Source organism: Echiichthys vipera (genome assembly GCF_963691815.1).
Source record: "Echiichthys vipera genome assembly, chromosome: 23".
Taxonomy (NCBI): Eukaryota; Metazoa; Chordata; class Actinopteri; order Perciformes; family Trachinidae; genus Echiichthys; species Echiichthys vipera.
Genome location: NC_139848.1, coordinates 8,589,476 through 8,661,564, shown reverse-complemented (window position 1 = coordinate 8,661,564; position 72,089 = coordinate 8,589,476). Strand labels below are relative to the sequence as shown.

The 72,089-nt window shown below is 39.9% G+C and overlaps 1 protein-coding gene across 2 annotated transcripts; it reads right to left on the bottom strand.

The window, feature by feature from the left end:
* Positions 1-12,048: 12,048 nt before the first annotated feature.
* LOC310964495 (E3 ubiquitin-protein ligase Midline-1-like) lies at positions 12,049-52,039 on the bottom strand. 2 transcript variants are annotated; one of them, XM_083937634.1, is made up of 10 exons: positions 51,998-52,039; positions 38,020-38,813; positions 27,077-27,172; positions 21,759-21,866; positions 20,219-20,367; positions 19,551-19,678; positions 18,197-18,340; positions 15,218-15,379; positions 14,831-15,038; positions 12,049-14,739 (listed from the first exon to the last, which is right to left on the bottom strand). In XM_083937634.1, the coding sequence occupies exons 2-10, from the start codon at positions 38,743-38,745 to the stop codon at positions 14,391-14,393; spliced, it is 2,070 nt and encodes a 689-aa protein (XP_083793760.1). In that variant the 5' UTR covers positions 38,746-38,813; positions 51,998-52,039; the 3' UTR covers positions 12,049-14,390. The 2 variants fall into 2 exon arrangements, with proteins under 2 accessions (XP_083793760.1, XP_083793759.1); XM_083937633.1 differs by lacking the exon at positions 51,998-52,039 and adding an exon at positions 51,791-51,954.
* Between the last annotated feature and the right edge of the window lie 20,050 nt (positions 52,040-72,089).

Sequence of the window (72,089 nt, the reverse complement as noted above, 5' to 3'; positions counted from 1 at the left end):
AGTTTTCTTTTTGAATCAACAGAATGACCTCTACACTTTCTATTTCCCTGTTAATAGTAGCAACTGCCAATGTTTGATATCCTTATTCGCCATAAATCCAGAAACAAGCTTATCGCCGACTGAGAAAATAGCAGCAACATTAATTTTTATGTTTTGGCCATATTTTCTCTCCAGATACTATAAGTGACAGCTGTGATAGCAAAGAAAGGCAACAGCTTGCACAGAAAGTATGAGCTGGATTGGAGGTTTTGCTATGATATGCTAATATCCATACTTTGAATCGAGTAGAATTTTCATCCTTCCTGAGTTGTGGGAATTACAGATTGCTACCGGCTTAATGGGATTGCGCCATGATTGTGTGCAAAGCCAACATCAAGGGGTGGAAGAAAAAGTAGCCTAAAGAAATACTAGAGTTATATCTAGAGCTGTTTCTTATCTCATGTGTTGAGATAAGACACAGTCGAATTTTAATGGTGCACGTACTATTGTGGGCTGTACCTGCTGTGATTTGTCTGAAATGGTGACTGGTTGGGGACTATGACCGGTTAAGTTAAGACAACAAAATGACTTGGTTAACATGAAACACAGGACTTTAAGCATGTGGAACGGGGTTCAATTCTCGTCCTTACTAAACGAAATTAAGGCCGTTTTTCATGCCTTACCCTAACTGTCACCTTTTGTTGGCTAAAATTGGTAATGCAACGTTGTTTTTTGTGCCTTGTTGCTCTTCTTGTTTGGTGTCTTTTGAGTTACGGTCCAATTCTTGTGGTCCGTTGGCGTGTTTTTTCCTATACATTTCTGTAATTTCCTAGGCCTGTTTTTTCCCCCCGCGAGACACAGATGGGTGTTTCACGAATTTAGATCTCAGGTGGAGATCTATTTCGATCTATCCTGAAAATCCCTTTTCCTATATGACCCGAGATCGCAGGTGGGCCCTTCTGTGCCTGGCACGGACTTTCACCGTACCCAGAAAATTCGCAGGCGCCACATTGTGGCTCTCCTGGTGATAAGCTCACCTCCCCTCTTTCTCACAATCATACAAGCACACAAAATTGGATAATTCACTCTAAGTTAAAACGTTTCACTCATACAGAATTAATAATGAGGTAACACTAATAATAAGAGTTCTTTATCAAATGTTTGTTCCCATTTATTACAATTTTCATTTATGTTTGTGATCTTGTCAAACGCAGACAGGGTAAGGCATAATATATTACAAGAGATTATATATTTGCACTTACCGAGGCATTGTTCTGTTAAGATCCTGTTTGTGACGCCGGTTTTTAGGGAAACATTTATTGCGGAGCCAGAAAGAAGACTAAATGCCAGTTCTGTATGTCTGATGCTTAATAAGTTTAATTACTTGACAAAGGAGAACAGGAGAGTCGTCAGCACAAAGTAGTGGGTGAAGCCACCTCAATTCTGAGGCTCAAACAGCAAAGATTAGATTCTTATAGCAAGAGGAGATGTGCTATCATCTCATTGGCTATAATGCATAAACATGACATTAAGGAAGTGATGTGAGTGTTATCATTTAAGTCTGCAGCTATCTTGCAGCCTACAGAGTCAGATTAAAAGTGCAAAGGGAATCATGGCCTTGGCAGGTTTTCAGGTCAGCCTTACTGACAAAGAGGTAATCTAAGAGAATCCAACTATACTAACGCGGACTGAACATTAACCTAAACTAGGGAAGATAATGCCAACAATGCCCCCCCCCAAAAAAAGTTTTTCTTCACCTCGCCTTACCCCAGGTGAAGGTCTATTGTTTTGAACCAATCCACCACCGTGGCCCTCCTTCTCCACTCCATTCTAGCTCTCTCATAGTACGTCACCTGATTTCCTTCTTTATTTCAGGAGTAACTTCTATATCAACAAATACATGGATTACATATGAATTATTTATATGGACAAAAAGTGATTGAGGATAGCCTGATATGTAAACTCTTGTTGGTAAGGCTCTCTGAGCAAGAAAATGTCAATCATCCAAAATTACTGGATGTCAACACAATTAGTACCAAAATTGTCCCCTAATAAGTCTGTCAACTACATTGAATTGAGCTGAGTCATAGATGATGGATTTGGAGGAAGTATGTGTTTGGTGTGTGTCTGTGCACACACCGTCAGTGCCTGGAATAAACAACCGGGAAGTCTTTAGAGTTCCTTCTGTGTAAGTCAGCAAGATGATGGAGACAACATATCCCCTTGCATCTGTACAGTCATACACACACACACACACACACACACACACACACACACAGGAAGGCATACAAGGTCATGCACACATCAGGCAAAGCGAAATCAAACCCTCGCTCAGACCGGATATGAACATGATTCAAGGAGTCACCTGGGAGTGTCATTTCTAAGTATCTCCAATGGGACTCGCCTCAGGTAATCCATAAGCAATTATTCTGGGGAGACAACAGACAGGCCTGTCATATCCGTTCTCCTCTGTGCAAATGCACTCAGGCAAGAACAAATGCTGCCAAAAGCATGCATACACATACACATTTGCACAAATGTGCATCTTCCTCTCACCTATTTCTCCCTCCCTCCTATCTTTCTACACACATACACCTAATCTCACAAAAACTCTCTTTGCTCTTCTTGCTCACACCAAATTCACGTTTTCTCGCTTTTCAGGTGCTGTCTCCCTCTCTTCCTCACCATCTCTTCTTCACACACACACACATACAGTAGGAGAAACTTAAAGGGGCACACATGTAAATGAAGTCAGTACTTCTTGTTTGTTTTGTATTTATTTATACTTTCTAATGAAGAATTTGCACTAATTCTGGATGAATGCCAGAAACCAGAGAAGTAAGTCTCAATCTGGTGATGTCATCAAGTCTGGAGCTGCATAGACAATGAATGGGAGAATGATTTTGTGGATCCACATATTTCCCACTCCATTACCTATGGAGCAGTTCCACACTTGTGATACGCAGTTGTTCAAGTTTAAAATTATTTTCGGACTGTCATAGACCATAGAAATAACATATATGGATTTTGAATATGGGCATAGTTCCCTTTAAATGTAATTCAAAATAGGGATTCTACTCTGAGGACCGGACGAAATCTACTCACGTCTAACGAATGAATTGTTGTCACTCCAAAGGTCTAAAACTCAATTTGTTTCTTACAAGTACAAAAGTACAAGAACAAACAAATGCAGCATACACACACAGACGTACAACTGTGTTTGTTCTTCCACCTTGCCGGGTCAGAGATGCTCTCTTGTACTTCCTTTATAAAAATGAAAGGCGATGTGTTGCTTATACAAGCAATGCTCGACTGAATTTTAAAAACAGAGATGAAACACACCTGAGTCCTTAGAGGACGTGCACTGCACACTGACCCACCGGGGGAAAAAATGTCCAACTCCATCAAGGGAGAAATGGGCAGAAATTAAACCACCTAGCTAACACCCTGCTTGTGTCTACTACCTTTTAATTCGTACCTTTATCGTTTCTTATTGCTTGGTTGCGCCCCTCTCTTTTCTGCCTTATATTTTTCTTTTTCCAATTACTTGAGTGCACAAAAGCCCTTGCCTACTTGGAGTGCAATAAATTATTGTCTCTTAATTAGGCAGCAAGGCGGTAAAAGCATGTCTGTCCAAGTTTGTTTCAACACGACTGAAGATTTTATGATTGAGAGGTGCAAACTAATTGGATTCTTGACTGGCTGTCTGGATAAAATTGCAGGACTATCAAAGACTGATTGAGTGAGTGATTGAGAAGGTCGGTAGAGAAATGCAGTGAGTGAGTAACTTTTAAGAATAGAAACAACAAAGGGAGAAGTGCTAAGAAATGCAGATTGTGAGAAAAGAAAGAGGGAAATGGAAATGAATGGAGGGATATGCGAAGCAAGAAAGATACAGGTGCATGACAATATAGCATTTAGACATTTAGCTGGGGAGTCAGGGCTCAACTTTTTACTTAAAGCTGAACTTTCAAAAAAACCCTAATCTGAGTAAAGGCATCATTCCTTTCTTTGGGTCTTAATCGTGCCCTAGGCTTTCTCTGATCAATAAACTAAATTGTTCATCACAAAAGCCTTTGGTGCCTCGTCTGGTGCAACAGATTAGAATGCAAGGCTGGAGCATTCATAACAAGTGTTTGATTAAGATCAAATGCAATAAAGAAGAAATGAGGGGTCTCATTCCAGAAAAATGTTATCACACGATTCAATATAGCTTTTGGCAAGAAGGGGGTTTGGTTGAGCGTTATTTAGGAGGTAGCAAGAAGTAAGGGGAGTCCTGATAAGAAGCTGTGCCAGACCTCATTCTCATTAACAACCCTATACTATCCTTTCAGGGGATGGTATGCTTGGGAAAGAGACCAAAAATGGGAGTGAGGAGTTAGTCACAGTGATTTTTTAAGAAGCTATTTTTGCTAATAAGTCATGAGCTTCAAAACTGAAAGGGAAAGACGCATTTGTTGTCAGAAGAATTGCATTGATCAGTAAAATGGCTTAGTGGTGCTGAAAGCCAGGATGAACAGGCAACAATGGAATATCTGTTACCTCCAAATCCCCCAATAGCTAGCCTGCAATTAGCACAGACTGTAAGGGGTAATTGCAGGCTAAAGAAGTGGACTTTTCTCTTTTTGACTTTCTGACCCAACATCTTCAGAATAAAGCCAGGCAGCGAGTGCTGAGCCTTCTTGGAGGATTATTAGTTCAGCAGTAGGGCTGTCCAGACAGCCTTTGGGCCCCTGTGGTTTCTCCACCTCCCAACAGGACAGGCCCAACTCATTGCCAAAAGCCTTGTAGCAGCCTCCCAGACGTACTTAAGCTAAGTGCAGAGGGCCACTCTAGATCCACAACAAGCCCTGAAGCGCCCGAACCAGCAACCTGGCCTTAAAGGATGTGAGCCAAGATCCTGGATTCCTGCTGGCAGCAAAGCTCCACAGCTGTGGTGGTCATCAAAAGCCTCTTTTCACACATGAACTGCAACCCTGTAAAGATCTAGATATTACCTGGCAGAGCTGTATACGAGAATGCATGTCTGAATCCGTCCGACCAGGGTCTGAGTCAGGAGAATTCCCAACCAGGGAATTGACATTTTAATGCTGCTTCTGTGCAGCTCAAGAAAACTAATGTTGTTAGTTGCATCATCTCCTGACTCCTGCACGCTCTACCCAGGTGCTACCTCTCACTTTAACCAAACTATAATTTACAGTAAGTGAGAACGTGTCTGTCATGGACAATGTCTCGGTGTGTGCTACTTCGTTAGTTTTAAAACTTCGTTAGGAGTTCACATGAGGTTGACTACCTTAAATAAATATTTTGCTGATTTTAATCCAGGTCTGTGTCATGGCAATGTGGGCATATGGTTCAGAATTTGTTTTGCCCGTCTGTGTGGCATATGTTCTCGCGGAATGGGGCATTTGAGATATGCTGAATTTTTTTGACAGTGTGATGATTCAGAGGATTTCAGCAGGTGTTTGATGATTCCGTTCCGTGGGGACTTCTGCCACAGAGACACGCCAAAGACATCCATTAAAACACAATGCCCAAATTGGCATGACAAAGTCCTGGATTAAAATGGGTAAAGTATCCCTTTAAGTGGAAAAGCCCTGCCGCGCAGCTGACAGAAGACCATCACGCCCTCCATTTACTGACAGACACTGCAGCTGCAATCTCCACCTCTCTGCTAATCACTGACCTGAAACCTGTTAGCCACAATAGCTAATAACTTTCCCATAATAATGGTAATTTTTACCCTCGCACTAGCAATTTGTCAGAGTGGGTGTGATTGCTCTGCTTAGTATGTAATGTTTAATAATACTATGATAGGGATAAATGTTCCCCCTAGGATGAAAGGCACAAAACACGACTTTGGAGGTGGTATGGATTAGTGTCAAGGACACTTCAATGGGGCAGTTTGCTTGGCGCCTGCTTTCATATAGCTTGAAAACCTAATCGGACTAATACAGACTTGATTTTCTGTATTTGTTCCATGGGAGCTTATGATACTGATTGGGTGCAATAAGGAAGTTTTGTTTGGCTAGAAAATGTATGCAACACATACTTGCAGTCTGATCCAGAAGTACACAATGCTTTCCTAAACTATGACATCAATTTTGCATGTGGGTGCAGGCTGAGATCTTACACGAACACACACACACACACACACACACACACACACACACAGACACACACTCAGCCTGGCAACTGAATCCCCTTGGAATAAAATATAATGACCAACAAGCTCCTGATTGCATATTGATCTTTTCAAAACATTCATGAAACATTATGACTGCACTCAAAGCCTTATGACTTATTCTAGTACATCTTATATTCCCATGCTAACATAGACACAACTATCGGCTCTAGTACTGCAATGGCTTGTGAATAATGGTCTCACAACTAATTGGGAGGATTTAATGGAAAGTGACTCAGAGGAGTCAGATCACTCGATGGAGGTCCACATCTGATACTTGCTCACAAGAACGTTCATGGATTTTCCCCATTTCGGTGCAATAAAATTTAAATCAGTAGATGAGAGATGACGTGATGAATGAACATGATCATTTTTTTGTTTCTAAAGCCAGACCAGATGACTCAGCAAATAACGAGATACATGAGTACTGTAGATTACAATGGATAACAATCAATTGATTTGTCTCCTTAGAAATACCTCTTTCTTTGACACTCACACACACTGGAGAGAAGTCTGTGGGGTTCTTGCATGCTTATTTTCCTGAATCCTAACAGTGCCATCTGCTGGACATTCAGATAATTGACTTTTCTATACAACTAGCCAGCAGAAATAGAAGATTTTGCATTGTCAGCCATGAATATATAAGAAGAGTTGGTAAGAAATAAAAAAGGTAAACATGTTTTTTAAGCTTAATATAAGTTCAGTGTGTATTTTACCACCACCTAATTATATATCACATCATTTATTTATCATTTGATGGCTTGGATGTGGTGTATAATGTATTTTAGTATTTTGAAGCTGCAGGTGAGCTTGTGCAGTGGCAGGAATCCCCGTATGTAAATGGATTCAACAAAGCAAACACTAAAATACTTTTAAACTATTTATCATTTTATCATGTCCTCACACACTAATGCACAACAGGAACAAGCCCAATTTATATGGAAGAAGAATAAAAACACAGCCTACCATGTGGTCCAGGGGGAACTGCAGTTGCACCCTCCTCCTCCCTGTCATCTTCATCTGCCTCCCCCTGTCACTCCCTGCCTATGGTCCCACTTTCTGAATCTGCAGCCTCCTCTTCCTCCATCACATTCAAGTCTTCTTTTTCCTCTTCTCTTTCACTTGTTTCTTCATCTCCTTCTGTGGCCTTCTCCTGCTCAGACCTTTCTGGTCTCTCCACTTAACTGCCTTCTCCTTCTTTATTTCCCATGTAGTAGATATAACAAATCAGACAATATTTATCACACACAACACTTTGTTTAGACTACTCAATGCTATTGTATTTGTTATTCTCCCAGTTTGACAGTAAAATATGTAACATGGTTTAATTTGTGCAGCTTAATTGCTGTGATGTAACAATAAGTGGATTTTATAGTAGGCCTACTGCTTATAGATATACGTGTGTAGCCTGTTTATATATAATACGTCTATATGTCCAGGCTGTCCTACTGCTTAGCTAATCAAATCAAAATGATCGATCTCCTATCTAGCCGTGTGTGGTGTGTTGTAAAGTAACGCTTGCTAAATGGTGAGTTTTTAATATACCTTGTGATGCTGTTATTGTCTTCACTAAAATCAAAACTAATCAAAGGGCAAAAGTTTTTAACAAACGATTTAAGAGCATTTCATTTTTGGCTTATTAATGCATGCAGTGTTGTTTCTGATGCTGAATCCCCGTTAGCATATATTACATTCATTATAAAAGTGACCAAGTTAAATTGGTGTGTTTAAACTTCACCAGGGGGAACTGACTTCACCTTCAGAGGCTCGGGGGCGGCTCAGTTGCTCCGCTCTTGGACGCTGCAGGGTGCGAACCGGACCGTGAACGCCGCACTGCACGTTTGACGCAGGGCCGTAGCTAAGTGAGTTAGGGGCCGAAGATTACATTTACAATTATTTTGAACTTTTGGTCATATTACTGTTTGTGTCGATGCTTTGAGATGCTTGTGGACATAGTGGCGGTTTGTTCTTACAAGTAGGCCACACAAAAGTTGTGGGGGGGGCAAGGAACAGTTCAGAACAGCAAGCCTCCCAGCAGGAGAGGCGTCAGCAGGTGTTGTATATACCTTAATCAATCACTTTGATGCACCACCCTGACATGTCGAAATGACACAGGGAGTATGCTGTGTTTGGCTAACATGCTAAATGCTAAAGATTATCCTCCAGCCATGATTTCTTCGTCCTCTGAGGAACATTTTTCCCTTCAGTGAGGTGCGTGAGGACTTTCTGCCGTTTGATACTGTTATTTTCTGTCAAAGGTGCGGTTGTAGAGTGGACAAGTTTTGCTGTGGGGGAGAGAGAGGCCGTCTGTCGAATATGATGGATTGAGAATTGATGAGCCGAGCACCTGGGCACACTTGGAAGATATCCGTGGAGGACTTTGCATCACACAACCTTCAGACTGGTGAGGACAATAACAAACTTATTGTTGTAGCTCAAAAGCATTTGTGTATGGCTAAGTGGTGTAAACAATGGTACGCTATCATGTGTGGGATTGTGGCTGCAGCTGCTGTGGAGTTCATTATACATCTGTGTTGCCTGCTTTGGTCATGCTGTTGATTCTATAACAAGTGTCATATTTGTGGTTAATGATGCATCCTGCACCCACTGAGGCGAGCCCATTTTCATGTCATATTCAAGTGGAAAGTGACTGTACTTTTAAATTGATAATCAGTTGTATGCACAGGCTGCAAATGTTTGGACATCATGTTGTTCCACTCATGTGCAATTTATTATGCGACCTAGAGGTGGTCATTATTTGAGAGAAAATCATTTATATTAACAATACTTGGTGTTTTTATTCTGCTGTTGTTTCTATAATACGTGTCATATGTAATTGATGTGGCTTAATGATGCTTGTAACAATTGTTGTGGTGTCCATAGCTCATTCCATTTATTTTCTTATTTTGTGTATTGTATGCACATGTAGGCTGCATGTGTTTGTTAATAGAGAATTAATCTGTTGTTGGTTTGGACATCAGGGTCCTGTGATGTGATGTTGTGTACATGTTGACATTTTAATGCCATGTAGATGTACTCACCTAGGTTTTACTTTTGTTTTTTCTTAATATATTTTGAAACAAGTGAATGTACTTTTACTTAAGTATGATATCCTGGTCCTCTTTCCATTGCTGATAATGGCTAATCAGAATTCCATATGCACAAAGCTGGTGTTTCTTACATTTCCCAAATCGTAACATATCCATCAATCCTTTTTGTCTTCATTGGTTCATTGTTTTTGCTCTAAAAATCTGTCCCATTTTCCAGATGCACTCTTGAGGGACTTACTATTATTGCTTCTCTGCTCATGCTGCCATTGCCTATTTGCTTGAAATGCCACACTGTCACTGTGTAGCTCCAGATACATGCTCGAGTTTGTTTACCACACACACACATACTGTACATCAGAACAGCAAGGGCCTAGAATACGTGCACAGCTCCCCCAGGAGCATAGAGGCTTGGTCTTTTGGAGTCTTCTCTCGCTCTCTATGCTATGGCCTGGCTGTAAAAATTCTCTTGGGGATGGCAGACTCTCCAGAGGGCCCATACATGTGCGGTTGCAAACAGTGGTAGTAGCACAAACAGCTAGTACAAAAGTGGGACAGTGTTTGCCTCAAGGAGAGTGAAGTGGTCTTTTGAAGGAAGGTCAGTGTGGTTCAAATTCCAAGACTCAAGAGGAAAGGATGAATGAAGAACAATTTCTGCTTATTTCTAAAGTAAATTCAAAGTGCCTTTGAGGCAAAAAAAAGCGCTTTAAGCGGCTGGATCTTCACAGTTCTCAAGTGCGGATAAAGTTGTGGTACTGTATGTCATTGTATGTGAACCAAGGTTGTGTAGAGAAAACAGCACACAAACTCAGCAAATCCTTCCCTTGACAAAGGTTAATATAATAGTTGGTTCTCAACCTTTTGCGGTACATTTCAGCTGAGCAGCAAAATCCCAAGACACATTAAGTTACTGTATTGATTGTTTGAAATGTCACACAAAGTCTTGCATGCAAACAGAAGGGGTCAGTAAGTACGTTTAACTGCTGTATTTGGCTCAAATTGCATTAAGTTGGTGGAAAAGGTTGGAATTTAGGACCAGGGGATTTTATTTTTAAGTAGATGCAGTTGTAGAGGCAATCCTCCCTTGCAGTACGCCAACAAGGAATAACAAAGAAATAGATGTGTCACTTAAGAACAAATCCGTGACATATGATACACTGTATATGAAAAGTGATCTCAGAGGAAAGTCTTCAGAAGATAATTGCTCTCTATGGACATCCACATCTCAAGAAAAGGCACAATTCAAACTCTGCTTCCTCCTTTTGGAGAAACAAAGACAGCCTTATAATGTGATTTTATTCATTTAAAGGGGACGCATTTTGTTCATTTTGCCCATTTCTTATAATATGGGACAAAATTAATTTGGATACCACGCATAATTTAACACATACACCAGTTATGGAGAGCAGTACTAATGAGTGGTATCAGTGCTCCTAACAATAACAGAGAGGCATTTGCCGATACTATCTTTATCATATCTTCAGTATTGCAGGGTAAATACAGACAAACACCTCCGTTATTTGCGGATGGTGCCCTGCGAATTGCCTTTGTGTCCTTTTTATTGTTTGCTGGGTAAACTCCCTTTACCCACTCAATAGCACTGAACCGTGTGAGCAACACACGCAGGGCTTCAGATAATTCTAGGTGTTAAGCAACACCACTTAGCTAGACATATCGAACAAAATCTAGCCTCTGCAGATCCAGTGTTAAGCAATGAGGGAAAGATCTTTAGGGTCTGACAGTCTGTCCCCCTCTGAAGCTCTTCTCCGTCTGCTGGCTGTCAGCACACACAGTGGTTGAACATCTCATTGAAGTTGATCTACAGGTACAGGACTAGGAGCCCTTTGCCTCCTGCTGGAGCTCCGACTTGCAGGTTGATGGAGGCAGTAAAGCTGGAACTGGGTCTCTCCGTGGCAGGCTGGTCGCTGCCGGAAGCCCTGCTGAAGTCTGAGCTGAAGGATTTTCTGGTGAACCTCCACACAGTAAATCGTTTCACTATATTTCACACAAAATAAGAACCAGTTGCAGGCTTTCAGAATAACGATATAGAAAAAGCAAATATTGCCGCTGTTGGTCTTGTTTGCTTATATAGGTCATATTGAGGCATCAATATTAAATTGAGACTCTTTGAAAACCAGTTAAAACTCTTTAAACTTAAAAATAAGATTAGGGATTATAGCAGCTTTAAATGTTAGATGATTGACAGTGTCTAATCTGAATTTGGCTATTCATGCTCATAGCAATGAGTAAAGTGTCCTCCTGAAAAACAACTTAATAATATAAAAATAATTGTGTTAACTTATGCAAACTGTATGTAAAGATATGAACAGATAGCATTTGCTACTTCCGTTCCTTTTTGATGAACGAGGGAGAGATAAGGGGAGATATGCAATTAATTCACAAAATATACATCTGTTCTTTAGCTCTTACCAGCAACTATGATTGATCAAAGTTGGTGTGGTGCGTGTTAGCATTTTTGTGTGTATGCAGTGCTATATCCGATAAGGTGGTGTAAAAAAGCACAATTAGAAATCACTTTGTGGCCGTGGCACAGTTGCCCAAAGTGTCTTTGAGTAGAAATTTCTTTACACAGAACAAAATGCACTTATTGATTTTGAGACTGCTCGTATCAGAACCAGAACTAGAAATGGCTCCTGGCATTTCACCCCATCCTGCTTTTATGAGTTTGGCTCTTGACATTCTCACACCGTTGTTTTTGCCTCACCGGACAAAGAATCACACACTTTAATGTGAAAAGGAATAATGTTTATTTTTGACCTTCTCATCGACTTATCTCAGACAACAGTGATGCAAGCACTCGTCAAATGTCCACGGAGACGCAACGTATAACACCATGGCCATAAAGTTTATATGGAAACATTAAATTAAGCACTAGGTATTTGCATCAGACACATCGAAAATATACAGTTCAATTAATTGCCAAGGAAACACATAATTAAAGAATAGATTATTTGTCCCCATACTTGTTAAGTGTACCAGGTGCTGAAACAAAGCAACACAGAGAAATACAAATATTTGTATTTACACTGAGGACCGCCTTTTTATCACTGTTAAACATTATGACATAGAACAATATTGAATTACAGGACATACTGTAGTACTGACCATATTATTTTGGGATGGGTCTTGACCTTTTTGAGTATCAATGGCTGAATCTAATTTAGTATTGTCCCTTTTTTTTAAAACAGCAAGCCAATGAGTGAGGTGTAATCTGCGCCCCGCTGACATCATCAATGTGCAACGTCAAAGTCTGGGGACAAGCCCCAGTGCATGGCTGCCTAAATAAATGGTGTAATGGCAATGTAACTGAACTTTTCCAACAATATGTTGCATGTAGATTTGATTAAATAAGAGCTCAGTGTAAAAACGGCATGTGAAATTGAACATTTTGACTCTTTGTGAAAAGCAAAAGAATGGTTCCGGAGTATTGTCACACCTGCACAAATGTCTCACTAAAGAAGCTTTGTTGTATAGAAACAGTCAAATGTGCATTTTCTACCCCCTAGCTCCAATAATAACCAGGGGCTATGAACGTAACACAACTCACATATAATGTAACACATGAACTACTAATGGCAGGGCTTATCTGGCTGCCAAAAAAGAAAGTCAATTAACAGTCAAACAGAACACAACACTTTCCCAATATGAATGCATGTTAACTGCACCAACATTAATTTTAAGCTACAAAAGCATGAATAAAGTATGAACAATGTGCAAAAACAAGGTCTACATTTAAGGGAGTCTTGCATTTAATATTATCATATTTCTATTTCCTCTCTTTCACTTTTAAAAAATAATTGTATTAACTTATGTAAAACTTATGTAAATACATTGAACAGACAGCATTGGCTACTTTGGTTCCTTTTTAATAAACGAGGAAGAGATAAGGGGAGGTATGCAATTCATTTACAAAATATACATCTGTTCTTCAGCTCTTTCCAGCAACTATGATTGATTAAAGTTGGTGTGGCGAGTGTTGCCATGTTTGTGTGTATGCAGTGTATGTGTGTACGTTCTGAGTTTTTCAAAGTGCTATATCCGAAAAGTTGGTGAAAAAAAGGAAAACTAGAAATCGATGTGTGGCTTGTTTCCTAGTTGTCGTGGTACAAATGCACCCACCATGGCCCAAAGTGCCTTTGAGTAGAGATTTCTGGCTCAACTCTGTCCGTTTGTCTGGTTTCTCCTGGCTTGCTGTCATCCTGAAAATGTTTTCTCTAGGCGTCAGATATGACATGAAGCAGTGCCATATTTGCTATAAGAAATAATAGTTAACAACTGAAAATCACTTTTGTGGAAGCTTTATGAGACACTCCAGACATCTTTCTTTTCTTCGCATGTTAGAGCTGCACTGGGTATTTTGATTTTATTTGTCTGTTGCAAGTGTTTCTTTTATATGGAATGTGAAAGTGGTGTTATTAGGCAAGAGCCAGACTGTGATGGCACATTCCAAAGAAAAAACATGAGGCAGTAGCCGTGTTTCCATTTGATTGTCAAGCAAACTTTTGAAATGTTGCAACAAAGAAATGAAAAGAAATGCAACTAGTTTGGAAGGAATAACCTACGCCACAGCATAGTTTGGTCAGAAGTTGGCGCTATAGGCTACGCCAATACTGAGTGGAATAGACCAATTAAAAAAAGAGGTCTTAAGGACTTTGGTTCAGTTGTGGAAGTTTGAATTGTTCTTTTATGTCAGCTATAGTATTAGTCATGTTGCATGCTGTCCAGAGTGGTCTTGAGACTGTGATAACTTATCCGTCAAAGGCGTTTAATTTCATCAACTCTTTTTCCAGCGAACTTAAAAATGAACGCTTTTTTTTTCAAAATCAAGTAAGCACTAACATTTTGCTATTTAAATACAATTTTACTAATGGGATACTTCAAAATGTGCTTTAAATTGTGTGAATGGAAACACAGCTACTAGCAAGTTTTTAGGACAGAGTGCTGCTGTTAAGGATTTCACCCATTGCTTTGCCACCATCTCTGTAAAGGTGCGCATGGCCAGAATTTAGGTACATCGAGCAGATCTGTATGAATTAAAAAAGGATGGGATACCCTTCCGTTCTCCATCCAAAGATGCTTATTTCACAAAGCCTACCTAGTGCAGCTTTAAGATAATTAAGACCAGTAAATGCTGATTTATTCTCGTCTCTCTGTAGTTTTCAGTTGTCGGGCTCAATTCCCTCTAGATGGTCAGGGATGGGTAGACCAGTGAGAATCGTCAGACACTTATTCCACACGTTGAACACGGGACACACAGGCTGGACGAAGGAGACGTGGAACGTGTGCAGGTGCTGGGAGCCCACAGCGTCGTAGAAGGTCACGTAACCGGCGTCGTAGTCTAACAGGACCCCTACGCGTCGCAGGTGGGGCGAGGGCTCGATGGCCAGCTCTTTGCTGTTGTGGCGAACCACCCAGGAATTGTTGCAGCGGCAGAGCACCCAGGAGGCCGAGTTCTTGCCGATCCACTCGTGCTTGGGGGCTGACTTGTAGGCTATACCCACGGCGTACCTGGGGAGGAGTGGAAGATTCTGTTTTCCTTGAACCGTTACTCAAACAGTCTCAAATTCTGACTAGAGATATGTGGGTCAGCAAAACTCACCATGTGCTCCCTCCAATTAAAGCCTCCCAGTAGTGACGGCCGCTGTCGATGTAGACATTCCCCACCACGCCGTAGCTGTTCTGGCTTGAGAAACGCTCCTGGCTGTGGCCTTTCTTGGACGTAGTTTCATCCCGCTCCACTGTCAGGTTATCGTGGGATACCTTGAGCTTCTTGTGGGCAGATTTTGGGTCCAGCTTGAAAGGCTGGCCTGGTAGAGAAGAAGGAGGGAATGGAAAAGAATTTGAAATGTGCAGAGATCTATAACGGGAGATCTATAACTGGTATTATTCACAGAACAACCAATAAGCTACTTCTGCATGAGCTTTTAAATATGTATTTTCATTTCAGTCTATCCAATACGTTCATATTCAGTCTTCTTGTGCTTACTGTTGGTCTTCAGAGTCCCTGGTTCACTGCTCCTACTTCCCGCTTGGTTAATGGCCTTGACAACAAAGATATACTTGGTGCCGCTCTGCAAACCATGCACTGTGTAGTGGTTCTGCTTGATGTTGGGAACAATCATCCAGCTCTCCAACGAGTTACACAGACCTAGGAGGAAGGGAGAAAGGAGAGTGAGATAAGCAGAATGAGGCATAGATGCGAGGGGGGGTTGGGATATAGCACACAGTCAGTTATTTTTATAAATGTATTATTTGTTCAAGTTTGTTTAAGGTTCCTGAAAAATAAATTGTATTCAGAGCAAATATTATGTGCTTTATCTTAAGGACAAATTATGCAAAGTAACATTAGTAAAATGTATATAATAACTGCAGACACTTTCAGAGAAACATCACCGAAACAGGGGAAAAGTATTTGCTTCAGAGTTTCCTGGAGAGGAGTGATGTACAATAAAGCTGTGAGGAAGGACAGTGTATTTCACGATTGGATATGTGTGAGCCTGTGGCAGACAGGGCAGGTGAGAGGGTGTAAAAAGGCACAAGAGGATGGCATTCACACCTCGTTGGCTTAATATATGCACTCTGTACTCTCTGCTCTGTGCATGCTTCTATGCAGTGGCACTACGGTACTGCAGCACCAGCTCCTAAAATATGTGTGTGTGTGTGTGTGTGTGTGTGTGTGTGTGTGTGTGTGTGTGTGTGTGTGTGTGTGTGTGTGTGTGTGTGTGTGTGTGTGTGTGTGTGTGTGTGTGTGTGTGTGTGTGTGTGTGTGTGTGTGTGTGTTTTCCTTCCATGTTATGGCTTTGTTCGCAGGAAGGTATCGTGCTGTTCTCTGTCCACCACCCAGAAGTGAAACTCATCTTTCTTTATAAGGGTTCTGCAACTTTTTAATATAAGCCAGAACATTGAAGGTCACATGTAATGCGAGCGCCAGTTTCTACCAATAAATAAAATAGTTGTCACATCATGAGTGCCTTTTTTCTATTGATTGAGCATTTTGATACTTTTACAGTATTTATATAGCACCTCGACCAGCTTTGTTATAAAAAAAGACATGGAAATGTGACTTTTTAAAATATGGAATGGATTATTTCTTGTGTGTTGTGGCAAAATTTGAATCCTGTGGAAGACATAGGGCCTCTATAAGTAACAATAAAACCACTTTATACAGAGGCAATGCCAATGCATTGAACGTTAGTCGTTGCAAATATGCTTATAGTATGAAAAATTAGGATTGATGTAATAAAAAACTTGAGATTTATAGGTTTATATAACCCCATAAAATCCAAAAAACTACTAAATATGCATTTATTTTAGTTCTAACCAACCACAACACTAATCAAAAGTGGGATTAAGACAAATGAGGCCGTTGTGATTAAAGCACCACGCTGTGTAAGTAAAGTTAACAGTCAAAACCATTAAAGTAAGTACTGCTATTATTCCTACTGGTATACGCTTTTAAAGTAAATACATTAAACACACACACACACACAAACTCTTTATCCAATTATCATAACACATTTCCCACAGGACATCCCAGCCAGAAAGCTGCACTAAACAATTAAGCATGTTGTTTTTGTGTTGTTTTTTATTATTATTATTAAAACAACATTAGAAGACTGTCACTTCTCGCATAGTGATTCATCTGAATTGCCCCGGGGGGAATTTTCGGGTGTGTGATTCAGATGCCAACAGCAACACCTCCTGACATTATCGGATGTGAAAACAGAGGGTGAGAAAAAGCACAGCGTCTCGGTGAAAAGAAGCAGACAGGGATGTGAAAGCAAGAGGGGAATAAATGTCACATTAGCTTAATGACTCAGTTCTAAAAATGCTTTCAACTGTAAAGTAATGAGGAGGTATTGGCAAAGGTGTAAACTCTGGAAGATTGGAAGAAAGATAAAAAAGAAGGAATGAGTCTCAGAGCATAAAGACTCAGTCAGTGCTTCTTCTCCAATGTAAGAACTCAACAGAAGTTTCGCCTTGTACTGAGGGCTCTACACGTGAATTCTCTGCTGCGCTGTCTATTGTCAAATTTCATTCACCTTTCATCCGTCACACACTACAGTGTCTTGATGTGTGAAAACATCTGAGGGTGACAGACAGTAGCATAAATTCTAGAGGCTACACTTCGGGAGGTTTCCCCTTCCCCTCCCAGCTGCCTTAGGGGAGCTAATGGCCAAAAGCAGAGCAGCATGAATGTACTTGAGTAGATCTCAGGTCTGTGAATAGTCTTTAAATGGTAAAAAGCTATTTGAATTATTTGAATTTGTATACTTATATTTATCTAGTCAACTGCTCAAATATGATGTTAATTGCATTTGTCATGGTTGAAGTGCTGTTTAAAAGCACTCTACGTTTGTCTAAATTGCCATTACCTTGCCACCTAAAGTTTAACTATTCTGTCTGTAGCAACTGACGTATTCATCCAGTTGGCATTATTTTTCAGTCCTCAGGAAAGCAACAGTAGTGCCTTGCTGATTTAATTTAATTTATTTTATTTGTATTTATTGTCAATCTCTTGCATGCATGCCATTTTCATGGTAATTTTTCTGCCACTATTTTTCTGACCGTCAGACAAAGTCACCACTATTAATTGCACCTAGTATATTGCACCACATCTATTTGAAACTGGGTCTGTTTGATCATGGCAAAAATCTGAATCAGGATTATTATTTGTTCAATATCAAGATTGTGATTATTTAACACGGTTTCTCGATGACAACCGGAAAATAATTCCACTGAAAATAAAATTTAAATAAATGTAAACAAGAGATAAATGCATAATAAATAAACACAAGACAGAAGGAGAGCATCTTTGTGAGACAGAATGAGGCTCTTTAATTGTATTAACTTGCTCTCATGATCATCTGAAGCCAATAGTGTAATTGAAAATGAAATTTGACAAATCACCAGACCTATTTAAAACACCAGACTACAAAATCCTTTTTCAGCCACACATACTTACTGGCAATGTTAGACTGTCCAGTGAAGATGGCGTACTGGAGCTCATAGGACACAACAGTGAACTCATCATCAGACGTCCAGTGTACAGAGATGGTGTCATAGGAAGCTGTGCACAGCTCTTCCCTAATGCACGGAGCACTCGGAGCTGCAGAGGAGGTAAAAAGTAATGTCATCCAACAAGATCAAATGCTGATAATTCCAGTTAAATAAAGCTGCAATTAACACTTTTTTTTTTATAAAACAGTAGCCCAGATTGACCTTGTACATGTTCATTTGGCTCCATTCATGAGTGCAAATGCTTCTTTACACACAGGACTGCAGATGTTCTTTCCACTACAGTGGTAGGTTGAACAATGCAGAAAAGAAATAATGAAATATTTAGCCAAAAAGCAGCTCACATTAACACAGCGGTGAATAAATATCACAAACCTTTTAGCAGTAACAACTGTATGTCTTTATATAACCAGATAGGATCTGTGTTTTTAACACTCAGGTATCCCTGATTCATTATCTCTGTATTATGTTATAGTTCTATATCATTGTTCTTGTTTTCAAATGATCAATTCGTCTGTAGAAAGAATACGGACTGAGGTAAGAAACAAAGATACAAAGGCACAGCTTAAATTGATTTTAAAGCCACTTCCTATCTCTTTCTGTGCTTGTCACTCTCCTTCTGCCATGAGTGGCTGCCCATAGTGGAGTGATTCAGACTGATTCACTTTGTGAAAAGGCCCTCCAGCGAAGCCCTCATGCATCACAGAGAATGAAACGAGCGAGCCATTTCCATAGACCTTCAAATCCACTACACACGATGTCTTGTTTTCATCCCTTGCATGCTCATAATTCACACGGTGACATTTTGATGGGTCCTTCCAAATGGGACAACAGAAATGAATGTCGAAAATTAATTTTGGAGTTGATAAACTGGGGAGTGCTCCCTTTAAATGCAGCGCTTGAAGACAGCAGAGACTTCAAAAGAGTTAAAGAAAATAACAAAAGCAGATTTTAAAGCTGGGATAAAATTGTAATTAAACGCAAAGGTATGTTTCATGGTCGGCGGGGAACTGAATTAAAGGGCTAGGCTGTAGAGCCAACAAAAAAACATAAGGGATTTAGCTTGTGATTTTAACCTTGAAGAAAGTGATAACAGTGTTTGTGGTGAATTAGTTGGAATGCCCACTGGTTTTGACTTCAAATAATTTCACAATTGCTAACACCCCTTGGAAATCCAAAAATGAAATAGAGGTTCCAGTCTAATACGCATTTGCGAATAAGTCTGGTGATGCCAGGCTATCCAGAGGGAGCTGAAGTTGGTAAATGTCCCTTTTGAATTTGATGAAAACGTGAAGGTTTACCTGTAAGGTAATCCAGATTCTCCAGCAACTTCTTCTCTCTGGTGAAGTCCAGGGCAACAGTGTCGAAGGTGTCTGTTAGGTGTATCTCCGGGATCAGCACTTGAGTTGATGCAGTTGCCATGGAAACCCTAGATCATTACCAATAAGAAATTTAACTTGCTTTATTTCTGCAAGCGTTTATACAGCGTATCATTATTTATGGGAAACTCCTTCTGTAGAAACAAGCTATTTTATCATAATTAACTGATATAAAGCTTTAACAAACTGCTCAATAGTTAATCAGTTAAAATACTAAGTCTCAATTGAATCCCCCCCGTAATTTGTGAGACTTCACATTCAATTCTTATTAAAACTACCTTTGCCTGAATGATTGATAATAATTTCTTTATATAACATTCACTCCTGAGGAGGCACATTGTAGACACCTTGTTTTGTTCTCTATTGTCAAATAAATTAGTCAGAAAGCTTGAACAGGGAGTGGAATAAGATTAGGCTAAACAAAAGAAGTATTCCCTCTCTACTTGTCTTTGCTGTGGGGCAATCTGAGTACACACAGTTCTCAAATTGTTTCTCAACATAATTGTGTGCACTGTTTGCCCTTTACCTTAAGCTCGACCTTGGTTTGCTAAACTGAATAATTCTAACAGCTAGTGCGTGGGCTGTCTGACCTCTCGTTGATGGTCTTGGCAGTCTGCAGGAAGCGAGCGTGGTCGGTTTCCTTCAGTGTCTGATCGGCCTGCGTGATGAGGGCGGAGGACCTCTCAATGCATTGCTTGCAGTTGGAGATCTGTTGGGCAAGCTTCCGAATCCTCTGTGCCTGGAAGGGGATATCAAAGAGAAGATGTTGTGGATCATTAGGGATGAGATAATCACAGCCGCTGGCAGGTAATGGCCCAAAAATATGAGGTTATATTGGTGCAAGGAGATGAATGTTAACAATTTGAAGTACACAAAAAGGTCGAATCCAGGGTTGACTGATGCAAAGTCATGTATTTCTTGATTGACATAAACATCAAGGATGATTCATTATAGGGCATGTCCATCCTGTTTAGCTTGACTTTCAGGGACTGGAAGATGATCTGTTTTGGCCTCTCTACTTGTTTCTGAGGTTTTGTTTAGAAGCCATGGATCTCTTGTAACTGTGAAGATAAATGAACTGTGACAGTTCAAGGTTAACTCTTTCAATCTATGCTGTAGAGCAAATAAAAGAAACCATGGGTGTGCAACTAAACTCAATATGCAAGTTCATGATGTGTAAAAAGAAAGAGAAACATGATCAAACTACATAAGTTAAGCTTAACCCATGTCCCTGTTAATACTACATTTCCTATCGCTTTATTGTGCAAATCTGGAATTTCATTTCCTCTCCTTAGCCCCCCCCCCCAGTTTCATTTCATCTCTCTACCGTTTGAGCAGAGATGCTAAGAGACAGATTGAGGTCAGTGTTTGGATTGAGGTTAAAGGACATTTCATCAGCGGTTTGGCTCGTAATGAAGCCAAAGCACTGTAATCCCGGCCCAAATCCACTGAAAGTTGCAAAATCCTCATTGTGTTAAAAAAAATAAAGAGGACTAACAGAAACTTGGTCTCAGAGAAGAGCTTTTTGAGTAGTTATTGATCATGATCGAGCAGTCCACCAAAAAGCATTCATTGAAATCTGTTGGCCTAAAGAGAAATATCTCTTTCCATCTTACTGAAAGCTCACATTAGACAGTGGGAAAAAACTAAATTCCTGGTGGGTTCCAAGTCTCATTAGATGCCGCTTTAAAAAAGTCATCCGGGTTTATTACGCTCACCATCCCATATGCTGTGGGATGTACTTTTGGCCAGTCTGTCTGTTTTTCCCGTCTGTTTCGGAATCTGTTGAAGGGTTTGCATTTTAGCCAGCTGAACAGTTTGCCAGCTGATCACGATATAAGGTCAAGTGGCTGTAAACAAGTATTGCATTTGACATAAAAATAGGGATTGATGGCAACTTGGACTGTACTATAATAGCAATATAATAGGGATGAATAAAGGTTATGACATTAGCATTCTGTTGCAATTCAAACACTTTTACTGTGAACCCCTGTCACATAGATACTGAGTGCACCACGTTTGAACATTACAGTGAATGATATGAAGCAAAAGATGGGCATAAAAAACAGCAAAATAAGATCAATGGTATGTGCTCTCACACTCCTCCCCCCTGTTGAGCGTTCACCTCACCTTCCCCTCCTTGATCTTGCTGCCAATGATCTGCCTCCTCTGCTGAATAATGTCAATCAGGACATCACACTCCTCCAGGAGCTTGCCCTCCTGGCGGGACGCGTTCACCTGAGATAAACAAAGAGATTGATGTATGCTGGCGATATAGAGGAATCTGAGTTTATTCACTCTGCATCATGTCGGCCAAGGGACAGGATGCCATTTTCATCCATCAGCCGACCCTCCCGTCTGAAGCAAACACTCTAGGAAGATGAGGCATATTGAGCCATTTTTTCTCCGGCTGGCTTGAGTGATGAGTGACATGTAAAATAAGCAAGAGCTCTGTGGCTGTTGGAGAGCAAACATGACACTCAACAATATGCTGAAGAACTAGACTGTAGCCTCTTTTACACATGTACTGCAACCCTGAACTTAGCTAGACATTACCTGGAGTACTAAACCCTCCCAGCTCTCCAGGAAAAAGTCCATGTAGCGTCCGATTGAGCCCATTTGGGAATAGAGCAGGTCATCGTCTGGAGAGTTCTCAGCGATTGAGTGGTCACGTTATTAATCACGTGGCTCATGAAACCGGAAGAAAACAAACACCCGGGGTTAAAAAAGGAGTCATTTACACTGAAGATGCCAACGAAAATGTTGAACTAAAGAGACGACGAGATTTGGTAACAGCAAAGCTGGAATCGTCTGCGAATGGCAGGGGACTCTGTTGTTTTATGACCAAATGAACAAACTGGCTACATGATCACAGTGTAATCCGCATCATGCCCTACCTCCCCACAATAGAATTCAATCTGTTGCTTTTAATAGACACGAAAATGAGTGTTGTGAGACTCTTCAGATCTCAGTGTTGATGAAAAATGAAAATGATTGATACGTGTTGGAAATTTCAATTTACTGTAACCATTGTATAGGGAATAGTGAATGAGTGAGCAAGGGAGCGCTTTTGGATACAGCTAAGGAGTAGCCCTCATTCCCTTGATAGCCATTTAGAATTTTCAGAAATCCTACTGATTGGTGCACATGGTTTTTATATTACACTTTAGAAGGTAGAAATTAGCTAACATACCAACCTGTCCTAACTTTATATAAAAGCATTTTTTTTTTGTGGCAGGATGTTCAAACATCTGCTTGGCTCAGATTTTAATTTAATTTAGTTGGAAGGTGTTTGGTAAAGTGCCGTGTTGATTACATTTAGGGTTGTTCTGCCATGAGGGTATTTAGAAGAAAAATCCAGATGCGTTCTCTGAGGTGCTTGTTTCACTTGGAACCTTTACAGCCTAAGAAGACTATAAAAGTTGTTCAACCCCAATTATAAGACCACAGGTCCTAACATAATGTGTAATTTTTCATTGTGGTCATTTCCTAGCACTTCTTTCAGCACGTTGTAAATTGTTTTCTTGCCACGGCATAGCGGTACCACAGGGTGCAATGAAAGGAAAGTCTGCTGCGAGTGTTGCCAAGCCAACAAGTTATTCATACACGCTCTCTTACACACATGCATGTTGACAGGCATTTTAATAATGAAATCATGGGGAGTCATTTTCCTTTCCTCCACAGAGGCAAACTAAGCTAGTAAGGACTTCCTCAATACCCTTAACATTGGCTCCTAATCAGCATTTATGTGCTTTCCTGGGCCCGTGTGTCCAACAGAAACAATTTGCCACCTGGATTACATCACAGTGCTTACAGTACGTGAGACATGTTAAGCTGAAAGCCTTAGCTCTGCTGTAGAGAACAACGGCAGCATATCTGCCTTTTCAACACTGCTAATTGGTTCCTTCGACATCACTGTGGCGGCTCTGGGGAAGCTTGTGATGTATAACTACTAACTCTGTGAAAAGCTTGTGTATATGTTATCTCTTTGTGGCAGTTTGTAGACAATTAGAATACTTATATAATGGGGTTTGGATGTAGAAGCTTCTCTGAATATTAACCACAAACACACATTGGAGTGTGTTTTTTATTGGGGGGGGGGGGGGGGGCGCGTCTCCAGCTGATTTAGTTAATTTGGCTGTTTGTGTTTTTAATGCACCATTGAGTCATGAATAGTTTCCAACAACTGATACAAACAACAATAAAACTAAAAATGGAACTGTAATGAAACTTTTCTTGGCACTGTCTCTGACATTTCATGACTGTTAATCTCAAGAACTCAGTGTGATTAAAGATGACGACCTCCCATATTGCTCATCTGACTGGAACAACCGCCCACAAGGCTGCATGGACACATACTGTGGTCACTCTGCATCCAAATGTGAGCATTTAAGTCAGAAAACATATTTTCAAAGTAGAGTAAAACATTATAATGGTCAATCTGTGGGTCGATGGACACTCACACACACACACACACACACACACACACACACACACACACACAGACACACACACGCAGTTTGTGACCAGAGCACATCATGTTCTATGTTAAGATGTGGAGCATATAATGACTGTAGGCAGAGCCCTCTGGAGCATATGATCGGTATGACAGGGACATTAAGTGATTCATTAGCCACAGAAACACACACACATACTAAAACAACTGAGTCCTTGGGGATATTTAAACTTTGGGAAAGGCACATGAGCCAGATTTTGCACAAGGGAGGCGACTTTAAACTTTACAAGACTAACTAATATAGTCACTGTCACGATGCCTGTTTGTGCAGCATTAAGCTGGTATTTTCTCTGGCTTTTGCTACAGTATAAGCATCACTTGGAATCATTTGCTCTATTGCATTTTTATAAATAAACTATGATTTTGTGCGATATGTGCCAAAATCTTCTTGCCAGCTATAGTTCATATCTTGATAACGGTATACTGTATATAACAAAATAGCAAATACTTTTCTCATTTTATTAAGAACTTTAGTTCGAAATGAACATAACATACAAGAATCTAAACAGAAAGTGCAGTCAAAATAACATAAATATTGACCTAACGCAGTCCGACCGCTGGTTTTTCAACTTCGCAATTCAAATGATACAGAAATATATATATATATATATATATATATATATATATATACAAAATACTTTTTTATATGGTTTTGATGATATATCCTTCCTGATTTTATCGATTTTATCTCGAGTGTATCATGATATCTGCTGAAATCACGGGTTAGGTAATACAGTTGATGTTAATCTCATTGAACTGTGTGGTAATGTAAAGTTTGATTATAAAACAACAACTGCAATTTTCAGACGATATTCCCTCAGTATTTCACATAACATTTTCTAAAGGGTTATTATACTTATTAGTTATTGTTAAAAAAAGATTGTTAGAAAATGTAACTGTAAATCTCCGAGTTTTTCCATGATATCAGTTCCATTTAAAGACAATAAATTATCACCCAGCTCGAAAACAAACTAATTCAAACTACCTGAAACGACTCCTCTTTGATTCTATAGGATTAAATCATGCATTGGACTCAAACAGAGAATGTTGCAAATATTGTGTGGTATTAAATTCTGGCAATTGCAGCATCTGGATTTTATTATCCGACATTGTGCCAGCTGATAAAGAGGTGCTGGGATTTGACATAATGTGGTGCGGCTGTATGAAATTGAGGATATGGTTAGACCACAGCACAGATAGTGACTCAGAGGAACTGGATGTGAGCTTGCAATCTTTTCAATCACCCATGCGTTATTCAATTCAAGTTTTCTCTGCTAACACTTTTTATACATGTGGAATCTCAGAGATGTCATCTTCATCTCCAGAGAAATGTTGGCATGGATGAACCCGATGTGAAATATAGAGAAATCTGCACGTGTTATGCTTTAACTGACCCTCTTTTTTTCTAGTTCTGTTTTTAGCACTGTCAGATTTATTTTTGGCCTCCAAGTCCCATGCTCTATTTGTACAAAATTACTTTTCTCACCTTAAAAGAATGTGTTATCACTGTACGCTCCACAAGCTATTTCAGCATTATGTGAAGTTGTGACCGCAATGCACCGGGGGAAAATAGGTCAAGAGTGTTATGTCCCTTCATATTTGCATCATTTATTCATTTCTGACTTTTTTTTAACTAGAATTTTTCCTGGTGTTGGTCCTTTTGTCACGATCGTAAGGATCAAGGAATGTGTTGGTTTTTTTTTTTTTAAATATAAAATTCCTGCATCATCGACATTTCTCAAGCTTAGCTCATAAAAAAACATCTGTGCGTGCTGGTGACACAAAAACACACTTGCAAAATATGCACTCAGCACTTTAGCGATAAATAAATAAATACATTTAAATCTCCTTAACAAATAGCAATCCTCTACCCTTGCAGTTTGAAAAGGCCTTGCCAGGCAGAGAGGCTGTTCTCCATTATTTCCAAGCAAAGATGTCACTGCATTTGAACCCTGTGGCATTGCTTTATTTAAAGCTTCTTATTGTGCCTGCGTAACATGAACTGGCAGGCTGAGCACAGTATTTCCTTCAGAAGAGCTCACAGACATCCACATGCTTTATTGTCCCAATAATAAATATATTGGACCAAACCAGATGTTTTACAAAAATTGAAGGTGTTTGCGAAACAAAAAAAGTTTAAGTTTATACTTCGTGATGTTTTAAAAATGTTATATATAATGCAAAAGCTGTATTGGCTGTTGCTAAAGTCTGTATTGGCTGTTGCTAAAGAGAGAGCACAGAGTAAATAATACCAGATATAAATAAAACACAGCACAGTGACATGAAATTATTTAACATTGGTTTTGCATGTGGAATTAAATAGAGCTTAAGCTGCAGCGTCATGTTCATATCTGAAGTTTGACAATAAAAGAATACAGCGGTGCCGCAATTCGGTATTTTTCATAATGGACTATTGTTTTTGCCTATAAATCTTCAGAAAGCACAAGTTCACGAGCCAGAGAATAATAGATTTTTATCTGACGAACACTCAAAGAGTTTCCATTTACAGTTGAAAACAAATGAACCAAAAAATCAAATTAATTTGAGAAGCTAAAACCAGAGTACTGTTTTTCTCGATAAGTCATTAAAACAACTAATAAATGACAAATCCTCCAGCTCTAAAATACGTTTTCAAAGTGTATAAACATTTCATACAGCCTCAATAATGTTTTAGTTTAGCTGCTAACCATAGCTACATGCTAAGCTAAAGGATACAGTCTTTAGTCATTATTCAAATCACATAGGATATAAAAAACTGCAGGATAAAAAACTTTTTTGTAAAGTAATACAAATCTAAAATTTAATTTTGTACAATTATTACAATAATAGACAAATAACAGAAATATTGAATATGAGATCAACAGTGTATATAATATAATAAAATCCTTATAATATAGGTCAGTGGTGACCTCAGAGGACCAAAAGGACTCACCTCTACATGCTGACAAGTCTGGATCAGTTTCCCCATAAGAGACTCCAGCTCATTGTTTCTCTTGATCAAATTGCTCAGGTTGGAGTCCAGGGCTTGCTGTAGAAAACAGATTAAAAACAACAACACAGAGAGTGAGACACGAAAAAAAGAAATGGATGGGACATAAATACAAAGAACCAGATGTGGAGGGGGAGAGTGGTAAATCAAAGGAGAATAAATTCCTCTTCAGGTTTCTCTGCTTACACCAGCCAAAGAAGTTGTAGGACAACCTCAGGCGCTACATCACAAAACAAAAAAAGTTTTAAAGCAGCTGCATTCTAGTAAACACAAGAGAATGGGGAGAAAAAAATGTTTTTCAGCTTTTTCAATAGCAGCAAAGAGAAGCAGTGTTTTCCTTCAACTCTTCTTCTTCTTCTTCTTCTTCAAAAGCATCCCCAGAAGTTTCACCATTTACTCCTTCTTTCCAAAGAGGTGCGTTTAGGATCCAACGTACCTCAGAGCGTGGGTGATACCCCTCATCCCTGTACTGCCTCCTCATTCTGCCCCGTCTGAGCCTCCGACAGAGGAGCCTACTGTAGGAGAGGATGTGACTGGGACAGCCACTCCACTGAGCACCAAGCCGTGCGCAAACCCGGCCAAGCGGCAAATTAGGCATCAAAAGCTTTCCCTATGAGTGCACGCAGCAGCGCTCTCGGCTAACGAACCGGCAAACAGGTGACAGCACGTCAGCTCTGTCCCTTTACGCTCCTCCCTTACTTTTTTTTTCCTTCTCCCCCTCTTTTTTGCTGCTTTTCCTCCGCTGGGGCACAAGCTGTCTCCTTTACTTCCATGGCCATCGTATTATTGCCAACATCATATTATTGACAAACCAAGCGTGCTTAAGCCCCTCTGATGCCGCGTCTCCACTGTCGTGTTCAAAACTGCTTTCCAGGAGAATTTTAACACAGAATGCTGAGATTCCATGCATTTCTTGAACATTTTGTTAAGGGCCATTGAAGCATTAAAGATAGCTTTGCTGGGGAAGCCCAAATTTTTTAGTTTAAAATTTGTTAAAGGTCCCATATCATGGTGTTTTTAGGGCCATACTTACATGCTTACTTTGCATGCTTTGACGTTTAAAAAGCACATTTTTCTCATACTGTCTTTCTGAATATACCTGCCTGTAGCCCTTTAAGAAGCAGTGTAAATACAGCCAGGTTCTAATGTTTATGTTGAGGATTAAAAAGGAGTTACCCCAGAGGGAATAGTGAATGAACAACAGCAGTAAACACAGATAGAGATGGTTGGATTTGTGTGCCTTTGTGTGTGTGCGCTGTAGTGGCACTAGGGGCTTAATGGGTGGCCTTAATACCGCGATGACACACAAAATCAAAAGCGGCATAAAGGTCTGCTCGGAGAGTAATATGGAGCTGTCGTCGCCATTATCATCCACAGGGATAAAAATAAACTAAACCTCTTATAGGATGATGAGGAGAACAAGAATCACAACAATAAGCCAGAAGCTGCGTCATGTGCAGGTTGGTGTACGCAGCAAAATCCATGCATACTTAAACGCAACATAACGTTTTCAGTACATCTTGAAATACACTGTGACATGTACATGTACATGGAATTTAAGAAAATGAAACCTGCTGCCAGTCTCCATGCCTCCGTGCTTGTGTCGTTGCATGTGTTTTTTTGGTCAGAACTGGACATTGAAGGGGTTAACCCACATCTCCAGCATCCATGATGCCAAATAATATCAATCTCTTGGAGCTGAATTGACCACCCTCCTATCAAAGGTTATACACTCTCTGATCATTCTGCAAGTTTACCAGTATCTCTCCAACCCAGGTCCGGATTTATAACCTCAAAACCAGTGTCTGTGCAAAGGTAATCTCGGCTTTGAACCAACTAGACTAAACTGTGTTCATTTGATGAGTTTTCGATATACAGTAAGCCAATGGATTCAGATTAATTTAGCGTTGAGCTGCTTGGATGCAAAATATTCATATATTATGGCCAAACAAAGATAAAAAACTTTGAAAACAAGTGAAAGTGAGATCTAACCAAAATAGCCTGATATTACTGTTTATTGCCATAGGTGTTGCCAAAGGAATGGAAGACAGACCCTTGAGATTGTAACTAAGTTTTTTGGAGAAGTTTACTTTAAACCCCTTTCTAAGTTTTGACCAATTTGTTGCTGCATTTAAAAGGTTTACACTTGTATTGTGATTCCTCTTAGTTAGTCCTAGTTTACCAAGCCTGATGTTGCCTTCCCCACAGTGAGGCATACAGTGTATTAATTAACTACTGGTATCGCATTGGTACTCAGTATCAGATGTAAAGCTGCAAAGATTCAATAAAACGATTAGTTTCTTTCCTCCTGTATGCCAATAAACTGAATGTATTTTTGAGTTGTGGGCTTTCAGGACACAATTTTGGGCATTGGGAAACACTGATAGACTTTTTATCTTTATTTTCTCACATTTTATAGACCAAGCCACAAATAGGTTAATCAACAATGATAATACAATTCTAGTCACAGCCATAATCCTCTCATACCCAAATCCCAGTTATAAGTATTGAGGCCGAAAAAGTCTAATTCTGTCTCTAGTCTCTAATTAAGAGTTGCAAAAACAAAAGTGGCTTTGGACGTCACTGTGTGGATTAGACACCAACCACCTTGTCATTAAAGTTAAGGCATGGCAGGGTACTACTAATTTATTTTTTATTTTTTTGCATAGGAGTGGAAGCTGTATTCAGATCCATTACTTCAAAAGCAGCATCACACAAGCTAAAGTCTTTTTGGTGACCTCAAGGGGTCTTCTCACTTTGCTACAGTGAGGTACAAGTGCACTCCAGTGTGTCTCAGTACACTGTGACATCACTCTTGGTTGTGGTTACCTTTTAATGACACATGTACATAAAAATATACATCTCAGAGGTGGTGGCTAATAATGACGAGTTGGTCAATCTATCCACACAGTGACGTCCATGTTTTCTTGGCAGGAGAGAAAATTCCCCCGTGTCTCAACTGTGAGAGGCGAGACGAGTGATTAAGTCGCTTGAAATGTAAATATACGTCTAAAAATACGATTTATTTATTAAGTGTGGTCAGCTGACAGAGTTGAAGCAAGTTTTGTTTTTCAAAGGAAAGCTGGTTCCTTCCACAGCATCTGCTCTTAATCACTGGGAAGCTTTTTCTGCTGCAGCACACTCAGATCCTCTCACAGCTTCTTCTTCTGTCACCCGACAAGAATCCATTCTTTGAAACCGAGGCAAACGTTGCAAGCGTTTCATCACCTAACGTCTGCCTGTCGGCTTAAAAATAAAAGTTGGCTCTTGATGTTTTCTACCATTGTCATTAGTGTATGTACTGTTCAAGTGTGCAAGAACAGATGTGTGTGGAAGCTACCAGTGAGCTAAATCACCCTGAGGCAGCGCTGATAAGCTAAGAGTGTATGCATGGGGATCACATACTACCGTTGATGGAGACAGGTAAGCAAGTGAAGTGAAAACTTCAGATGAGCTGCATCTTTTTTTGGAGATTTACTGTGACACTGAGCAGGATTGTGTTCTTAGGAAACCTCACCGAACTGCCAGAATTTCACTTCATACTTTTCCCCGTTGCTCACATATGCGCATGTGATAGCGAACCCTTCTGATCTGGAAGCTGCTCAAAAACCCCCTAAAAAGTATGCCGACGTCCTAAAGGAGTGGAAAGAGTTAAAGAGGTGTGGGTAGAGGAAACACAGACCATATGATTCATCAATTACAGTGTGCCCAAATGTCGACACACATCCAAAGTACACTATATCTACCTCTTATTTCTAAGTCAGCATTGAACTGGATGTTCTGTATTTGATGGAGGGCCCACAGTGTTTGCTCGACACCCACTTTTCTACCAGTGAGCTCCTCCGTAAATTAGAAACAATATGTTTGTGTGTGGGTTTGTATTAGTCTGAGAGAAACAGAGAAAGCGAGAATGCGGCCCTAACTCAAAAACAAAGCATAGCTGAGAGGAAAAAAAAACTCAGCAACGACGGAACGCTGTGCTGGGGGAAATTAGAAAAGACAATAGTGTGGGTGTTTGACTGAGAGACAAAAAGACCCCAGGTAAAAGGAACATTCTGTGCAGAAAGACAGAAAGTAGACAGTGAGTGCTGCACCATCAATCCTCAAATAATAGCTGCAATTGAAGAGAGTAACAGGGTTTCTTTTGCAAAAAGGGGTGAAACTGGTGGGTCTCTCACAAAACTGACAATTTCAGGATACCTGATTTAACACTATGAATAGTGATTTAAAGAGATACTTTGCCGATTTTATTCCAGCACTGTGTTTGTATATGTAGATGAACATTGTTTGGCTTCTCTCCATGGCGCACATTCCAAGTGATAGTAAAGTAGTAGATAGTAAAAATAGTAGAAGTAAAAATAGCGAAAAACGGCGTTTCATGTTGTCCAGTGGATCTCATGACAGACCTCCGAGCTCCATGTGCTGCGGCCACATAGGGAAGCCAAACACAGTGGATTTAAAATGTCTCCTTAACAGACAATGTACCAAGTTAATACATACAACCTGTGATTGCAAACAAGATTCAAATTTTTCATTCAAGTTTTTGTCATTTATTCTGTTCAAGTAATATACAACTAGTGATTGATGACCAAAACACAACTATCTGGTAAATGTAATGTTATTCCCTAACTTTATGAGTTGGCAAATATTGCCTGAATGCTCCCTTAAACAACAATTGTCAAAAATGAGTTATGGGATAATAATGAGCAGAAAGGGTGCATATAAACTGCTTGTGTTAATTAAATTCAAATGGGATAGGCCTTGTCAACCTGTTACGACACCATTGGTCTAGAATGCAAACTTTGTAGCATCCAGGCACAAATTTAGCATACTTTAAGCAGCTAAAATCAATTTATTAACACTGATTTACATGAATATTAACTTTTATCAGGTGATAATACAGTGTGTCAATGTTGTGTTTACAGCTTGTTTCCGCTGCCCCCATGCTGTCATAAATCAACTATCAAGTTTAAGGGAATCCGGGGTTCGTCGGTTTAAAGGATGATTGAGCCATTGTACTTTATTTTAAATAGCAAAAACTGCAGCCCGATGTCTGTAGTTAATTATTATAACGTACTATGGTCCTGCCGGGATATCATGCTCCTAGGGGCTGAACTACAAAGAAAGCTATGAGTGTATATGAAAAAGACTTTCAAATGTGTTTGAAATTCATGTGATTATTTGCACTAAATGCCCTGAGTAAAATTGATGCGAAAGCTCTTAGTAATGATTGTCATGGGAACTGAGTAACTTTTTTCAAGGGTATGACACAACCATCAAGTTTTGCACATATTTCAGATCATAACTAATAAAGCCGGTAAATATGAAGACGTTTCTTCTTCCCTAGCAAAAGTTATAGGGGGATGCAAATGATTTCTGCAGTTTTTGGTCTGCTACGAAATGTATCCCCTCTCTAAGGCGCACACACGATGTCCTACTATCTAGTGTTTCATTTTGCGCATATTTCAGATCATCACCAGTAATGTCGGTAAATATGGAGCAGTTCTGTATTACTGAGCAAAAGTTGTAAGGGAATACAAATTATTCCAGTCTGTTTCTAAAAATATATCCCCTCTACACACGGATGATACACCACAGCTCTCTACTAAAATCAACCATGCCTGTAAAGAGAATACTGAAAGTTAAAAATAGTGTTAAGATCTGTCTCGCTATATTTTATTTGCTGTTGAGGGCAAATTAGTATAATTTGTGGCGACCATCATACTACTCACTATAGTTCAGCCCCTAAGTCCATGGTGTCCCACCCTGACCATAGTACATCATGTCTAAAAACCATCAACAGACATCAGGTTAGGATTTTATGGTACTGGACAAAATTATGTGGAGGGTGGGCTATGGTGTTATTATTCAGGGTTTCTCCTCCCCGACTTAAAGTACACTTCTACATCACTGTGTGAAGTTTAACCACTGGAGAAGATTTATTTTAGCTATTCTTTAAATATTTACAAAGGTTGAAACTTAAAGGTGAAAATTGTCAACACAATAACATATTAAGGAAGTATGTGAAGCAATAAGAATATTCATGATATAAAAGAAGAATGAGGCAACCGGAGGACATACAAGTAGGTATTTTTGCTTATCAGCAAGGCTAAGAATTAAATATTATGTGTCTGTTTATGTTTAACCTAAAGTATCTTGTTTATCCACAAAAGTGCAACTGATTGAACTAAATGGATTACACAACAAACCTTTGATCTGAAACTTAAGGTGAGACACACACAAACACATGTACACACACACACACATGCACACACACACACACACACACAAGAAAAGTGCCCATCTTTTATCCTCAAGGTTCTTTCTCTTCAGACCCAGACCCAAGGACTTTAAAAGCTATTCCCAGCTGCCTTCCCCGTCAATTTCCTGTGACGGGGGTAATTTTATCTCTGAAAAAGGATGGGTGTTCCCACAATAACCTCCAAGGCTCTTATCAGACACACCACCACTGCCACAGAAAAAAAGGAAACCGTTCCAATCATCTGATATTCTCTTTTTCCCCCTGGTGCCGAGTGGGGATATCTCAAATTCCAGCAGATCAGTGCAAAAAGTGATATGCATGAAATGGACCTGAAAATATGATCCAAACAATTTCGACTTGTCAAAGAAACGCATCATAGGGGGAAAAGAACTGCCTGTAACATCTTTAGTATTTCAAGTTTGAGTTACCTGACAATCAGAGGCTTTATTGCCTGTTCTGTGCCTCCGCTTTTAAGAAGTTCCCCCAAAGTTTTCTGTCTTTATGAATTAAAAATCAAATGTGTTGTTCAGCATGTATATTGCATGGTGGTTGGGTTGTTTCCCGTGGTAATTAACTTGGATCCAGACCTCACTTTATTGCCTACACTGTTTCTTTCGCTTGTTCAAAACTCTACACGTTTGCCATAAAACTCTTTAAAAGCTTTAGCTCAATTAAACATAGCTGGTGAAAAATTAGATGTAACATTTTATTTCAATTAAAACTGACATATTTTTCTGAACGTTCAAAAACATTACAGCGTAACTTGAAATGCATAATCATAATTGAAGATGCGATAACTGTTTCTGTCAGGATGTGTTTGCTTATGTAATGCATGGGTCTGTACGCAGAAAAAAAACAACCTTTTACTGGAATGAATTAAGGTGAACTGACACGTACACAACTTAGCTTTCTACTTGAAACAGATTTTACCCTGAGGCTGTGTTATATTTTAAGCATCACTGTTATTGAAGATGCAGCAAAACAAGTCAGTGCTTTTAAATAAGTGGTGATATTTAATGTTTAAAGGTTTTTTTTTTCCTTTTATAAGAAAGTGGCATGTGTATCCTTCCCTTAAGTCCTGTGCTCAGATTCTTTAGCTCAGTGCTAACAGGGTCTTAACCCGTAGTTTGTATCAAACTCATGCCATGTGCCAGCTGGCTGGCGTGAGGATTTTGAGGGCCAAACAGGTGGTCAAATCCCCTCTAACTCTAACTGCCAGAAAAGGCACATTTGTTTTCCATGTGTGAGAAAGGAACTGCTGCCCGCCTTGTCTATCTTCAGATTGCTGTAAGGGTAGAGGGCAGATACTGGGGGTCTCTAGTGTATGTGTGTGCAGACACGCATGCCGGGTTCCCATGTGTCTGTGTGTGTGAGAGAGACAGAGAGCATGCTCAGGAGTTAATGAAGCAGTCATACATGTTTTCTTTCCCCATCTGCTCTCACAGTCCTCACAGAGTACAGAAACATTATTTATGATTTATTTATTGAGGGTTATGTATATTATACATATATAAGTAGATAAATTCACTTATCCAACAAGTCCCATAAATGTTGTTTGTCCTACAAAGGCAGAGAGCAGTCACTCCAGTGGAGCTTAAAAAAAGAAGTGTCTATCTTTTTTTATTTGTTCAGAAAATGAACTCTTTCTATTGAAATCAATATAATAAATACATCTACAATCCTTTGTTTTTCAAATATGTGATTATAGCTTAACCATCAAATCACACGAATTCTACTGCTTAAATAGGTGAGTTATATGAATGGGGTCATGAATAGTAAAATTACCAAAACAATTCTAAACAGTTTAAATGTTAATAAAGTTAACTATGTTAAAGTTCAGCATTTCAGCAGTTTTGGGCACCTCTGCATTTGCTTCATTTTTTTAGCATGAGATGCTGCTACTCTGCTAAGCTACTTAGCTTTAGCAATGTTTAGATGGGTTTTCTTCTCTATCATGATGGGATTTAGCTGCAACCTCATCCGGTTAACACATTTAATTCATCAAAATGTATACTTTTCAATTATTGAGGACAGCTAGGAAAAAAACAATAGGCTAAGGATGATTTTAGCTTTAGCAAAGCCTAGCTGTGGCTAGCTTTCATCCGTTATATCTAGTTAACTCTCAGTGCGTGCAGTAAGAGTAATAATTTATGATGGAGGATAGTAAATTCATTCATCTGCGGTTTCTGTTGACATTCTCCCAAAGCTGACATCCCCAATTGTTTAACTTCAAAGCACGTTCAGCAGCTCAAACAGTAAGGGAGCCATCAGGATAATTTCACATGTATAGTGAATCACACATGTATCCTCTCATGCAAGCTTTAATGCTCAGATTACCTCAAATGTGTCTTCAGTGGTGGAAATACATAGGTATTGCAAGCATATTACACAGCAGGGATTCCCAGCATGCATCTGCGAGGCATCCTGGTTGTACATCTTCTTTTGCGCGCATAGGCAAATTTGCAACCTGTGAGCATGTCAGAGCAAGTAGAAATCTACTTTTGCTTTGCTTTTTGTTTCATAGCGGATAATTAGGCTGGATAACTGCTGGGTGCGCTGACCCGCGCTATGCTACGCACTCTCTCCGGATGAATAGAGGGAGCAGGATAATTAGATAATGCACTGACCCGTTGTTTTCCTGCTAATTACTATCTACTTAAATTTGCTGAAACAAGCAAGATGAGAAAGTACAGAGACACCTGTCAACTGTGATGACAGGACATAATGCCCATCATTGAGGAAGTCTAGAATAACAGATCCATGTGTCTTGAGGAAGAAGGAAAGTGCATATAGATGGATATAATTACTGATTCTGGTTATTGTTTGGTGCTTTTCTACTCTTGAGTAAGTCTTGGATCGACAAAAAAGGGCATTTTACTACTGTAGGACAAGACTTTTTGAAACAATGAGTTTCATTACAGAGCTGTGTCCGTAACTTTTTCTTCTCACAGTTTGGTGTCAGTTATAATGATTCTGTTTCTTCCATTATATCACAGAAAACATGCCTCCTCTCTGAGGACGTATTACACATTCATTCACACTTGAACCTGTTTTTCAAACCTCTGGTAAAAGGGAAAAACCTGTTTCTCATAAGAGTCACACCAAGACATTTAATTTAAAGACGCTCAGCAAGGCTGAATAAACACTTTCCAATGCGAGCATGCAGGAGGGGTATTGCTGGAAATGTTCCCCCGGGTACATGACACTTTCTCCCTCATTGTTCTGCGAGAAAAAATAAATCTGTATGCGTGGGATAAAACAGAATGGTCCAAAATGTTTATGTTGGATGAGTTAAACGACTTCTGGGTCTGAACCCGAGGAAAAGGTCTGGCTCTCTTTTCACCAAAAATGGTCAAGTTTGACCCCAATAAGCTGCATCTGCTGCATTTGAGGTGTTGCATAAATGACATAAAGAGATATGAGTGTACAGTACATATTGCCCTGTGCTAGCCAACTTTAAATGGCCTCCCGAGATTTGGCATTGATTTTAAAGTTCTTCAGAATGCTTTTTTAATGGCTTTTCTGCTTGAAAAATGACCGAACCATTTAATGGATTATCAAAATATTTGCCAACTGACAAATTCTTTGGAAAGCACTTTGTAACTCCTCCAATACATCCCTGAATTTAGCTCAATCTACTTTAATGTTCAAAGAAACAAATTTCTCATACTGTCTGTCTGAGTATACATGTACTTTATAATATAGTATAGTCTGTATATAGTATAGTCACATTATTGTGACATCACAACTGTACAGAAGTCCTGACGGCTCATTTAAAGGGAAACTTTCTGAATACGGTCTGTGTGCATTTCTGTATGGATTGAGTGTTTTGATACTTCCACAGTACTTGTATCGCACATTGACCTGCTTTATAATCCAAAAAAGAAATTGAAGTCTCACTTTTTACAATATGAGTCCTTTAAGAAAGGCTATTTCTTATTCAAGGGCAGATTATTAGAGGAACAGCATCCTGTGGGCATTCAAGCAACATTTCCTTCTGCATGAGCTCTGATGTCACACACACACACACACACACACACACACACACACACACACACACACACACACACACACACACACACACACACACACACACACACAGCAGGCTTCTATGGCCATTACCAGCACACTCTAATAGCCATGCTCAATTAAGCACACCTACACCCGGCAGGCAATTGGCGCTCGTTAACCTGCAACCTCAATGAAGACACCATGCCTCGTCACTAATGACACTCCCCATATTCACTATGTGTGCATGCCTCTGAATACCCTCCCAGGCATACTGGCATGGTGTAGTGATTATGCTAATTGCTTAATTATTCAACAGAGATAATAAGTCAGCATGAGATGATGAAATCTCACTTGATAATCAAGGTTGATACGTGGGTAAGGATAATAGGAAATTTCATACTGCAGAGCAGCATAAAATTCAAACTAAAATTCATCATTTGTGTTAGATAAAGAATTGAGGGAATGTATAACCTTGATATTAAAGACCACGGGTTAATTACAGCACAGTTTTGGGGAAATTTGTATTTATTAACAAGTGTTAAAAGGCAGAGTAACCCCATAAAAGCTGCATTAATTAAAAGCAAAAAAAAAATCAATCCATTTATGTGCTTACCTTGAGTTTTTCATAGCGGTCGCTCAGTGCTGCCACCTGGTGGTCTCTGTGCCTTCCAACCAGTTTGCACAGTGAGCAGATCAGCTGATCATCAGTGACACAGTACATGTTCACCTTCTCCTCCTCGTGCTCCAGGCACTGGAGCCCTCTAAGGTGGGAATCTGGCATGGGCTCGATGAGCCGGTGGCCGGTAAACGGCTTCTTGGGTGGGTGCGTTGCTCGGAGGCACTCCTCGCAGTACGACACCTCGCACGTCACACACGTTTTCACCGCATCCTGTGGCGGGTCCTGCTCACAGAACTGGCACTGGATCGGCTCAGGTGGCGTGCCTGGGCTAGACATGGCTGCGCTGTAAGGGACCAGCGCCAAGCGGTTGCTCCCTTCCTCGCTGGGAGAGTTGGGCCCGCTGTGGGGCAGTGGCAACGGCAGCGCTAGAGGCACCCCGGCTGAAGATGAGGCCCTCTGAACTCTATCAATAATGTTCTGCAAGGTTATGTTTCTTTTAAGTCCTTCTAGTCCACGCTCCGGACTCAGGGAAATGACATATCTACAGGTGGGGCACTGAAAGGCGCCGATGCTTTGAACAGATTCGTTGGTGGCACAGTGGGAGATGAGGATGCGATGAGCGCAGCCGAAGCACAGGCTGTGAGCGCAGGGGAGCAGCAGCGGGTCTTCAAAGAGCTCCAGGCAGATTGGGCAGGTCAGCTCTGACTCCAGAGTGTCCATTCTGCTCAGAGGAGGCCAGGCGGGACCAGGCGCAGCGTCAGCGAAATCCAGAAGAGCTGCTCAGCTGTCTGCAGGCCAGAGAGAGAGAGAGAGAGAGAGATGGAGGATGGCAGAAAGAGAGGGAAAAAAAGCAAACAGATTTCTTATTAAATGGTGTGAAACGGCTTACTTCTGACTGCTTTCTTGGGAGGACTTATATCTCAGTGGAGCAGACCACTAAGTAGACTTAAGTGCTGGATTTTCTAAGACCATGTCAAAACTGAAAATTACGGACAATAGATAACAAAGTCAAAAAAAGTTCCATTTGTCTTTAGATCTTTAAAACCAACAAAAATGATGCAATAATCAATTATTGATAAATTAAAAAAAAGACTCGAAGAGAAACAAAAAGAAACACTATAAAACCAACGGCAAGCAAGCACGAGTCATATCCCCAGTCAAAGCACGTACTGTGACCTCGAACCTTTTCTACAGAACACCCAAAAACACAGAAGAAGATAGAAAATACACACAGGATCATCATTCTCTTACCAGAAAGAAGCACACTTATTGACAACCCCAGAGAAAAAGGAGCATGAGCTGCACCCTCTCCCTCATTGAAGTCCAAACATACTTTTACCCCATAGTTATCTTGTGGCTTTTGTTTCAGCCTAATGCTACATACATGCTGTTGACCCATTTCTTGCAGTGTCATCATTTTTATTGTTGCTGTGCTCTGCAGTTGCACGCAGCCACACTAATTTGGACTAAGCTCGGATTAACAAGATTGCAGTTTTCGCAGCAGACTCTAAAATCCACCGTCAAGGAAGAGTCATCCTATGTCATAGTATATCCCCTTTGTCGTCTGCATTGACTGAGTTTATGTGCCGAAGTATCTGCGACAGCTAATTTACAATCCATACTTCATTTATTTCCTGCATGCCGCTCCTTGTTACTGATCAGAAGAGTGCTCAGATTTAATTGTAAATAGAACCACTGCAGTATGATTTAATACACAGTCTGCACGAAATACCCATTTGCGTGTGTTAACTTTAATTTGCATCTGAACCTGTGTGTTAAGAGTTAACTATGTAGAATTTTTGTCCCCTGTTCATTTAGTTTGCAAATCCAGCTCGGCTTGAAAGTTTAATTACGCCTCAGAGGGAAAACTGCACATTCACACAGGTGACTTCACCTAAATCAACACCCGGGAGTCGATATCGTCAAAACAATGATGAGGTTAGATTTGAAATTGAAGCTGTCTGATGTTCAGTTAATTGTTTCTTTAATTAAAAAGTGCCCAGAAATATTACAGTTCGTGTGATAAGTACGTAAGTAAGCCGATGCATGAGTGTGGCATCAGGATCACATCATTCCCCATCAGTGTTATCAGTCTGACTCAGAGTTAAAAAAATGAAATGTCGCATGAAAATTCAGTTTTCTTTGTTCCTTCTTCATGATGAACTTAGCCAGAGGGGTGTGAATAATGTCAGTTAGTTTGTGGAAGTAAATGGGGATTTCACAAAACATACAAACCCTTCGGGGAGAAAGGATTATTGTCGAAAATGGATCACTGCAGAAGCAAAGAAACCCTATGTAGATAAGACTAGCACAAATGGAATCTATTGAAGATAATCAAACAGTGAATTTTCTCGAGTGGATATGCAAATGCATACAAATGGAAGCTCAAATTAATACTAATTCTTTGAGCAAAAACTCTAAAAATCATAATAATGACCATATCAAAACAACATAATGCTTCTTTTAGCAAATGGATGCGTTTGAGGCAGGAAAGGGATCCTCTCCAAACCCTACAGTGTGCTTTGTTCAGCAGATGTCACTGTTTACTGAGCTTAAGACTTGTGTGCATCTGAGTGGACTGGCACAGTCAGAACATCCCTCCTATTCTCTGTCTCCAGCCATCTTTCTGCTTGGTTTCCCTTCATGCTCTGTGGTGCAGATAAGCTATCCGAGGCTAGATAACATTCATTTGTAGTGCAGATGAGCCGCAGCATCGGAAAATGGATGGAAGGAGAAAAGGACATTTTTCAAATTATTATTTAAAAAAAAAAAAAAAAAGCTGATGTGACTCAAGCAACTTTGATCTCTTATTTTGAGAGATAAAGGAAAAGGCAACATTTTAAAATGAAGCAAATATGGAGGGGTATAGAAAAGGACAGAAATTGGAGTGGGAGAGATGAAAGTGATTTGGCAATCACACGCTCCAAATGAAATGTTTTGGAGGGTCTGTAAACACAACAAATCCTTAGAGACACTACACTTCCCTACACATGGATACACATTCACACTCAGCAGAGCCTCTCTCAGGTGTTTATATTTCCACATATTTTGTCAGTAACATGGATAGAAGGTTGTTGATGGACCAATGAAACTTGGAGAGCAGCCAAAGGAATTTCATCAGCATTTCATGATGCTTTTGACCTTTTTGGTCAATTTGTTCATAACGTATAGACACCATAATCATCTTTGCATCCTTATGTGCATGCATTAGAAAACAAAAATGGGAACCATCACTTAAAATAACAGCTCTATAGTGCTACTAGAGGTCTAACTCCACAGGGAGCTGGATAAATCATCAAACGAACAAATATGCCCTAGTTTTTTTTTACATGTGAACCAAAAGCATACAAAAATGTGTCATGGTAAAGCCAGAGGCAAGAAGTAGTTCGATCAATAATGAAGTTTATAGAAAATAAACACTGGTTTATTGTATCTATTGTGAAAAGTGAGATTTAGATGTTTTATTATTATAAAGCAGGTTGAGGTGCTATATGAACACTGTGAAATTATCAAAACGCTAGACCAGAAAAAATGCTCTCACCCCATATTCAGAAATTGTGCCTTTTAAATGATCGGTCAGGACCGTACGGTTGTGATGTCCCAACTATACTATGTTTAGGTAGAAAGTGCTGCTTAAGTGCCGTAACAGTCATTCCCTGACTGCAATGACCACACAGAGAAGCCAAGAAAACGTAAATGCTGAGCAGACTGGGCTTTTCCAGGCTTTAAAGAGGCAGGTGCTAAAACAGAGAGTTTCAGACAGAGGGTGAATACAGGTATATTCAGGTGTTTTTCAAACTTTAAAGCATGTAAAAATGTTCCAGTACAAACAAAAAAATTCAAGTATGAACCTGAAAATAAGAACAATATGGAACTTTTAGTTGCACTCAGTCCACTGACAGTTAAAAGGAATAAGCTAAAGTTAATGTAGGAACAACTGTGTTAAATTTTGATATCCCCTCTTACATCTTATCACCATTTAAACTTGTAAAGTCCTGCTCCACATGACTTCTCATTGTATACAGCCTAAAAAAAAGATTGTTCTACTAACCCAGTTTTTCTTCTTATAATCTGCTTTTGAAAAAACATGTCTATAGTCAAAATGAAGAAATAAATGCAACTCTTTATTAAAACCAGATGAATCTCACACAGTAGTGCACAGGGTGTACGACAATGAGCATTTTAAAGAGTGAATGGTGATGTATTATTGTAGCAGATTTGGAGTTTCTGCAGTCCATCCCTGTGCACAGCTGTCAGCAAGGTAAAATAAACAGCAGAGAGCATTTGACTGAAGCAAAGAGAGTACAGAAAAAAAGTTCCTGACAAAGCTGGCAAAGTTTGACATTGATGGAGCTCTGACTGGTTACTGCTTGACAGGAGGGGAAGCCTGGAGCCATTTAAGAATATAAAGAATAATTCCACCTCATTCTGACAAAACACACACAAATCTAAATCTGACATACATAGCTGCACAAATCCAAACTGGCAGGTGAGGCAGGGTGAAATGCCTCTCAGCACACCATAGGTGACACTGTTGAACCATGCTCTGAGTTGACACAGCGCAAAAAAGAAGAGAGTGTTAGAGGGAGAGGAGGAAATAGGAGTATAGAAGTCAATAAAAGTTGGGGAAAAGAGTGAAAAAAGGAATAGGCCGCAGGAGGAACTCCGAGTTGTTTATTTTTCCCACCATCAGTTTGTGCCTCATGGCTGCCACTGTGAGTGAAAGACTCATCTTCTGTGCCAGCACTACTGAGACGTCAGTACCGATTCTCTTCAGTGGGGGGCAATGCAAAGCTGAGTCTTATTCCTTCTCCTTTTCCCTCCAATACTTGTTTCTTACCCAATAGAAAAACAGAGATAATGAACTATACACACTATGCTGCAGTACACTTTCCATGTTTGTAGTTGACACAAACGTATATTGTGTGAAGTCTGTATTGGGTAAGAGAGGGTATAAACAAATTGCATTTTGCCCCTTTTTTCTCCTTTTTTCCTCCTAATACTTGCCACTTTATCTTCATATGAAAATATACACCACGTAACTAAGGCAACAATGGTTTTGCATTAAAGCACATATATCAATACTATACATTAGTGGACTGCTATGATATGTGTTTTTATTTTTTATTTTTTTATTGGTTTTATGCAACTTGAAAGTTAATAGGTCATATCATCATTACATGTTATAAAGTAACGCAGTGGCATTGCGTTACTTTTTGTTCAAACAGTTTGTTCACTTGCAGGATTCGTTAGTCCCATCCACAACAAGCATGTCTATTGTGTAGTATTTCCCCACTGTGTGGAAGCCAGTTCAGGATGCATAGAGTTAAAGTTAACTCTGTCCAGCTATTCAATTGATGTGGGGAAGTTTATACTCTGCCTGAGCCAACGTTACCCAAGATAGTGTGAACTTTGCCAACACATTGGTTTGTCCAATTCCTTTTCTGTTTTCTTTTAACCCTGCATGACGGTACATTAAATGTCTTTTTAATTTTTAAGATAATTGTTTTGGCTTTTTCTGCCTTTTTTTTTTGATACAGCTAGAGATAGACATAAAATGGGGAAGAGAGAAACAAGGGATGACAAACAGCAAATGGCCGTAGGTTGCAGTTGAACCCTGGTCACTGTGGTGAGGACTCAGCTTCAGTATATGGGGCACCAATAATCGACAGAGAAATCAACAGTGGAGATAATTATTCGTTGCAGTGTGTATGCTAAGCAGCCAAACAGCGTCCTGTTACAATGAAATAACCGTCTGATCTTACATTTACATGTCTCTTTCCATGTCTTCCTTCACCAACTGGTGAGGATTCTGACATTTTGACAAGGACATGTAGCTTTAGCTTCAGTCTTTTGGTCCAGTCTATTTTTAAATTTTGACAATAAGCGCCATTTATTTGACAGTACAGATCTGCTACTGCTCTGGAAATGTCCCACTTAGGTGTGCATTAGGGGATCTGTGGTAGAGTCGCTGCTCTTTTCAAAAAGAATCAGATTCCTGTATCATCATCTTCTCTTTCTATTCCTGGCAGTTTTCATTGCTTTGCGTCTCTCCTGTTACGGGGCCGTGAAACCAAAGTCCAAAATGCTACATTTCTATTTTGAGAGGCACAAATGTCATTGCTCTGACTCTCAAACATATTGTGTTTTTTTTTTTAAACAAACTCACATATATGGTCTGTGATCCATAAATGTCAGGAAATAACCTTTTGCAACTGAATTTTTTTTAGTGTTAGAATGAAAGCTCACTTTCTTATTTTTGGATGTCCACTTGCTCTTTGGAAAACAATAAGCATGTCTATGAGAACAACTAATTAAACTGCAACTTTTCATCTCTCTTCCTGTTTATATTTGGGCTGACTACCCCATTAGTCTACACTCTACTTCTAAATATTTTATTGACTTAAGGTCCAAGAAGGTTGCGGCTCCTCCTTCCACTCACAGTTTAAGCTGTTAAAATTTTCATAGGAGCTTTTTCTATCCATTTTCTAAAAAACGATTCTACAAGGGCACGATGCAGGGAAAGAGGCTGTGTTTTTGTGGGAAAGGAATGTGAATGGTTCCTGCGGTGCTCCGTAATACATGGTCATAATGCATATGTGCCGGTAATAATTACCCACAGTTTCTAATTCCAATGTTTTAAAGGGAACATGTGCAAATTTTAAGGTACATACTGGTATTTTGGGCTTCTTTCTTGACATGCTTTAATGCTTGAAAAACACATTATTTTTCTCATACTGTCTGTCTGAATATACCTGTATTCACCTTCTGTATGAAACGCTCTGTTTTAGCTCCTGTCTCTTTAAGACCTCCCAAAAAAAAAAGCCCAGTCTGCTCTGATTGGCCAGCATTTCCTGGTCTTTTTAATCTGCACTCTTGGCGTCTTTGCACCCTCACTGCAGCTGGGGAATAACTGTAGAGTATACTTTATATCGTATACATGTGATATCACAACTGTAAAGAAGTCCTGAGTGGTCGTTTAAAGAGACACTTTCTGAATATGGGCTGTGTGTCTCTGGGGATTGAATGTTTTGATACTTTCATAGTATTATTATAGCACCGTGACCTGCTTTATAATCAAAAAAGGCATAGAAATCTTGGACCTTGATATTATATACTATGATGTTGTATTTTGTTTTCTTAGTTAGCTTTTCAGCTAAATTAATAATTAAGAGACCAGACCATCCGTTGAAAAATTGAGCTGAAAAAGTCATACTTTTCCATGGCAGTAAGGAGTGATTCCATTTCCACATCACACCCAGTAAATGATGTGACACAAAATCACTCAAAAAATAATTAAAGCAGGCAAAAAGGTTTTTAACCCCCCTGAAAAAAAATTTTTGGGTGGGCGGATTGGGTCCGTTCGGCGAGTTGACGTGAGCAACTGTGGCAGTCCACGGAGCAAAACCGAGAAGTAGGTCATCCCCATTGACCTGGCTGGCTCATACAATCAGCATACACTGCGTGGGTGTGTGTCATTGTGTGACTCCTCTCCTAACTCACAGGAGGCAGAAAATAGCAAACACACAGTGAAATCCATGAACCATGCGAAAGAGGGCAAACCATCTGAAGCTGAGCATAAACACGATAATAACTGACTGTCAACCTCTATAATGCCGTATTGTCAGAGCAAAAAACAACAAGATATGGCTACAACTTGACACTCTGGTCTTAAATATGTTCACAATGGAGCCAAAACTGAAGGTGACAATGACTTAAATAAAATTTGCAGCTAATTGCAAATATGTCGTCATCTTGAATATCAGGTTCAACCCACCAACATCACCTACTTTCACAGTAGGAACACGCAGAGAAAGAACCAGTGCTCAATTATTCACATTTTCTTTAATCATAAATCATAAATTATTGACGCTTTATGTAAATTATAAAACACCACCTGTTTTTTTTTTCCCTTTTTAAAATCTTCAACATCTCCATATTTAACATCAGATACTTTTCTACACCTTGTTTACCTCCAATCTTTCGAAGAATTTGAAAGATCCCTCAACTGCTTATAGGATTTGCAGTTCAGAAAAAATAAACATAATCTGCTTTCATGGCAGCAGAGGATAGCTCGCAATGAGAGATTAACCCTCGACCCCACCGAGTTGTTGAGAAAACGTTGTCTTTTCAGGTTCATGCTTTCCGTGCGCATATTCATTTTTTCTTTACACAAAAAAAGGATGTCATCATCTCCCATACAGTGTATAGATGCAGCGATGCAGAACAAGTGCTGATATGCACCCCCCACCCCCCTTCCGCCATGTGGAGCAAAGTCTAAATATTATTCTACAGCATTCCCTTGCAAAATATTTGTCTTTGGCACTGCTTGGAGGAAGTATGTGATAAATCTTGCAGCACAAGTGCTGGAAGAAATTCATTTTTATGTGGCACGGGCAACATACTGGCTTGCAGGTGTAGGTGCTGAAAGTCCAATTAGGACAGAGGAAGAAAAAGTATACTATGGTAATAAACATGCCCAGATCTAAAGCTAAAGCAGTCTGAACTCCACTTTTAGACTTGTGATAAAAAAAGAGCTTGGAGCTTTTAGATTTCAAATTTAAAGGAAAGATGATTTCAAAATCTCTCTCATCTCTTCACATCCCTCCTTCTCAACTTAATTTTCAACCTACCCTGTACAGCACATTCTCTGGATTGTTATCAAGTTAAGAACACTAACTGTTACCACACACACACACACAAACACACACACACACACGCACACACACACACACACACACACACACACACACACACACACACACACACACACACACACACACACACACACACACACACACACACACATAATGTCTCTGTCTGACTCCAGACACCCTGCCATGTTGATCCCTAATCCGCTTCCTACCACACTAGCTGTGACCAATCACGGCCTTTCATGTTCTGAAGCGGTCAGTCACACCTAACGGGATTGGCTGGTCGTTGTCCTGGATGCCGAGGCTATTAGTGATAATGATAAAGGGTGACATTTGTTAGTCTGTGTCTGTGTGTGCTTGCGTATGTGTGTGTGTGGCAGGGTCTGTCTGGTTTCTTGCAAATGTGACCCAGATTGAGTATAGTGCTGCATTTGAAATTAGATGTCATGTTTGGGGGGGGGGCTGAGATTATACGGTAGGGGACAAAAACACGGCTGGTGTTGTCAATGACGTATTTTATCTGTGTGAATGATCTGTGCACCGACAATAAACACACACACGCACACACAGACACACACACACACACACACCCACACACACCCACACACACACAGAATGAAGAGAATAAAAAATGTCTTGGAAGAGCCATGGTGGTGGAATTTAGCGTACATCAGTTCAGATATTGAAAGACGAAATGATGCACTTCAAGATTACTTCTTTTATCACTTTTTGGCCTCTTCTTTATAACAAACTCCCACTCAAGTATTTGGTCTATCAATTACTTGCATGACTTCAGCATGAATCGACAGGATGGGAAAATGGAAAACAGATTGCTGCCTGGGATGATGGCATTGTAACTGATGAGCACATGTACTTTATTTCCTTTCAAGACACTGCAAATATATTTAATGCCTCACTTCATTATCACAATTAGTCTATAATGCATCAATGTTGCCTCAAAATATGTGCTCAGGATCCCCTGATGGAGATGAAAGTGATTAAATAGTGGTTATTCCCTAAAGTACTAAATGAGCATCGCAACTTTGATTGGATAATGAAATGTTTTCAGCATGAAAGCAGCCTCATAGAGATGGGGGATGATGTAAGCAAGTTAATGCATGTATGAACAGAGCACTAGTGGGATAAACAGAAAGCATGCGGCATCTGCATGGTTAGTAAAGTGCAGCTACAAAGGGATTCATGTGACAGAGGCAGATTTTCTCATTGAAAGTGAACTATTCAAGCGTACACTGCAAAAATATCCCCTGTTAAGTTATCTTTGTGCGGTATTTGTATCCTTTAAATGAGACATATTATGCTTATTTCCAGGTTCATACTTATATCTAGGGTTTTTTTCTTGATTATAGTACCACTACATCCCTACTCACTACTACAAAATTGGTGAAAAAACAAAATATTAGTAGATTTTTAAAGTGTTTGATGAAACTAAGGATTTAGGCCTCAATTATAGATGAAATGATTTGATGAGAAAGGGATTTATTTTCCCAATATCGGCAAGGAGTCGGCTTCCATTTCCTCAAGAAACCTGTTTCATTGCACATGTGGCCTCAGTTTAACCTAACCATGCCTACAATGACCCTGCTTCACAGAGCACCTTGCATGTCACAACACCAAACATATGTGTAGCTTTTGAATATGCTTACAATTACACAGGCTTCCGATGTATGCATTTTTTGAGTATGAACAACGAATTTTCAGTGCTAAGAGACTTGACATGATCTGTGTTTACATTGAATCTGAAGGGAAGGAATGTCAAAAAAAACATGATGACATTGAATTTGAGAGGCCCACTCTATATTCCAAAATGGTGTGATTAGGCTTTTTAACATCTGCAGGCCTGCAGCAGGTTAGTCAAAACCCTCAAAGCATATCAAATGGCCGCGACATATCCTCAAACTCACAATCTGGGTAGGAAAATAACAAAAACTGAGCCGTGTCTGACACCTGTGAAAGGTTGTTTATCAGGCAGTGCTCTCAATGAATCACTGATTACTTGGCTTCTCAGGGATTGAACTGTAAAAGGTCATGTTTTTATTAAAGAATTCAAAGGAAGTGATTTCAAAGGAAGTGAGGGACTGCAGAATTAGTGTGGTATAGTTTGAAATATGATGCAACTTCTTGGCACTTAAAAAGAAAGAAAAACATACATTAACTGTATTACAAATCATACAAGAAACCAGTGATGGAGCATGCATTTAGTAAAGCAAAATCTGGCATTTTACTACCGTTATCTCTCAAATTAGCATGCAGTGCAAAATGGATAACATGATAAAATATTTATATTTGAAATGTTATGTTTGGGGCAATGCTACATTTGAAATTTGTAAAGCAGCCTACTTAAGAGGCTCCTGACGACAGCAAAAAAAAAGTTTGAGGAACCACTTGTCCTCTCCGCAGGACTGAACAAGCTGCCAAAGTCTCACTGAAGCATTGTACACATTGTCACAAGTTTCCATGGCAACATTGCACTCTCATCTTATTCGGTTGGTGATTAAAGAATGCACTGGGGTGAATCAAATGAACTGAACTGGAGTGGAAATAGGGGGAGGATGAGTGAAAAAAGTATTCCAGTCTGTCTTTGTCCTTTTTTGAAGGATGTTTAGATAGCAATTAGCAGTTTACCCTTCAAGCGTCTGAAGTGTGAGACTGCTGACGCTTTGAAGATCAAATTAACCAATTAGGGTAAAAGATAAGTCACGAGTTACACCTCCCCATTGTATCATGTAAGCTTGCTGGTGAGATAACACGATATTTAGTAGGCAATGTAGGTGGCTAATGCCGTCAGCAACAAGCTACAAAGTATTTCCCTAGTGATTGAATTATGCTACTGAAATGTTTACATGCTTTAATGTTCAAAAAACACATAACTTTTCTTATACTGTCCGTCTGAATATACCTTTATGCCTGTCTCTTTAAGTCCCCCTCTGAAATAAGTAAAAAACATCTGCTCTGATTGCTCAGTGTTACTGGGTCTTCCACATCTGCGCTCTCAATGTCTCTGCGCCATCATTGCAGCCTGAGAATGACTGAAACAGCACTGTAGCAGCACTCTCCACCTATATATAGTATAGTTATGACATCACAAACACACCTAAGGCCTGACAGCTCGTTTTAAAGACACAGTTTCTGGATACGAGCTGTGTGCATTTCTCTGTGGCTTGAGTGTTTTGATACTTTCACAGTATTAATATAACAACCAGCTTTATAATCAAAAAAGACATGGTAACTCACTTTTTACAAAATATAGGACCTTTAAAGCAACAACACTCTAGCAACAAGAATGCACTTCTCCCTCCTACCAAGTCTAAACAAACTGATACACGTGCTCCACACAGGAAAGGAAATAACATGCCGACGTTACTATATTTGTCTATGTGGTTCCCACAGTCAATCATCATGGTTGAAAAAAAACGGAAGGATCTGAGAGCAAAGATGCTTTTCTCAAGCCCGCCCAGGCTGACAATGCCACTGAAACGTGTTGGGGAAACAGGAAAAGAAACAGCAACAATACTATTGTTGCTATATCGGTCAGGAATCGTGACAGCTACAAACAAAAAATCACACAAAGCCTTTCTAGAACTTCCTCATCACTGGTTGTCAAAGCAAATGTGGGATATGGAAAATTAAACGATGCACGATACATACACTCCCTGTAGGCCAAAACCTAATTTTCTACAAGCCAAAAAAATGTTGCATAATTAGTATATTACTAAAATCTAAGGAAGCTGCCACAATAGTTGCACATGTTTCTATTTAATGCATTGGCTATGCTTAGGTCAGTTACACGCATCATTCTTTAAAGTACCATGAACTGCACTTAAAGTACAGTAGCCTTCCTCCCTTGAGTTTTCCCCATTGTCTTGCAGATCAAACACTCAACCTGTATTTCCTTGATCCCTGTGACCCGTAGCAGGTGAGAAGGATCAGTAGTAGCCCTGAGCCATTGGCAGCCAGCTGTCGCACACACGCTTGGGCACCCACGAGTCGCACGCACACTTGCACACACATGTACGGATACTGTACGCACATGCCTGAACACACAGGAGATGCTGTGAAATTGAATAACCTGACCTCTGGGAGGCTCATTAAAACACACAATGGCACAGTTGTATAGGATGAATAACGCGCAGGGTGTATAGCATGCACACATGTGGATATATAATTATAAAGGTGTGCCACTGTACATTCATATCCACACATTACATTTCAAAAAAGTGCAGTCCAGCTAAATGTGTCCTCTCCCCTCGAGCTGTTAAATTAACACTGTCAGACTTCCTCCCTCTTAAGTGTAAAAAAAGACCATTCAGGACCTTTTTTAAGTCACTCATATTCACACACTCAGAGAGCACTCAAGTACACACACATTTTAAGCATCCCTCAAGGCACTGTCTCCTGTCTTTATGTGTCTTGGGCTTCAAACAACCACCAAAACACAGTGGCTCTTTGGAATTAGGTCAAAGAAAACAGACTCTTACATGCGACGTAACTCCACCCACGCACACATAACAATTTAATGTGTTTTTTTGCATCAATATTCCAAAGTGTCACAGTCAACACCTGTGAAACCTCTTCAAGAGTCCAATCCAAATGTGAAAAATACAGCCATATGACCAAATCTATAGTTAGAAACATGGCGAATAAAACCAAAAATTAAAGTTTTTGGGAAGCTGAAGTTGCTCAGAACTCACAGACTGACACGTTTAAAGTAATCAGTAATAAACGACTCATTCATAATCACGTACACCTTGTTAAAAACAGACACCTGGTAATAAATGTAAAAATTAAGGATCTGTTTCTGCAGAAGTTTCTCCTCGACCATGATACAGATGGCTCCACAGCACTCATCGGCTGTATCCCGAAGCCACTGCTCTATCATTATCATTCCAGCAATGCTGGCACTCAACACTTCCACTGCTATTCCACTGAGAATTCAATCTGAGCTGTGATGGAGGGTGAAAGCATGCGGGAATCCCCCAGGGACACGCAGACTTTAAGTAAACTAAGAGGAACATAAACTCCCACAGAGACAGGCCCCTTATACAGTCTGCATAAGAAAAGAAAACAAGCTTCTTCCCGCCTCCTCCTCTTACCTTCCACATGATTAAAATCCCATCATACACAAACAAAGTGAAAAAAGAGAGGAAGAGAGAGAGGTGGGGAGAGAGTGGAGGCTATCTTTGGCTCTCTCTCTCCTCTGTGGGTCGCAGTAACAGCAGTAGCAGCAGCAGTGGCGGCGGCAAGCAGCGAACTTGGGAGTCAGTGAGGATGTGGATAAGTCTCCGTGGCTGTGTCATCACCTCTCATGACATGTTTCCTCCCCTGACTGTGTAAGCCTTTCCATCCTGACCCGAGAGAGAGAGAGAGAGAGAGAGAGAGAGAGAGAGAGAGCAGGGGACAAACTAGTGCACCGCCCCCCTCTCTATCTCCCCTCCCCTCCTCCTCTCCATCCATCCCTCCCTCTCTGTTTCCCTGTATTCAAATCTACCAGTGGGCTGCCCTTCCTCTAAGTAGGCCAATCACAGCACCACTATGGGTGGAGTTTGTGCGAGTGTGAGTTTGCAGTCAGATGTGTCATGCAGACATCCTGTGTATGTGCTTGTCCTTGCAAATATGCTTTCTCGCATGCAAACTCATGCGGACATGTGTGTGTACACACGCAGGCAGCCCTGGCCAAGTTTCCTCCTGCTTTGAGTATAAAGATTTTGCTGTGATCTTCACCTCGTTTACCATCGATTTTCAAATCTGGTATACGATTTAAAGTTAAGTTGTGTGTGTTCTAGTGAGCAAAAGGCCTACATGAAGGCGACTTTTAAAAGGCCAGGTTATTAAAAGATATTAAGATAACAAAATTACTTAGATTTAGGGTTGCAAATTTCAACTTTTTTTCCCTGACTGATAGCCGACCCTCGTTAACCGATCATTGACGGTTGTAACAAACAAGGAGGCAACTGACTCCCGGTTCACCTGTCCAGGAGACGGATACTGTGGACAGCTGCAGACTTGTACCAGATGCGCACCCACGACGTTGCATGCATTGTCGTGGACACATGCAGCCTGTTTCCTGGAACCACTTGTGCAATCGCTTCAAGTCCTCAGCTGTCCACGGAGCATGTGTCCAAACTTGTTTCCACCGCATCCACCTGCAAGTTTGTCAGCTTTGTGTTTGCCTGGCATACTCAGTGCGTAGGACTGTGGGGGTTATACAAATGATAGTGCTTATTTTCATAAGTATAAGTACTTACACTGTATGAGAACAGCCTACATCAGCATATGTTGCACTTAATTACTGCTTTCCAACCTGTACAAAGTGTTAACGTCAACATCCAACTTGTAATTACAGCCATGAAACGGTTTCCTCTAAAGTCTCAAATAAGACTATAATGGGAATCTTTGCACTCCATTTCATATGACACGAACACGGCATAAACACCAATTAAATAAAATTGCAATTGATTGGTGAGTCAAAACATCATTCCTTTTAGAGAAACTCAATGTAAAGGTATGGTGAGTATACCTTGTAGTCCAACTGATGGAGTGAGTGCTTTGGAACTGTTAATTATCCAGAATGTATCAAGACAACAGATAAAAATGGAGTTAACAGCAAACACCATCATCAGCAATTTAGACTGGAAACAAAACACAATTGTCACTTTTATGAGTTTCTCTGAAACAAAGGCCTCTTCAGTTGAGTTATATTTAGGAATCTGTTTGTGAATAAACAATTTTTTAATGTTTATCGGTCTCTACTTTTGTATCCAAGACACGTCCTCATTTCAACTTTTGTAATTTTTAATGTCTTTCTGCTGTCTTTCCATCTACCTTGAAACTTCAGCTGTTGGCTGCTACTCATAAAAACAACCCCCCTTTTATACGTGGCCCACAAGGAAAGCAGCTTAAATTAATCTCTAGTCAGTCATTTACCCTCCCACACAAAGCACACACCCCCGCCGTAACTGCAATCTCTGATCCAAAATCTTCACCACTCATCAGCTGTCTCGTTGTAAACCATACCTCCCAGTCATGTCTAATTCATTGTGGATAGTGCTTTTAGTCCTGCCAATTGTGCATAACAGAAAGCTGCATGAAGCCAAAAACTGAAAAAAAGAAAAAAAGAATCATCAGCCCTAACCATTATTTTGAACTTCAAAGTCCATGTGATTAGAGGCTTTGTAAGCCGGCTGCTCATTGGTTGCTAGATCCCGAATAATCCCTAACATTTTGCCCTAGGGGAGTGAGTCCTGTAGTTTAAAAGTGTAACGCATGGTTCTTACTTCCCAAAGAGCTATGGGTTTAATTTCGTCCTGTATACTGGTCTTAAGAATCCTAGAGCGAATTGAAGTTTTCTGCATCAAATGAAACTGTTTGTTCAGGTCAGAAAGCCTTTCCAAAGCAGAATGCACCAAACCTTTCCAAATAGAGACAGGCATTACAATTACATACAATTACATAAACGTAAATGTAATTCCTGTCTGATCAGTTCAAATGTGCGGTCGACCCTTTAAGACTAAAATATCTACTGATGAGTGATGAGTGAGTTTCAACACATGAAGTTAAAAAAGTTCATTCATTCCAATGATCATGGAGGTAAGTTGTGTTGTACTTAAAATACAATGTGCTTCCTGGACATTAGAAGAGGGTTGTTGATGGCATCTCATTAACAATACAGATTTTTTTGTAGGACGATGGTTAGTACTCTGTGTGTGTGCCTACAATATGTCCGTGTGCATTATTTGGACATGTGTGCTGTGGTTGGAGCTGTGGCCGTGTGTTTTTGGCATTTGGAGTAGCATTAGTCGAGGTGAGGCGGCTGCTAAAGAATGTTCTTCTGGAAAAGGACGAGGAAAGAGTTTCCATCTTGAGTCAGTTCTCAGCAAAAGCAATACCACTAACTTTCTGAACTAGTCCCTAAATGCAAGTGTTCCCTCACTACAGCAAGAAGGAAAACAACAGGCACACACATAGGTCATCTGTTGACATGAATGTAGATTTATATATGTAGATCAACTCATAGTACAACTTGCATCATGTTCTGACCGTGGAAACCCTTTTTTAAAAAGACCTTTTTCGTTTTTTAATCAAAGTTCTGTCATTGCATGAATGTTAGAATGTAGATAGATATGCTGCAAACACAGTCCTTGAATTAACAGGTATAAAGTCTTTTTTTTCTCCCTGGAGGTTATCCAACAGCACTCTTCGGAATTAAAGCACACAGATTCAAGGCCTCTTCATTCATTGAAGTCTCTCAGCAGACAGAGTAGCAGAAGTTCTGTCAGGCGTCCTCTAACCAAACATTACAAAGTCGAGTTTTTCACCTTGAACTAAAAGTACCCGTCTTGCCCCTGGTTATATTTCAATCCCTGTACAAATAACTGGATAAGTATAGATGACGAGTATTGAGTTCAGAATCCTTTTTTCCAGGCACAATGGACTTGTAGTTATCTTTTTAACATTTTTATGAAAAAAAAAATGCCAAAAGAGATAACTCCAATTCAGTGTAATAAAACTTAACGGGGGTTAAGGCCGTGGCTTTGGGAAGAAACTATCCTGTGAGGTTTTTTATGTATCTAATGCAGTTATTGTGCATACTTTGTGAAGATTTTGCTGAGGTTTTTTTCTGTCACTTGTAATAGAACTAAAGAAATCAAAACGAGATGAACAACGCTGTGACATAAAAGCTAGTAAAGCATCTCAAAACCTGTTTTTCACTGTTTGCTTCACCTCAGCTGCCGCATATTTTTTTAATGTAAGACAAAAGACTCCTATCTTGCCTTTCATTTCCAACCGTCCCATGAAAACTCTTTGAATTTGGGAAAGCCAGCCTCCACTGAGTTTAGAGAGGTCTTATTTTTAACAACCAGGAATGAGCGGAATGCGGTGAGTCCGTCTCCTCTCTTGGGGGGGAGACCATTACGGGGATAAAGCATGACAGGGTTACGACCAAGACCTTTGCAGAGGTCACCAACGCTGTGGGTAGTCTGGGATTTGTAGGATTTACATCACACATATGTGCAGATAGACACGTGACCACAACATTTTGATCTTTTAAATGGGTCTTAGTCCAAATGCAAATACACACATATAGGTTAGCCATCAACACAAGTCAGCATCCTTTGACATGAACACCCATATATTTTACACACATCCATTAGCTCTATCAGCATAATATCCTTCAGAGGCATCTTTATGACTTAGATATACAGTGTCTTAAAACCTCCCCAGTCACTGATCACTATCTTGGACAGTACATCAGATATGCATTCATATTGCATGACTCATGGGAGGCTGGAAGATATTCTGTAGAGCTGTTCTTTTGTACATTTGCTTCTCACTGCAAAATTGTGTTTGTGACCTTTTTAAAGCATATTGGTAGTCACCGCTAAGGCCCCCTTGGAAAATGCCAAACACATTTCCCCTCAAACTGACCTCTGGCCTTCTAAGTGAGTTCACATGCGGGCTGTAAAGTGCTGGCTTCAATCAGTGCTGTAGCAAGATGTACAGCTGGTACCAGCCAGGCAGAGACACAGCAGCTTCTTTGATGCGTAGTTTGGGATGACGAGGGAAGGACAGTAGGAAAGAAGAATTGTATGTTTTGTTGAGGAGATTCTGTTGTAGAGTTTGCGTGCTATCGCTGTCAAGTAGCAGCAGTGAATAAACTGATCTAATCAGGGAGACACTAATACATGAAAACAGATTTTAAGAGAGGAGGAGAGGGGTGGAAGCAGAACAGACAGATTAAGCGATATAGAGGGAGAGGGATAGGGAGAACAGGAGATAAAGAAGTCTAGGTGATTTACATTAAATGTAGCTGCACTATTTCCCCTGAAAAATATACTTTTGGGTATGCAGTGTAGTGGAACACCTAAGGGGAAAAGATAGAAGGAATCTGAATTAATATGGATGGCTATAGATACGACTTTATCCAGAACTATTGGCTGTTGCCCCCAATTGTCCTTAGTTTCCTTTTTTTCTTGTAGTTTGGTCGAACTGGCCCTATAAATGTGCCCACTCAATCGTTGCCAGTACCAAAGAGACTACTCTTTATCACTGATGATCACACATTTATTAGATGACTCAACAGACTCAAACAAGGAATCTGAAATGTGTCCCTGCAATCATGTCCGTCTGTGTATGTGAACTGTCTGTCAAACATTCCCTCAGGGACTTCATGAGTGTCCAAACCTCGAGACGCTTTTAAAAAAGGACACGTAACATTGAGCACATTACTCAAAACAAATGCCGTTGTGAATCAAAGACTCGTAGGTCGGCCGATCTACAGAAATATTTGGATTCACTGCTGTTTGTGAATATGTTACAAGGAACATGAGGCGACTGAGGTCAGAGTGACCAATAGTAAACTCTGAATCAACAGTAGTTGTGACCATCTTTACCCTGCTGGCTCCTTTAGACAATCACATCAAAGTGGATGTGATAAAAACATCCAGGACAATGAAGAGAGAAAGTTTATTCTTTGTCAGATTCCAGATAAATTTGAGAACATCCAGTAGCAATTTTGTACATTGTGTGCACACACACACATGCACACACACACGCACACGCACACACACACACACACACACACACACACACACACACACACACACATCATTGCTTGAATCTGACACATTCACAAGCAGCAACGGCTCAAGGTCATCCCCTGTCACACTAAAGAAATTCACTGTAACATCATCAATGCAAATAGGTACGTAAAAGCACACAGACACATAAAAGCCCAAAAGCATGCACACAAATCTATGCAAGGACATACACATACATACTAAAACAAATGCATATTCACAGATGGACTCACAAAGATATACATGCAAAATATATATACACTGGAGATCAAAAGTAGAGAACAAATTATTAATACTTGATTTATTCTGAAATACTGTCATTTTTTTATCATTCAGAATTTGATAGAATATCCTCTGTGGCTATACAACTGCTGTACTTGCATGTTTTTTTAAATAACCAAGGCACTTACTTTTCATTTGTGTAAAAAAACAACAACAGTGAGCACAAGTAGAGAAAAGTATCCACTGTGTCAGAGGAGAAGATTTAAACAATGTTTTCTTAGGGCTCTAGGGTTTAAAAATTAATAGGAAGTGTAGAGGCCCTTGCTTTGAATGACTTGTCTCCCAATCATTCCGCAATTTTCATGCAAGACAATGCACCCTGTCAAACTGCAAAATGGGTGAAGCAGTTTCTTGAAGCTAAGAATATTTAAACAATGAAATGGCAAACCCAGAGTCCAGATCTAACACAGTAATGGCTAAGAAACCCACTAAAGATACCAAGCTGCTGTTTTTTCGTAGTGGTATAGCCACAGTGGATATTCGATCAAATTCTGAACAATAAAAATAACAGTATTTTAGAATAAATCAAGTATTAATACTCTAATTTTCATCTCCACTGTGTGTGCATGTATATATATATATACGTGTGTGTGTGTCAGGAAGCATCATCATTAGCTGTCAGCAAGCCAAATGTGTCCTCATACTGTCACGAAAGGGGTCACGTCCTAGCTGCTGTTCGTCCTCAACCCATACCGACACCAGCTAGCACACCATGACAACACTACATAAACCCAACAAAAACAGAGTCAACATCATCAAAGTCAGTCAGCCTGCATAAGCGTTCAAGTCATCATCTGAAAAAGAACACAAGTGTAAGTGCAAGTGTCAAGAGAGCTTGTTCACGTCAGGTCAGCTCACTTGTTTGAAGATAAATGCTTTTAAGAGTTAACAAACGCTTGCTTTCTGAAACTTTCAATTGCATCCTACAATTAGTCGTTATCCTTCAGCAAAGTGGCAGAGGTGTCAAGTTTGGAATGTGGATAATGAGTGAATGTAGAACAACATGTTTTATTAATTTCAAAGGGGACATATACCAATTTTCAGGTTTTGTATTTTTGTTTACATGCTTAATGTTCAAAAAACACATTACCTGTCTTTCTGAATATAACTGTATCCACACTCGTACAATATGGGACCTTTAAGAATAATATTGTGTGAGAGCCATTACAACAATATCATATCAGCATCATACCCAGTCCTACTCAGTATATTTTCACCGACTTAAGATTTTAACCAAGTCTCAAGCACCGTTTCAAGGTCAACAAAGCTGGAAAACATATGACCAGATTGTGACCTGCGCTCAAGCGTCATAATGGGACCATCTTTATGAATCATTCAGGATGTTACAGAGTAATTCAATTGCATTTTCTAATTAAAGCTCTTTTAATAGTGTGTTAAAGCGGCAATTTCATTTGAACTGCTGTAACATTACCAATCCCAGTCAATTGACATCAAGACTTAAAACTGCAGTAGGTAAAAAGCAAAGAAGAAAAGACAGCAGTATTTGAAGCAGAGTGAGACCTCTTCTTACAAGCTCTCTCTCTGAAATGACCTGATTGACCGAAGTCTCTTGTCACAGACTTGATTTTCTGAAGCCTCAAACAGAGCCAAGAGGAGGTGCAGAAATGCAATATGATTAAAGATTATGGATTTTATTGTGGCAAGAAATAAAACTGCCCACTGCCTTAAGTCTTGAAGATTTAGCATGATACAATACACACTAACACACACACACAAACAAGTCACTGGATATCATGCAACGTGTGGTTAGCACCCAGCAAGTCTCAGAGGGTCACTGTCACACACAGCTGAGTTCGTCTTCAAGCTAATGTGCTATTTCAGGCGTCACTACATTATCTATTAATATTCTCACACTGTGTAAAGTGCAGTATAGCTGCCTTGTTGTATTGTGTGAAATAACGGTGTGATGAGGCATGGGAAATTCTCTACATGTCTCTTCCTTTTTACCAAGGGTAAAAGCATATCTAATTTTAAATATACGTGGAGTTTGTGGGAGAAAGGAAGATCATTATGTTATTCTCATATTTTCCTGCACAGAACAGTCATATTCAAACTAAAATGATGTCCAATGGGAAGCCCTCCAATTAGTGTGTGTGAACATACCTCGACACAATGCACTGCTTGTATTTCGCACCTAATCACCTCATCATTTGTTTCGTGGAAGTTGTATAACTCCTCACTGGACATTCAACAGAGGTCAGCAGAAGCTCGTCTCATAAAGGACAGCAAAGGTCATTAGCTGGTCAACAAGCATTTCCTTTCAGTATACTCATAGTCCTAATCCAATGTTTTGGATTTGGTTGGATGGAAGTGGGGTCGTATGAAGTACCTATCCATAGACTGTGTATTAGGCAGCTGTTGACAGGCAACTCTGTGATTTATAATGACTACTTTTAGGCAAGGTAAAGTGGTGAAAATATTCTAAATCCAGCAGCCACTGATTTTGATTCTCTTTAGGTGGCTAAAATCTCTGGCTGTTGTTGCCCCCATCCACAGCAGTACATTTGTTAGCTTTGGTGCCTATATTCCTGCCTGCTTCTCCAAACTGGGGGTGTGCCGACCGCCATACTGTAGGCAATACACTGATCCTGGATAAGCATCTCATACAAACCCACTTCAAAAAAATCTGAAATATCTTTTAAAAATCCCAAAATGTTGCACCCTTAACTGGAATAAATGAGGTGAATTAAGGCTATGAAATAACTAAATAAGCAGACTGGAAGCTGTGTGACATATCACAGACTTGTGACCTTTCAGGAGGAATCTCTCCAATCCGGCTGAGCCTGAAATGGTCCCAGCTGGGAACAGATTGCTACTGTGAGCACAAAAAATGCATTTAAAATACCATAGTTTGGGTAATAAAACTATTTCATTTGGAGCCATGGTAATAGGAAATATCATGTGAAGGTGTTTGAGGAGCAAGTTGTTATTTTAAAGTTATATGCTGCTGCTTTAGATGATCCTCCCCATGGTGAAAAAAATTGACTTTTTCTCCCAGGTGTGCTTGAATGATGGCGGGAAGCATGAATAAGTTATAAAGGTAAGTCAGGCTTTCCAACCTCTCTTCGTCCCTGCAATGTAGCACACTTCTATATGTGTGTGCGCTTCATTATGTGTGTGGGCTTAATGTAATGTAATGTACTATAGTCTACCTGGCAAGAAATCTTAAGATCTATGGGCCTGCCGTCCCCTGTGACAGCAAGAAAGCACACACTCACACTTACGCCCACATAAAAAGTAAGAAGTGGGGACATCTCATGTTGCTTATAGTGAATATGAACCTTGTATCGCCTATGGCTATAAAAAGAATCAGATGTTAGCTTGGGATTTGGATGGCTATGAAAGAGCAAACGAAAAACTGGAACATTAATCAGAGGGCATGCATTTTGTATGAAGGTGGGGAGGGGGCTTTGTATGGCAGTGGGACTTCAGTATAAGACAGTCATGAATTATAGGTAGAATAAATGATGGTCTCAGTTGGATCATTAATGGTTTCAATTATTAACCAAATAGTTTGGATTCAGGTGTCATTTTTATAGTGCTAAATCGCCTATGTATATTATGTTTGCTTCCTGATGGCATCTGAGATTCAGGTGTAAATAAAGGTTACACGTTTGTCTCACCCTTTTAAAAAGAGTTCAATCTGCTCAAACTGACCGATAGAGTTACTTTTTAATAATGTATTTTTGTGAAAATCATGAAGGTGTAGTCAAAGTAGCCGAGTTTTAACTACATTTTCCACTCACTGGAAGTTTTTTTTGCAGAAAATGGAGTAGGCAGATACAAATCTCGATGTCACTTCTAATGCAGTATTTAGACCGACAGGCATCCAGTCAGGCACAAAGACAGGTAGATTTCCAGGCCCTCAGAGGTGCATCCCAGGGGACAAAGCTTCTTAAAGCGAATGACATTTTGCTTCCAACATGGTTGCTTGCCCCTCTCTACATGTCTCGTTTCTCGATCGAGCTTGAGCTGTCCCCTCAGGCTGAGCCGACACGTCGTCTCTATTCTTCTAACATCAGCACAGATAAATACTGCCAGCCACAGACGTACAGGGCCAGTCAAACACACACTCACCCACACACACACACACTGACCTCAGAGGTTCAATCAATAAACCACCCACAGCACTTTTCCAAAACTTGGAAAGAGACACTGTGGGACTGTCTGTTTCTGTGTGTGTGTGTGTGTGTGTGTGTGTGTGTGTGTGTGTGTGTGTGTGTGTGTGTGTGTGTGTGTGTGTGTGTGTGTGTGTGTGTGTGTGTGTGTGTGTGTGTGTGTGTGTGTGTGTGTGTGTGTGTGTGTGTGCGTGTGTGTGTGTTCAGTTACCACTCCCCAAAACAAACAAGAAGATCCATAAGACCATTAGTAATATTGCTTTACTCTCCTTTGGAATGCACAGCTTCATACATCTCAGCATGTGTTATCTATTTGCACTAAGGACTGCGTTTTAACAAAAAAGAGAGAAGCTCAGTGTTTGGCCGATCTTAGAAAGATCATCACCTCATATCTGACTATTTGACTTGATCAGGTTGCAGTACAATTGGTTCCTTATACATTTTTTAATATGGGTTCTAAACCTGGAAAAATGGAAACATAATATTAATAGATAAACATGTCTTGTTGTCATTTTAAAGCAACACCCTTTCTGGAACAAATTTTGCAGATGCACAGCAGTCAGAAATAATGACCAAGCAATGGAAAACTTGGTCATACATGCTCTACAGCTCAAAACGATGCCATGCCTCATCTGCAGTGAAAAGCTCAGATCCTGGCAGTATGCAATGGAACCTTGCAAATATTAAACCTAAGTCTCAATTTACTCAGTTACAGAAGTCAGAATACGTTTCAAGAAAATGCATTTATTGTTTGAAGCAAATTATACTCCATCTTGGCCAATGCAACATCATGTGTGTACTTGTATGCTTCAAATTGAGCAATTCAATAGTTGAATTCTCCTCCAAGATAGTGAGCTCAACCTTCCCTTTCGCACTCCATTTGGGTACAATTTTCCAAAACAGTGTGGTTTCTAAGTGACTGTGACTCCTGTTGACGAGACACATTCCTTCTGTGGTTTTTCTCTAATGTGGACTGAAAGTGATCAAATCTCCACTAAACATCTATCGGACCACTTTGCTTTGTTCAGACAACATGCACATGCAGTAGTCTTTTTGATAACCTCTCATAAAATCTGGCTTGTCTACTTTGTATTTCAAAAGCCTCCATGTAAGATTGTGTTGGTTGGTTTTCTGACTGGGTACTGGGAGCACAATGTTTGGGAGATTCACTGGTGGTAGTGCTTTACCATTCCTTTGCCAACTAGAGTTAATTTTTTAGTTGTCCGTTTGTTTTTGTAGTTGATCGGATTTCTATTTTCTTTCAGCTGAGCATCACAAGTCAAAGCACAGCGTGAATTTTTTGTTGTAACCCCAAAATATATAGTTGTAATGAATGAGTGTGCACTGGTATGCTTTGAGGTCACAACGCTGCACCTGGAAAACCTACTCCCCATAATTAGGGAGCATCTTTCCCTGGAATTATTTTGGGGGACATGATTTACTATCATGAGACGGTGTTCATTTGTAACCGGATTAACGACTATCCTGACACTGTTCTCCCAGTTTACGAATTTTCCACAAGTACGCATCGATCCACTTGTGCTTGTAGGTCAGACATTGACTCAGGGCTTCAGCTAATCAAAGAGCCAATTAATGCAGGCAGCAGTGTGCGCACTGAGCTGCAGTGTTAATCAATGGCATACTAAACTGAGCGGGCACTGATTTTGTGAACTAGATGAGACAAATAGTGTCAGAGGTATTTTCTGTTTAATTCCCTTCTGGTGACAATCAAAGATCGGGTTTTGTGGACTCCAGCAGCTTTGGAAAATGACCAACCAGTCAGATCAATGTCTTTCCTTCAATGGCAATATTCCAGACACCATGGACTATTCATTCATTGGTTGTCTTTAATTTACTAAGGGTCACATATGGCAGCCTTCGATCGCATGACCAGGAAATGGAAAAAAAATGCCATTAAATCAGATATTATTTTAACCGAACTTGAAAAATGATTGATCAAGGCCCCAGTTAAACTATGAGCTTTCCGGTTTTCGGGTATGGGCATATAGATTGAGCCTTCTAGTTTTGTCCAGTACATTTCTGTAATTTATCGCCAGATTATTTTCAGTAAAATATTGCCAAATAGAGGCAGTTTGTTTCACCACTGACCTCTGACAGTTGGTTGGACAGTGACACCATAAGTACACATTGCTGGTAGATTACTTTGTAACATGAGCACCATATTTCTATTCTACCTGGCAACTGCGATAACTTTCCAGAGTTGTAAAATCCTGTCTCGCACAATTATAGTCGCTGTGCAGTGCTTTGGCATTTGATTCAAACGTGTGACCTCCCACTCAAATCAAACCACTTTCCTGGATTGTATTTAATGTCTCACTGGTACCAGAAACAACACACCCCCCAGGCAACACACCTCCATTTCACTGCTTCAACCAAGGGCTCCGTCTGAATTTCTGCTTAAAAACTGTATACTCAGCTTGGTTGCCTCATGAGATCAAATTTAAGTTTCACACAGATTTAAAGCAAAATGGCCTAATTTGCCATCAAGCTAACACAAGCTACCATACACTATATCAGGGCTATTCAATTCATTTGGAATGGGGGCCGGTTGACAAAAATGATCCAAAATGAGGGGCCTGAAAAATATAAGCATAACAATAATGTATATTGTAAAACACTACAGCGACATAGGAGTGAATATATTGTCTTTATTTTATTAATGGAAAATGGTATAAATAGGCCTCAATGTGCAACAGGTAGTGATAAAACAAGTAGTGATAGGCGAACTCAAAGTGCAACAGCCTTTTTTTCAATTATTGTACTAAAGTACAACTTTGAGGCTCTTTTACTTGGCGGTGCGCCTACAGGGAGCGCGTGGGGCAAGTATCCCAGCGCGTCGATATTTGATGCGCTGAGACGGTTGCGCTGAGATGCTAGAGGACAGCAGTCAACACTGGCCGCTATGGCCAGGAATTACTTTTTTCACTAAGGCTTCTACTCAAACGGCCAGTAAATATTCCCTTGTGGGCAAGATCCAGCTTGGTAGCTGCCAATAGACTGCACTAGAATAACTGAACTGTTTAAGATATGTCACCTTATAATAAACCTTGAAAATACAAATCCACAGTGCCTTCCTGTTTTTGAAAGCCCATTTTAACCATTATGCTGACACTTCATGTGTCTCTAGATGTTTTTATATTGAAATTAAAAAATTCTATTCTATGAACTGTATTGTAACTAAGTCCTCCTAAACTCCTGAAATATTCCATTCTGTTCACGATTATTGTCGATCTGATCTCGTAGCACCTGTCCTATCTGTCCAAGGTTCCCAGCAGATTTAACAATAGTAAGACTGCACTATTGTCCTGTTGTGGCTGGCACAAGCATATTGAGAAAAGTTGGATCGCCAACACGGCCAACAAAGCTGCAGTGGAGCCAATGCTGTGTGTTTAGCAGAGATGGAACAGAACAGGGCACTTGACTAGTTCATGGTCCATCTCATCACCAAGTGTCTTTGGCTCTCTAAAGCTTTGTCATTGTGCAGATAAATACCAAGTGCCATGTTTGGTCACCCAGAGAACAAACCAACCCATTTATACCATCCAATACCACGGGGGTGGATGAAAGGGGGGTCATAGCAAATAAAAATGCCACTACTTGTATTTAAAACTCCCCCTTCTTCTCCCCCACCATGTCCTTTTTCTCTATTCAAGCTCATTTTCTCGACAAGGAGGTGGCGACGAGCCAGAGTTTGGCTGCTGGGGAGCTGTAACGTGAATGCCAAGCTCTTGGGTCCTCAGTGGAGAGATGGGATTTTATATCTGGAATGTGGTGGGGGGTTTTGGCTGGACATGAAAAAGATTGGACACATTGACAGTCACTGATGCCAAGGCCTCCTAGCTCGGGACCCCGCTGGGCTCCAAATATGGCAAAGCGTGTGTTAAAACTGAAAATAATTTGTGCATACTGCAGATAGTTAGGACTTCAAAGGGGGATATTTGAATGTGTTAAATAATATTCAAATATGTGGTGTGTTACCTCCAGAAACTCAAACAACTTATATAGATACAGTTTGTTGTCTGGGAACCAGAATACTAGAATCTTGACAATGATTCTCTTAAATGAAACAAATACTTCTGCCTTTTCATTCACAACCTAGTCATTTTTGGCTTTCTCTGACACCTTTACTTGAGAAGGCAAGAACTTACAGCTCCGGGATAATGTCGTGTCTCCAAACCTTACCTCTACACACAGTTCAATTTCATTTTAGCACAGCTCCAGTAGCTCCAGGTACGTAACTGTCACATCCTGCTGCATTCAGCAGCACCTCCCTCTCCACATGTCAGCACTGATAAGGTAATGAAGTGTGTGGAATCCAAAATGGGAAAGGGATGAACTGGAGATGTTATGTACTGCAAATAATTACACGACCACGGCAGTAACGTTTTTACCTTAAACAGTTCATTTTGGCTTGGCTAGAATAATAAATATTCCATCCACCTTGAAGCTAAAGGTCAATGCACTACCAAGGTCTCCTGAAAGCCTAATCTAAGAAAGATAAGCATCATTTAAAGAGCCTCAGGTCTTTAAAATCTTCATACTGATGTGTACAAAATACTGAAGGTCTTTAAAAACAAGCCTACTTTCTTTTTAGTTTTCAGGCTCACAATGCCACTTCAAAATGAATGAAACATGAATTGCCATCAGTCTAAAAGACAAGGTCGTTTTTCCAACTCCTGGGGGAGGAAAATGACATTTCGATGATACATGGTTTTTAGTCCACGGCCAAAATATGTTTCATTTATCTTGCACTTAAGTAAGTTGTAGATTTATGCTGCTCAATCAGTCATAGAGAAATTCCACTGACTGCACTAGCAACTTAATCCATTTTACATCATGATTCAATATTTAGAGCTGTCTGTGTGCTGGCTTTTAAGGAACCAAACACTTTCGCTACAGTCCGAAAATAAGTCCACAGTGGCTTAAAAGCAGATGACCACAAATAAAGCCTACTAAAGATAAGCATGGGTAAACATGTACGTTCAACATAAACCTCTATGCACAGCATGTAGCTTAGTTAAGATGTCCATAATTAATAACTGAGTGTATACACTATTTGTATTATTCATTGGCCATGTCAGTTGGGATTCACTTCAGACACATTGCTTTGCAGTGAAGCATGGGAGGGTGTTTAATGCTCAAAACCTCACAGAAATGCACATAGACCTGACTACTTATATGAATAAGAAGTTGAACTATACTTTTTCATGTTTGCAGAGCGCAAGTACATATTTGCATTAAAACCCAGCGGTACAAAGCAGGGAAAGGACTCTAATGAACAATATTCAGTTTGGAGGCGTCTGGGAACACAAACAGAACCGAATAATTGCACCAAAAACATCATTATATTAAAATATAATGACAGGCATTCCCATCTGTCAATCAATGTTGTTGCTTTCTGTCAAAGCAACAACTTTTTTTTCAAAAGGTAGGAGTTTTCTTGTGCATTTAAATCAGGGCTTAAATTATTTAGCATTTTGACAGCTCGTGGAACAAAAACCTCAAGTCTCCAAGAGTTTAAGTGTGTATCTAATATTTACTTATGAATGAAATGTAAGATGCATCCTCATAATTTAAAAGTGCTCCAATGTCACCAAAGAGACTAACAAAGCCAACAAACAAACAAGCCCTATTATTTTGACATGCCGAAGATTTAGTTTTATGATATATCAAATTCAAATGTGGAAAATTGGCTTCCATAATAATGAGTCCAAACAAGCAATTTGTCCATCGGCTCATGTACACGAGAACGCAGAATAAATTGGATAATGTTGTGTATGTTTTTGGTATAAACAAACAAAGGCCTTCTGGGTACTTGTGCAGTAGGGTACAGCTAACAAGCTAGTGGTTAAACATAAGCATAAACATAAATATGAAAGTAGCACAGAACAGATAGTCCTCAATTAAAGTTGGTTGAACTATGTTTCAAGTAGTTGTTAGTCAGACACACCTTGATTATATAATAGTTAATTAGATATGACACCTGTAATCAAAGTCGGTGAAAGTCCACATAGGGAGAAGGTAAGGGTCATGGATGGGTCAAACAAACACAGGACTTTCACCCAAGGGTCTGCTGTTTGCGAATATGCCTTAAATTATGTGACAAACACTTATTTGCAATCAAACATGAACTTTCCTCAGCCTAACCCAGGTACTTTTATTGCCTGAATCGAACGTTGCTTTGTTTCAATTCACAACATTCACAGCAACCATTTCACAATGTGTAACAGTCCCTGAAAAAATACATGTATTTCTGTATTTTAGTACCTTAAAACTATATATAACCACTGTTAATAGTAATGTGGCCTTCAAATCTCTAAATTACACACAACACATTATTGAATTGTATTGTTTCCATATGAAAAATAGTTGTTCTTCTCTTTATCTAATCATCTACTTACAGTTAAATTAAATATCTTGTAGAGCAATAATGGAGCATTTTGTGTTAATGGTTACCAAAGACAAAGCCAACCAAGAGTCAATGAACAACACATGCAGCAAAGAGTTTAAAATGAAAGACAAAGCGGTGCAAAAGCTGTGCGGAGACAATGACAGCAGCAGACACGTGCATTCAGCTCCCACGCTTGGACCACATGGTGCAATCAAGCCCCCAAAAAACCCCCACCCCACCCCATCCAAATTCAATCCACCCCTCCGATGCATGACATCCCATTGTGCATGTGCTACGAGGAAGAAGGAAGAAAAAAGACCCTAAACCTATTGCTTCTAAAGGAATGGTCTCAATGAAAGTGAATTAAGCAACAAAGGAGGCACTTACATTCAAGAGCCTCATATGGTCCTCCGACAGAAAAGAAGAGAAGCGTGCAGTGATTCCAGTCTGGGAAAATAATAGTGAGTGAATTCGGAGAGAGAGGGGGAGAGAGAGAGAAAGTGAGCGGGAGAGTTAGAGTGATGGAAAAGGAAGGTGAGAGAGGACGCAGATTCATGCATCCACACACCCAGCGTGCTTGCAAATCAAAACACTTTTCTTGCATCTCCCCTCCTCCTCCTCCTCCTACTCCTGTTCAACCTCCCCCCTAACCCATGCCTTCGGGTTATACTTGTCATGTGTTCAGGCTCAGGCGAGCGTGAAGCGGGCTGAGGAAACCAGCATTGCAAGTGCTTTGTCCAGTGGTTGGGGAAACTCATGCTTGTATTATGCAGAACATTTAGGGGTTGGTTTTTTTTATCTTTCTGTGTGTTTGATCCAGACCAGATGGATGGTAAGGCAGGAGACGTTATCCAGCATATTGGCTTGTCTTATCACACCTTCCTGGGATCTGAAACTAAAGCTAATAATGTCTCCTGTGGAAAATGTGGATAAATATCTTTTAGAGGCTTATGTCCAAATTCCAAAAGCACACAACTGGCTACAACTTTACATCTTAGTCCCAACAGGGATAATGAAAGCCCAAAACTACACACACACAGACACACACGCTCACATCGCCAGAATTTAATTAAATGAAGAGCTCTCGCTGTGCAACCATTTGCTGATTACATGAAATATTACACTCCATATATCATTTTCTCTCACACACACTTAAAGAGCTGATGCAAACAGCCTCCATTTTTAGTAATGTTTGCAATTTTCCCCAGCATTGACTTGCTTTTAGCTTTTTCAGTAGTGGCTGTCACCCAAGGGCACAGAAGCACAAAGCAGCAGGATCAGCAGTTGTTTTCATATTCAAACTCAGACTAAGTTTAACTTTGAGCACTTGGGGGATAATAGTGTCTTTTGACTAATATAGTATTTGATTTACCAAGAACCGGTGTTTAAATGTGACAATTCTCTTGCCAGAATTTTTTTCAAAAGTTGGTCTTGCTGGGAGAGGAAAATTATAGAAACAACATGCACACCATCATGGGACACTGAAGCTCATGATTTGAAGACAGACGATAGAAGATCTTGAGGCGCGTTGTGTCCAGAATCTTTACATCCATTAAAATGCTTTTAATTAAACTTCACTTATCTTGATTTAAATGGTTCTGAGACTTTTACAATGATTCTTTATTCCTACTCCAGAACTCAGTTTCTTGGGGACTATTAATTTTCTCGTATTTTAAGGATATCATATGTGTTTAAGACTAAGCTCATTTCTCTGTATGCTGATGATATCATTATGTACTCACGCAATTTAATGGCAATTCATCCAGCAGTTTTTGAGAACTTTATAAACAGATGACTGCATATGCAGAATCTGTAGGTAACATAATGCAGAATCTGTAGGTAACAGGACAAGATGTGATAACCAGAAGCATTCTGGTTTCAGTTTGGAGACAGAGTAGGACTGACCGTCATGTTGTATTGACCGATCATGCTTGAGCAGACTTCCGTTGCAGTGTGCAGAGCAAAAGAAGCAGAACGTATTGGCTGACAATCTTGGCACCCATCGGCTGTCTTCTGATGATTTGGCTTTTTATTAGCTTTTTTTTAATTTATTATTATCTGCATTCATATATATGCATCTCCTAATTCAATCATGTGTCTCACGTTACTTTTTCTGACTTGGTGCAAAATTTTGGCCTTGATGTCCACTGGCTACACCGGAAACCCAGAAATGTTGACTGTTGCCCTCAGGGCTAAATCATACGATGACGATGGTTCCAAGATTGTCACCAAAGTGGTGGACCAACCAGGAGACATCGCCATGCCTAGAGCTATGCCGCTATAGGCTGGCTAAAATCAGTTGAGTCCTGAATGTTTTGAAGGTATATATCAAAGAGGATGAATAAGTCTTGTCTTGTCAACAAGGGCACATCCATCAAGCAAGTCTCTAATGTTAACATGTGGGAGCTTTTGAAACTGTATGAAGAAGAAGAATTAAGAAGAATTACTTTATTTTTATCCCACACGGGGAAATTAAATTTTCACTCTTATTATCATACATGTTACACACACAGGCCCGAAATACACACATGCACAACCAGGACCTATACATGCAATTGAGGAGAGATGTTAGAGCGAGGGGGCTGCCAGTGACCAGCGCCCCGAGCATGTTGCTCTATACTGTATTTAACAAACTCACCTCAACTAAGAAATCAACCAATAGCTTTTTTCTGAGCTTCCACTCACATTTACAGTGTTTTTCAGGTTATGTAGCATATTTAGTTCCATAACGTTACTTCATTTTATGGGGAGAGTTTGTAACCCCTGTTGTAGTTTAAGGTATGTCATCGGTGTCTGATTAGACAGCCTCCTTGGTCTTTTTATGGCCATTTATTGAAAATTGTGTGCTCATGTCAGACCTGGGCTTATAAAGAAACAGTTTAAAGTCCTGTAAACAGCCAGTTTTACCATAAGAAGGTGAACACTTCAAAATATGATATAAGTGTAAGATGTTCTTATGTCCTTCTTGTGATGTGAGTGTGTTTTCTTTTCATAATTGCATATAGAGGGTCAAAAAGTGGATGATTGACAGGTGTCTCAGTCTATCACACTCAACTGTGGCATTTAAGGCACCTTGGCTTCACACAGCATTTGAATCATACTGGTAGTTCCAGCAAAGATGGCGAGAACAGATGAATGCATAACCAAGCTTCAAAACATTTAAACCTCAAAAATGTCAAACCTGCAAAAACTCCCCCTGTCTGTAGTTGAAATCTTTTTTTGGCTGGCACTGCAGTCCCTCTGATGTCTCTGACAACACGAGGCCTGGGGCACAAAATCAGGGCTGCAGGTCAGTATACAGATTTATCCACACAAATCAGGCCAATGACATGAGATGAAACTCAAATGCATGAATGAGAATCCTTTTCTTTCTGGTTGGCATCATTTTACACTCGTTATTTTTTGCCAGAAATGCATGGCTAAAGCATACAGATTAACCCATATTTCTCTTAAAGGGATAGTTTGGATTTTTGGAAGTGGGGTTGTATGAGGTATCACAGTGCAGTACCACATACTGTATAAGCCCATTAAAAAAAAATCCAAACTATCCCTTTAAGGAAAGCAATATGGACCCCCCTGCTGACAGTGGTTAGGATTTGAATAACCTAAACTGTCCCAACAGCCCCCAACAACACGATCAGCAGCTAAGTCAAGGCCCACCAGGGTGCATAAGACCTGCTGTTGAGGGCCGACATGCCTAATCATCTGCTAGTGAAAAAAAAAAAAAAAACAGATTAAAGTGAATATTGAATATGCCATGCCTTTTAAAAGACGGCTATTTCTGTAAAGATTACAGAGCTGATTTTCATGTTTGCATCTTCTCTCCCTCAGGCCTACGGATATGTAGGGAGATTATCTTGAGGTGGGCTTGCCAGGGAAGAGGTAGGATAACGTTAAAATCCACCCAGGAGAAGGCCTTTTGGTTTCCAATGTGTATTATCCTGGTTAGATTATGCATGTGGATCCATTTTTGTGTTTTTGC

Excerpts from the sequence above, each read along its gene's own strand:
- LOC310964495 (XM_083937634.1), bottom strand. The coding sequence starts at position 38,745 with ATGGACACTCTGGAGTCAGAGCTGACCTGCCCAATCTGCCTGGAGCTC. Across the intron at positions 27,173-38,019 it reads ACCGCTATGAAAAACTCAAG|CAAGCCCTGGACTCCAACCT; the intron begins GTAAGCACATAA and ends TGTTTTCTACAG. Across the intron at positions 20,368-21,758 it reads GCAAGATCAAGGAGGGGAAG|GCACAGAGGATTCGGAAGCT; the intron begins GTGAGGTGAACG and ends ATCCCCTTCCAG.